Below are 72,089 nucleotides of genomic sequence, written 5' to 3'. Positions count from 1 at the left end.
ACGGACCCTAAATCGAGTTTTCGTATCTTTTAAGGACTTTAGCACATCATACTGAGTTAAGTGATAGTTTTGGTTTCGCTACACTATATGTAGTTCTTAAGATATAAGGCCTAGAACAAATTTTTTGCCTGAAATACATTGGATCTTTTGATCCAAAAATAAGCATACCATTAGCTTTTTGGAAAAATTTGCTATTAAAATGAGGTGTTACATGCTATGGTTTTCATTTTTCATAACTTCACTTTAATTCAAAGTGAGAGATATCAAGATGGCTACCGTCAGGGTTACCCTTAGCATATCACTTCCCTCTAGGCCTAATATGTATTACTGAAGCTTTTATCCACTTATTACCATTAATACGCGGGTTAAAAGATGAGCTAAGGGACTTAGGCACATAGTAAGTATAAACAATTAATATGCCTGTAACTTTTCCCCAAATGTGCATATCTTAAAACTGACTTCATCATTGTTTTCCTGATTAAATTCTAACCTGAAATTATGTATCATATTACCCTATTTCTTTTGTAAAAACTTTACCTTAATTCAAAATGGCAGATTTCAAGATGGCTGCCGTCAAGGCCACACTCTTCCTTCTAGGCCTTTTTGCATTCACATGGTTATTCTTCACTCTTTTTCATTAACACTCCGTTTACAAGGGGCAGTAAGGGACTTCTGCAGTAATCTCTAATAACCACATCACAACTTTTAAAAATTATTTTTAAAAAAAGACAGAAAACATGCACCATAGCAAAATTTTCTGTCATCACAAATACCTAGGTAATGCATACATGTCCTATATCAAAAAAAAAAAAAAAAAATGAAATAGGAGCAGGACATTTGGGTGATGTCCCTTGTTAGTCATGTTATGGTGGTCTTTCGACATCGTTGGAAAAGTTAATAAGAAACTTAAGAATTAATATTTTAAATTAAGGCTATGAAAAAGTAACTAATTAAATTAAAAGTTAATGTCAGAAAAAGTTATGGTTCTAATTAAAATTAGGTTGAAAATAAATAGATTCATTTAAAAATTTAAAATGACAATTTTCACTGCTATGTAATGTGAATATTTTTTTTTTATTTTTGTGTAATTTATTGGATAAGACTAAGAGCAATGAGAAAATTAATTGATTATTATGAAAACATTTTTTATACAAAACCGTTGATTAATAAAAATCAAATTAATATGACATAAAATTGAAAAATATAATATCAATTAATACTAGGAGGACGAGGTGGATAAAATTGGTCCATTACTGATTTTTTAAATAAAATTATGATAACATTTCTTAAGCAATTCCCTTCCGTTCTTGTGATTTTATTCATTATGGTGCAGTAGACCTTTGGGATCATACATTCAGAATACGCAATACTTTTGTGACTGTATAAGGTATCACCTGAGAAGAAGAGACACGGGAAAAATTAGATTTCACTTCAGCAAGAAAAGATATTTTCTCTTTCTCCACAGACAACTTAATTAAGGGGATATACAATACTGACATGTAAATCATTCCAACAAATATAATGATGTTTAGTTTGATATTTAGCGTCCTATTCAGCACCAAGGCGATATGAAGCGTGGACCTATAGTTTAACATGATATCTAAACGACATGAGCTCTTATCCGAAATAGAACCCAGATTTTCCGCGTCAAGGGCGCAACTATATAGTCACGAAGTACTTTAAATCGTAAGATTATATATATTGACAGGCCAAACCATAATGACCACCTACCTTATTAGGTATGCCTACCTTTGGCTCACAGAAAACGGTTTGCCATCGAAGTAATCAAGCCTTGATAGTTGGCTGGAGACATGAAGTACCACATCTGCACACACACGTCACTTCATTCTTGTAATTCCACGATGAATTCGGATTAGACGTTCAATGAGATCACTTTCTTTTTCAATTAGGTTAAGAATGGGCGAATTTGGGGACCATAGTACCAATTGAAATTAATCACTGTACTCCTCGAAATACTGCAGCATAACGCTAGCCTTATGACAAAGAGCGTTGTTATCCTGAAAGATGTCATTGAGAGATGGAAATATGTCCGATGTGAATAACTGTACATGATTATCAATGACGACCTGATGATAGCTTGGAACTATCATGGTGCCTCCCATATACACTGCGGGACCCATAATGACCATATGACGTCAAATCTTAATGAAACTATCATGGGGCATCGTCGTCCTACTGTTCACGACTGGGGCAAGTTGTTCCCTTGGAAGACGACGGATTCTGACGCTTCCGAGATTCATCGAACCATTCCTCTCCGGTTCAATGACAATGGGCACGTGCCCACTTCAGTTGCGATCGACGATGCCATGCAATTAACATCGGTATAAGTATACGATGTCATCAGCTGCCAAGGCCTATATCTAACTCTGTGCTCTGTTCAGACACACTCGTGCTTTGTTCACTATTAAATTTGCTCTCTGCTGTTAATTGAGCGGCTCGGGTGAACATAATGGGAAGCGCCACTTCGAGTGAAATTCAGTAATAAGATGGAATGGGTTAGGATTTAATCATAGAAGAGTATGTAAAGAGTTTAATTTCGGAAATGTACGTGCAGATTCCAGGAGAAGCTTGTTTGGTAAGTAGTTGCATTGACTTGCATGCGAATGTTGAACTTCCTTTCCAAAAAATCTACTTGAAAGTTAGAAAATGTGATATTCGGTTATCTGTCTCCGAGTCTCTTAATTGTGCCACAATTATGTAGCATCGGCTGTAGTGATGAGCCCAAGAATCTTGGTCTTGCAGCTTTTGCAAGAGTCTTCGTGCAAGACCAAGACCAAGTCAAGGAATTCCGATTCAAGACCAAGACCAAAACCAAGACCATATCTGCAAGACTAAGACCAAGACCAATACTCTTGCATAATAGTCTCGCACAAGTACCGGTACTACTTGAATGTTTTTATAGAATGTGAAAGGGGAAATATCATTACATCTTTCACTTGGATTTCTTGGCTTCAGTAAAAACCTGCGCTGGAGTGAATGTGTTTCCAGTATTTTATGCAATCCATGTGAGTCGATTTGCTCCTGTAGCATACAGTATTCGTTTTCTGAATCGATTGCTCACGTTTTCTGTAGCTATTACTTGTTCTCAAGCCATGCAGATGTCATTCTAATCAAAGCTTGTTGCGCACAAAGAAATGTGTCATAGGTGCTGGATTACAACGCATTCCTGCGTTTTTAAACAATGAGAACTACTTATCGAGACATCAGACACTATTCTACAGGTGTATGTTATCTGGAGTAAACTTAATCCATTGACGTTAGAGCTGGTAAAGTTTGTTGACTCGTCCTGGGATAAATATCGCAAAAGAGGGATTTGTTTTTACCCTTCAACTGTTTTGCCTCAGGCAGTCTGGTGACGAAACGCAACAAACGCCAGTGAGAAGAAATTTGCAAAATAAAAACCGCAAGTGGCGAGTCCAAAAAATAAATTTCATGCGTACTTCGAAGTGAGAAACGGGGAGCATCCCTATGGGTTTTATACATACTATGCAAAAAATGAAGAATAAAGTAGCAATAAAAGTTGAAAACAGAAACACTTTAGAGCTGAAAACAGGCCCGTATCCAGGGGGTCTAGGGGGACCGGGCCCCCTAAATTTTGCTGGCCCCCTAAAATTGTCACGGTAGGTTTGCAAATGAACTATAATGTGGTGATGAACTACAATATGGTTGGATCGCCCCCCCGTAACTTCAGCCCCCTCCCCCTACATTTTTGGTCTGGCTACCGGCCTGACTGAAAATACAGCTTTTATCAGTGCATAAGAACGAAGCGCAGGAAATATTTCCATTAAAGCAGCAGCAAACTCGAAAAATTGCAGATTTCTTTAAACCTGGTTTGATTATAATCAATATTATTTTTTCCCTATTTTTTGGCCAACATTGCTAAACATATCATCATAGCTAATCTGTCATTATTGGCAGGTCGCTTGCTACAACTAAGAAGCTTCGATGTACGGTCGTCCTCAGCTAGTCTCTTCGTCTTGACGTAGCAATTTTTGGGTTTAATACATTCCTTCAACTACTGTCTCCTTCATGTTTCCCTCTCTTTCCTTCCACCATATTCTCTAGCATGTTTCTCATAATACAGTTCCTCATCAGCCAATGTCCCAACCAGTTCCTCTTCCTCCTCTTAATTACATCTAAAATTCTTCCTCCCCTACTGCTACTATTTCTAATTCCTTCTCATTCGTTTTCCGTTCAACCCAGGTAATTCTCTCCTTTTCCCTCCATGCCCACGTTTCGACAGTCTGCAATTTTTTCATCACTTTTGCATAATGTTCACGTTTCTGCCCCATAGAGTACATATTGGAATCAGTAAAACAAAATTTCAGTATTTAATTGGAAGTTTGTTCCATACAAAAATTAGGTATGGTTGAAAAACAAATCTTACGCTTTTAGAGTGTAAAAATACTTTTGTAATTCATGGTATTTCAGTTTTCTGTGACGTCTTGATTTTCTTTCATGCGTCTCACGGCCATATGTTTTAATTACCCTCGACCCTAGCCATAGGAGCTAAATACACGGAACTGATTCTATATATGCGTCTCAGGAGAAACCTCCAGTTTGGGAACTAGTAGAGTATTGGATCTGTTAAAAAAATATAAAATGATTACGAAACGTTGTGATTTATCTTATACGTAGTAAAGCGTGGACTCCAACTGGAAAAAAAAAAAATAAAGGTCATCGCCTATGTTGTACTGTACACTATCATCATACTTACAGGGAAGGTAAACTATATTACATTTAGAAACAAACATTGTATTTCCGTTACTATTGGCGCATTATCCCTTATATCCAGAGTAAAACTTACCTATTAAAAGTATAAGATTTCTTAAAAGCAAGATTTGCGAGACTCCTGAAAGCAAGACCAAGACCAAGGCCAACACTGAGTTTGCAAGACCAAGACCACCCGGGTCTTGGTCTTGGTCTTGCATTTGCTCATCACTAATCGACTGTATATTCTAAGATTTTTAATGAAGTGTGGTCGCCCTAAATCTTGTGATTTTGTGCTGTTTTCACAGTGCATTTACTACGTTCGGAAGATACTAACCAAAGCAGATCGTGATCTCCCGACAAGTGACACTATTTCAGACATGCTTGCTCCAAGCTGTCCGGATATCACAAACTGCCCCCTATCAAACGGATAAAACGACGGTTTTTCCCATTCTACGCACAAGTACCACTCTGACTGATCAAGCTGCTCCATGACTTTTGCGTCATCATAATGACTTCGTTTAAAAAGTTGGTCATTATGTGTTGGCCGGTCAGTGTATTACTGTGTTTCTGGTTAGAAACACCAAAAGAATATATTTGCAGGAGGTATAGTCTCAACATTAGTAAGTACGATACATTTGTCTTTTTCATCCTTCTTGACGTTTTCCCTCTTTGCAGCAGATGCCAGTGATATTCACACTTTATCACTCAGAGATCTAGCCCAGTGGTTCTCAACCTTTTTTCACTGACGATACACTTTACTGAACAACGCGAAATACTAGTTTGATATGTTTGTTATAAATATTATATATAATTGTGAAGCTTATTAGTTTTATAATGACTCTATATAGCACTGAGGATTAGTGCTACCGCTGGAGATGTTGACTGGTACTGTCTGCTTCGATTTGAACTTATTACTAGTATATTCTTCATGATTTCTAAATTCTAAAATTTCGCGACACACCTTAGGGGACTGCATGACACACTAATATATCGTGACACATCAGTTGAGGACCACTGATCTAGTCAGAGGTAGCCGACTGAAATTGTCGCTACTGTAATGTAGTGGTCAGATACATTTTTATAACATTATTGACTGAAATTGTCAATAATGTTATAAAAATGTATCTGACCACTACAGTCCAGAGAAGAAAATAAAAAATTGAAGGTAGCAAATTTCAAGTAACCCCAAATACCAGTTAACCAACATCTTATGCCTCTAATACGAAAGGAAATGAGTAATATAACCATCAAAAATATTTGTTTTTCTCCCCCCGAAAAATTCATGATTTCAAAACAAGTTAAGATCACAGTCTTTAGTTTGGGAAAAAGATTTGCTGTGTGGGACAAATTATTGTTGTAAATCATGAAGTTTTTAAAAATAGCCCCAAAAATAACTTTTAAAAATATTCATTTAACATGCTTTTCGAGAAAGAAATTAACGATTATCAGTTTAAAATTACCTCCTGAAAAATTTAATTGATTAAATTTAAAAATTTAGGAAGCTATTAAATGAGTAATTTAATCGTTCGTTTTTAACGGATTAATTTCAAACCTGTCTTTTACCGAAAACGATTTTCTGAGCTCTAAATAAAATTTATTTTTTAGAATAATAACAATACTAGATGTAAGTTATGTGATTTATCAACCATTTCCATTTTTAAAGGACTTACTTTCTTAGTTTTAATAAATCTATTACAGTGTATAATAAATCAATGCTCTTACATGACACACAAATAATAAATTATCTATTCTCTCGCATATGGATATTTAAAATATCATTGTTCAATTCACTTTTGCTTATGGGCCGCGGTGGCTCAGTGGTAGAGCGTTCACCTCTGGTGCATGGGTCCTGGGTTCGATCCCAGCCCGTAGCAAGTGAACTTTGTGGTGGACAAACACCGTGTGCGTGGGTTTTCTCGGAGTTATCCTGTTTTCTCCCACTTTCTTCATTCCTGCATTGCATTCATTTCTCATCATCACCGTCTCCTTTAGCCTAGTTGGCATAACCGTGGGATGTGAAACTTAAAGATTTCATTCATTTTCATTTTTAGTTTTGCTTATCTCTCACACTCAATTCATGATCATAAATTATTATTATTATTATTATTATTATTATTATTATTATTATTATTATTATTATTATTATTATTATTATTATTATTATTATTATTATAGTTTTATGTCCCACAGTTATGACCTGTAGACTAAAGTAGACAAATGGTTAATGAAAATTACTGATTATGACATAATTGATTCAATAAGAATCTGTGAAGAAACGGAAGAAACCCGAGGAAACGTATGCAATGATGTTGTCCTCCACAAACTTATTAATACATGACCTGGAATCTTCGCATCAGAAGTGAACACTCTACCACTGATCTACCATGCCACTTTTTATTATATTAAAAATTATTGTGACAATGTTGAGTTTATTAACCTTCCTAAAACCCGTGCATCATACAGAATTTTATTTTTTATCCGAAGTTGAAAAAAATCCGGATAAACTCCAGGAAAGTTACATGCGTCTGATGTCATTCGAAAATTTGGTTCATTCTGAAGACCATGAAGTACGAACTATGCACCTAACGTAATTATAGGAGGAACAGGAGATTCCTAAGTGAAGACAGTCTAGAAGGTAAAAACTTTGAGGGTGGGGCAGCCAGAACGCAGGCATGAGTTTACAATTTTTCATGGGTCTTAGAAAAGTTTTTCACCTAACTTTCTCTTGATGGATATTATGACTAGGTTGGACGTTGCCATTGTGGACCTCAAGTATTATTTTACATATTGCATAACAGAAAAATTGCAACTAAAACTATATCTAATGTTTCAATTTTTTCCAATAAAGAATAAAAGTTAATACATACTGTAAATTTTCAAAATATATATTAATAATAGATTCAATTATATTTGCCACTTAAAAAACTGAGGGTGCAAGACCCCCGGTGCCAACTAGATCCACCACTGAGTGAAGATCAGGATTTCAGGAAGGTTCAACGCTAGTAAATGAGCATTTGAAACGTTAAAACCATTAAACGTTTAAGAATTTTGCCCCAGAAACGTTTCTTAGGATCCGAACCAAAATATCGGTTGAACAGAATGAAATACACTAATGGTTCATAGCATTCATAATATTAAAATTGACTTTCTCAAGAATACTGTATGTTCTGAATGTCAATATTGAAAGAAAAAAAACTTAAACAAAATTTTCTCGGAGAAAAACATTAACTAGTGTAGCAATATATCATCCTGCAAAGTGTGTTGTAATTATTTGAAACAAAACACAAAGGTATATTACTCTCAATAGGTGCAATAAAGCAGATGTCGTTTATGTTCTTGTATATATAAGAATATAATTCTTCTCCATAATAAATGCTAGCTCTGAATATAAATCTTGCGAATAAAATGAAACGCCTGACATTGCAAATTTTCCTAATTTATTTTAATATATGTATGTATATATTGTTTCGTAAGAATTACTTCAACTTTCTAAAATGACGAAAAAATTGATTAATGATACACACTGACAACAAAATATTGCAACTTAAACTTTTCAGTGCCTACTAAAAATAATGCAGATTAACTTAAATAAGTGTAAACAAATGAAATTTTGCAATCTCATGCTATAATTCTGAACATGACAATTTAAATAAAATGGGAAATATCATTAAGCTTAGAATATTCAATATTTTTTAAAAAATAATTCTTTGTTTCGGCAACATGATCTATGTGCTCCATGAATAATATAATACTATTGGAGAAAATATTAATTTAATATGTACATATACTTGAAACGTTTTCCAACATGAAATAAAGTTGTGTTTCATTCGAATTGAAGAGGAACAAATGATCTATCGTTACTTAGTTCATTATTAAAGAACAAGAAATGTACGTAGAAAATGTAATATAATTTAAATTTAGGCAATATGGAAAACACGTTGGAACACTTTAAGATTGAAAAATTTCTTTTGACACAATTATTAGTTTTATATAACATTCTCTCTGTTTGAAGATATGTTATTGTGCTTGAAAACCTTAAGAAATATATTCCTCAGTTGAGAGCATAAACAGTTGATTTGGTGAATCAGAATTGTTCAGTTCCATTGTTACAAGGAGACATATACATTTGAATTGAATTTCCCTCAAGATTTTTTTTTTTTTTCAGAAATCCGTCGATGATAAAATATGTCAGTGATGTTATTTTCTTTTTCATTCGAGTAAATACTGTGAATTTTAGTTTAATTCAGTACTGTGTTTGCAAATTATTCTGTACCAAACTTATAATTTCGGATACATACTTTCAACAAAATAAAGCGTCGTACAAATAATTAAGGAATGAGAGATGGTACACTTATAGAAGAGAATATAAGGTTTTATTAAGAAACTAACATTGTATCGGAGATTCCTACAAAAGGATTCTACACTGGAATAATTCAATACTATTTTATAATGATAACATTTAATAGTTTTTGAAACGAAAAGAACTAAATTCTTATTCACAACATTGAATCTATAAGTGAGTACCGTGAATGCTTCTAATGACACTTAATATTTGAAAAACGCTGTAAAATTGTACCCCATTTTACTGTGATTTGCCTTATAATGTTGCTTTCTGTAGTTGAATTGAAGATTTTGCCTCAGCATCCAGGTTAGATGCACATGGATTTTAAATTTTATATTGTCAAAAGTTTCTACATAAAAGATCTAAACGAAAAACAATAGCCATTAGAAGAGGTCATGTGTTTGGAGAAAGAAAAATTAATGTTTTAATTAATACGCGTCCAAAAAGAATAAGTTATATTTATATTCATAAGGGGAATATCAGCTATTCCTGATTTGTTAGTTAAAATTTATAGTTAGGCTTATACATTACTTTAAGGTGTTTTTATTTAGTACACCTTAGTAACTAAACAAAAAATGCAAATGGTGTTTATTAGTGAAGACGAAATACATATGTGACAAGCTTACCCAACTAAACCTTTGGGTACCCCTTAAAACAATTCAGAACTAATACTTTTCTGATTAGCATAATTGAAGGAATTGATTTCGTCTTACTACATAGAGTTAAAATTGCATTTTATGTTCAAAGTTATTCCATAATTTGTTTATGTTAGTGCTATAAAATGGTCTTCTCCTATTAATACATAACTAAACGTCAGGCTTACTGCTTTAATATATATCTCATGTCATTAAGTGTTCCACATTAAACTAAAAATGCAAAACATTTACAAAGATCAAACATCCATCCTCAATAACAGATATCAAAATTAAAAATCTTCCTATATCTTCTTTCAAACTCATCAACCATCCTCTGGTCATAATCATCAATCTATAATTTTATCCTATCTTTCAATTTCAAAATCTTTATAACCTAAAAATCAGAATATTCGTTTTGATTAATCCTTCTTCAACCTAGAATTTTCTTTCCTTTCAATTGATTGATTCTCTTATTAATTTGTCTACCTAAGTCAGTACTTAGTCAATCCGTCTGGCTAAGTACAGAAACTTTGCCCTTTTCCTTCTACATATCTAAAATCAATATATCAGAAAATAAAGAACTTTCAGATGTATATAATATATTGATTTTTAATGAACAATATCCCAAAAATGGTCACATTTGCAACATTTTTTTTCTTTTTTAGTACCCAGTAACAGCTTTATAGCAGGAGAAATAGGTCATTTGATCACAAATAATAGTGAAGATAGAACATCTTTCATTAAGTGTGTGCATGTTATATTAGAAAGGCATTTCGAAGCGGTACATACACTCTTTATAATTATGGATCAAAAACCTGATGATATTGCAGAAAAACTAGCAAGATATCAGACACCTATAGTACTAGTTCAATAGAAAATAGGTCATTTGCGTGAAAAGTTTTCTTTTGGATGGAAATACCAAACACACAACATATCATATATATTTCTAGTAGGGGAAATTCATGTCATACGTAATATTATTGAGGAAGTGGCACTTGTGAACTTTTGGTATCCTCTAAATAAAATAATGTTTATTGTTACAAATAGTAAATGGACTGTTGACAGCATTGGCTACATGTTTAACATATTCTAGTGAAACATAATATTTTTAACTATTAGTGGCATCTGAAGAAGTGTCATTATATTACCGAAATTCTTCCGTGGTTTATGTCTATTCATATTTTCCATTTACAAGCCAACATTGTAGAAAAGCAGGACCACCTATGTTATTAGATACTTGCGTGGGTAATCGTTTCGTGAATGAAATCAACTTAGTTTCAGACGAAATTAGTAATTTACATCAATATATTATTCCTATCAGTCTGCTTAGTGCTATTGCATTTACATTTTAAAAACTTAACCAAAATAACGAAGTGAAATATATAGGACCACTAGCAGAATTAATAGCCACCATTAAAAATGCTTTGAATTTGCGAATGAATTTAACTTCCCCATGTAGCTCAGAGAAACAATGTGCAAAACAACATGCATATCCTAACTGCAATTACATAGGAATTCTTGCACAGTTTAATTGCGGAGGAATCGAAGGCAATTTGGTAGGGAGGCACCCTTTTAGTAGTCTTTATCGGTATTTCGATCTCATTCTTACTAGGGATTTCCTTCAGATTGTTTGGATAGTCCCAGTTCCTGACTTCTATCCACACTGGATGAGTTTGGTTTTTTTTTTTTTTTTCATTTCAACCTGAACTTTGGCTTTCTATATTCCTTACTTTTACTGCTATTACAATCTGTCTAAAGATTCTCACAGTACATATGTCAAGCCTGTCGAAAAATGACAGTTCAATCACCAGTCCTGATATAGTATCACTGCTCATGTATAACTTAGCAATTGTAATAGGTGATGCGGTTCGTGAGTACCCAAGGAAATTCATCTTAAGATTTGTTTTAATATTGTGGATTATTGTTAGTCGTATTCTTAGTTCTTCCTATGAAGGTGCGCTTTTCGGTTTCCTAACAAAACCAGAAATATATTCAAGGATCAATACCATGGAAGATCTCCTTCACTCAGGATTACCATTTGGAGGTTACCATCCATTTCAAGAGCTTTTAGATAATTCTGATGACCCAGTCGTGGGAAAAATGAGTACAAAATATGTCAATGAACCAAATGCTCGTACCAGAGTATACTCTAAAAGGGATTTTGCTATGCTTTATACAAAATTTCCATTTGAATTCGAGATTTTTCTAGGTGGATATCTTGACTCTTATGCAAACCCATTGCTGTATACAATTAACAAGGAGGTGCTTTATTATCCCACAGTGTTTCTTATGAAGCGTAATTCTCCGTTCTCAAATCCATTCATAAAAATCATAGATCATTGTGAAGAGGCAGGTTTGTTATTCAAGTGGAAGAAAGCTATTTTAGAAATTGTAGTTTCTAGGCGTCGCAAAGAAGCAATAGTACAAAATGACGAACCTAAAATTGTTTTCAATCTAAATGATATAATGGGGCCTTTTATTTTGTTAGGAATTGGATTAAGTTTAAGCATTATGACATAGCTGCTTGAGAGCATAGCATCTCATAAATTTAGAGGAAAACGTACTAAAAGAACCCTATTTCGTGGTAGCTTGTTTCTCAAGTGTTTATACACTAAGTGAAAACTTATGCTTAATAGCTTATGCTCTAGGAGGCTGCTTAATGTACTATTTGTAAAATGCTTAAAGTACTTTCACAAATCCAAGTACCGGTAATCTAAAATATTATTTTCATCTGTAGCTGCTCACACTTTTCGTAGTTGGAGGACATTAAGAAGTATATCATAATTTTCTGAATAGACATCAGTGCACATATTCTATCAACTAATAGATTATGAATAGTCTACTTCAAAGCCGGTAATTAATGTTATTAATCCTATTTCTAATCAAGTAATCAATATTTTTTGCACATCTAGTTTTGGTCACGTTAATTTTACAGTTCAACTTTTGTTACTTGAATGACAAGTAAATAGATTTTTTAAAGTTATTTTTAACTATTTTAACTACAAAGCTGTTTCATCCTTATGGTAGCAATTTGCAGTCGCCACCAGAGACGTTAGTATCGCGTCAGCAGAGTGACGCACGCTGTACGGGATAGTCAGACACTTGTGTACAAGCCGTGCAGAGGAGAGACGTGTGTGATCAGAATGCCGCCGAAAATCGACCCTTTTTGGGAGGGCTACATCGTAGTGCTTCCTGATATAGGCTACAGCTATAGCCGAATAAGAACACAGCGCAAGAAGAAAGGTTTCACAGTGTCTGATAAGGGAATTAATGCAGCCATCCATCGCAATGCAAACCCAGAGCAAACAATTGTCATTCATCGTCAAAAGAGGCAAAACAAGCAACCGGCTCCACTGCTCCACAACCGGCTCCACGGTCATTGCCAAGGTCCGCCGGTTTGTGACCCAGGAGAATCCACCCACCCAACGAGGCATAGCGAGGCGTGTTGGACGGTCAACTGCAAATGTACACCGAATCATACGCGACAATTTGGGACTCAGAATTGCACACAAGCGGCGGGTCCACGTTCTGAAGCCAACGCACATCGCAGAACGGCGGGTAGCATGCAAAAGGCTGTATGAAGGTTACCTGGCAGGTGACAAATGGTGTTATGTGATCACCTTAGGTGAAGCATGGGTCTATTTGCTTGGGAATATTAATTGCACTTTCAACTGTCAACTGGAATATAAAAATTATTTAACATATGTTTGAAGTTCTGGTATTAAATGATGTGTATAACGTTTTAATTATAATTGGAGAATCAAACTATCGACATGGAAAATGGACAAAATCTTATAACATAATGGTCTTCACATATTATCCTTTTATCGAAACACATTGCCGAAGCGCAGGATCACCGGTATTATTAAACAAATGGGTATATGGTCGTTTCTCAAAACATGTCAACTTATTTCCAGACAAAGTAAGAAATTTACATCAATGTTCTCTTCTTATTAGCTTACTTAACGGTATACAACCATACATTATTTTGATAGGAAAGTTGGGAAAGAAACCTCACTATGGCGGTTTGGTAGGAAGATTATTTCACACATTTGATAAAACCTTAAATCTATCGTTGAAAGCATCATCGCGATGCAACTCATTTAAGACATGCGCTCCACAAATGACATTTCCAAACTGTTCCCACACAGGTATTATTGCACAAATCAAATGTGGGAACTACGAGGGAAATTTGATCGGAAGACAACCAATTTATGAACTATATCCACACTTTGATATGATTCTTACAAGGGACTTCATTCATGTAGTTTGGATAGTACCAACACCTGATTTCTATCCTCGATGGATGAGTTTGTTTTTCCCCTTTCAACTCAGTCCTTGGATTTCAATAGCGGTTTCGTATATAGCAGTACTAACTGTATTTTACATTATTGTATTTATAATGCGATCGAGATACCAAAATGACTTAAATATTTTAAATTTAACTATGCTGTTCGTCTATATTCTACACCTTGCATTAAGTGTATCAGTCCCTAAGCAACCTCCGAAGTTTCTGACTAGATTTCTGTTTATGTTGTGGGTAATTTGTTCGCTTATACTTAATTCCGGTTACCAAGGTGCTTTGTTCGGTTTTCTTACGGAGCCCAAAAGACAGCCAGCTATTAAAACAATGGAAGATCTCCTTCATTCTGGATTGCCCTTCGGAGGTTACGACCATTTTCGTAAACTATTACGTAACTCAGATGACCCAGTTGTAAAAGAAATGTATAAGAAATATATCACCATCACACAATCGCTCAATAGTGTCTATTCTAGTAGGGATATTTCAGTGTTGAATTTAAAGTATGCTTTCGAGTTTGAGGTAAACATTTTAGCAAATTGGATTATGATGAGAAACCAATGTTTTATGCTATCAACGAAGAAGTATTTTATTATCCATCAGTATTTCTTATGAAACGAGAATCTCCTTTCACTGATACTTTTACAAAAATCATAGATCGATCTTATGAAGCTGGTTTTCAATCATTGTGGAAGATTGCAAAGATCGTTAATGATGGGCGATGATGATAATATCCCATTTTCCTTACACGATTTGATAGAAGCGTACATTTTGCTAAGTTTGGGTCTAATTTTAACTACTTTTGTGTTTCTGCTTGAATGTATTGTGCACTTCCGGAAATGTCACCCTTGTACCTCATATAGAATATGCAAAATATAAAAATGAATTGGCATCAAACTCACTGAGAATTTTAACACATTCAGAATTCTAGCTTGTAGATTTACCTTAATTCTGTCTGGGATTTTGTACCTAGGAGTGCTTCAAATGAATTTACTAATGGAGATTGAATAAACGAAGTTAAAAGAGGGAAGAAAAAGGATTAACTAAAGAAAAGATATAGCAGACACAGTGGCTGGCAAAATGATGTGGTTCCTCGTTGTTCTCTCTTCGTTCTTTTGATCGGCGGGACGAAACTCCTAGGTATCTCTGGACGGACATACGGCAATTCGGCGATGACGATGTTCTCTTAACAAAAGAAAACTAGGTACGTGCCTCTTCGTCTTGTTACAGCTCGCAGACGAGAAGAACTATAGCCAATTAGGTGACAGTCGAACTTCAATCTTCTCCATACCAACGTCTCGCTATGTAACGAAACACTCTTAATCCCCTATCTTTCTGAATGACCACCCCGGGCCAAAATCCGTACTTGAAAGAATAAGAGAACAGAAGATATCTAATTTTCAAATTACAGACCTGTTCACCGGGGAAATAATCCTGAAAAAAAGTGGGGAGTGTTTTCGCCGGTACTGTATTAAAAGGCCGCGTAGCGCACCCAGATAATGTAAATGCATCACTCCTAATGTAAATGTATCACTGTCACTTTTAATATACAAAACTTAAGCCAAAAATTTCATCACAGTCCTTAAACTTGTGCACTCTCCGTGTAGTCACGACACCCTAACCAAAGGGCTGGCATATCTTTCGCCCCGCTGCAGCGGCGTTTGACTCCAGTTTGAACTCCTACAGCATGCACGCCCTTATGACGCTCTGTGGAGGTTCCATGTTCACTGTGTCTTTAGGCATGTTCACGACGTAACTGAGCTACCACAACCAAGTAGTATGTTAGATATACCCACCAACAACTGCTCTTTTCCTTATCTCCATTCACATGCAACTCACGATGTGAGGGTCAATTGAACACAGAACTCCACAAAAAACGACAGAACTCTCTTGGTTACCTTTATATATTAATATTAACATGTCAGAAAATAACATATCATTAGAATGAAAGAACAAAATTGCTTAGAATTACTCGTTTATCCTCTTAGTAGTCATTTGTTTATTACATGGCTAATTATGGTTTAAAGTTGTCATCGCTCAACTACACATTTTCTATTCATTGCATTGTACAGCTGCAATGTTAATTTACGTGTCGGAAATTGATTTATATTTACACGTTGCAATATTAATTAAAAATAATCACATTAGCTTTGTACAGTAAAATTACATTAGCATTTTCAGTTTCTTTCATCCCATGACATTATAAATTCACTTAATATGAAAGTATTAACAACAGCTAACTAAGATAACCCATCTTCAGACAAAGCCATGAATTTCAGAACATCGGATACAATGTAACACTTCTTCTATCCTGTTACTTTCAAAAGATATGCTATCATCATCTTTAGATTTTGTTTCGCAATGTCGCATGTAATCATGCAGGTATATCATGCATGCTTTAAAAAATTGTAATGTTAAAACGTTCGTTCGTTCGTTCGTCCGGAGTTGTACTCCCCACGACAACTCTTAAACCAAAGCGAAAGCTTTTACTTCTGTTATTTTTATATAAGGTGAAAACCGACTGAGGCGACTATCTTGGCAGTGTTCGTTAATGAAGTCAATCCATTAAGAACTTCAAAGTTAACGGTGGTTATTCATATTCCGGAAATGGAAATATGAACTAAAGTTAGAATTTCTTTTAGGTTAAAAGGTACGAGAAGCGTCTAATAAGTTATCTATCTAGAAGGGATGGACGGAGCATAGTACGCCTGACATGCACTCAAAGGCCATTGTGGAGTACCCCGCTGCACAATTTGAAGTTAGTCGAAGCAAAGCAGCGGCCGTAAGGGGAGTGTTTGTGATACGCTGAGTAGCGAATATTTGTGTGACGACGCGAACAATGGATTTGCAGAAGTTGGAACCCAACTGTAGTCATCCTCCCTACAGTCCGGACATGGAACCTAGTGACTATTTCCTCTTCCGGGACCTGAAGAAACACCTGCGGGGACAGTTTTTCGTAGGATAACGAGATCCAACAGGCTGTTTCCCCGTGGTTTCCAGGCTATGAAAAAGACTATTTTTTCTTCTCTGTGATTTATTCGCTGCCCACAAAGTGGCGACATTGCATAGACGTCCATGGGGACTACATCGAAAAATTGATGACCAGGTGAACCTATATGCATACCTTCCTGTTTAGGTAGATAACTTATTAGATGTCCCTCGTAAACTATTTTTCAAGTTAAAAGTGTTTTGAGATTAACATATTTTTTGGTTAAACCTCAAAATATATAGTGATGTTAAAACCCTACTACTTGTGGTATAAAAGGATATATATAAAGCCTAAAGCACTGTCGTATAATAATTTAAATTGATACCAAACAAATGTGCATCCCAGATGTTAAGAGAATTTTCGGTTAAACCTCAAACAATATTAGTGAGGTTAAAACCTCACATACTTGTGGAATCAGATGGTATATAGCGCTGTATCTTACATATTTGAAGTATAAGAGGGTGGATAAATAATAGAGTATTGTTGTTTGACATCAGCTAAGATTTTTTGGTTAAACATAAAAAAATATTGGCGAGGATAAAATTTCACACACTTGGGATGTCAGAAAATGCCTGTACGTAATACTGATTGCTACAACTACCAGAATAGATTCACTCATAAATGGAAGTTTTATATGACGCTCTGCGTAGAGTGATTATTATAATAATCACTCTACGACGGTCTTACACTCTTTATCAGAGTTCATCAATTCGTTAGTTGAATATTGGACTATTAAAATATATCCAGATTGTTTCTACTCTATTACTGTGATTACTATTGTAAGCGATTGAAAATTATATTGTTAGTGAAAGCTAACGAAATACTTTTGTACGTTTATATCTTTACAGAATTAACTAGTATGCGCACAACACTAGTATTTCTTCTCCTAAATATTTCTGTGCATATCAACGCCACATCTGAAGCATTTTCCATCACCACAGAGGTTGATCGATATGCTGACTCATTACTACAGTGCATGAACGCTATATTATGGAAATACTTCAGCACCACTCGCACCCTGGTACTCTTCATGGACAAAGAAGACAACTCTATTCGAGACAACCTAATGAGGCATCAACGCCTTACGGTGAAACTTCAATTAAATATAGAGACTGCGTTCGTTAGAAAAATATTTTCTTTCTATTGGTTATTCGAGCGAGACAACATATCTTATATGTTTATTCTCAGGGACCCCCATACCATACGATATGTCATTCGAAATGTTAGAAATCTTAATCTGTGGAATCCGCGAAGTAAGACATTAATTGCTATTTCAACTGTCAACTGGAATGTAAAAAGTATTCAATATATGTTTGAAGTTCTGGTATCAAATGATATGTATAACGTCTTAATTATAATTGGAGTATCAAATGATCAACTGGAGAAATCTTTCAGCATAATGGTCTACATATATTTTCCTTTCACTGAAACACACTGTCGAAGCGCAGGATCACCGGTATTATTAAACAAATGGGAATATGGACGTTTTTTAATAGATGTCAACTTATTTCCAGATAAAGTTAGGAATTTACATAAATGTCCTGTTCATATTAGTTTACTTAGTGCTGTGCGCCCATATATTTGGGTGGCTAAAAGATCTGTACATAAAACTGAATATTCTGGTTCAATATCACTTTTGCTTCATATATTTGCTCAGGTTTCAAATATGAGAATTCTTGTGTCTGATCCGTGTCACTCATTTGATACATGCGCTCCACAAATGACATTTCCAAACTGTCCCCACACAGGTATTATTGCACAAATCAAATGTGGGAACTACGAGGGAAATTTGGTTGGAAGACGTCCATATCATCAACTGTATCCACACTTTGATATGATTCTCACAAGAGACTTCATTCGTCTAGTTTGGATAGTACCAAGACCTGATTTCTATCCTCGGTGGATGAGTTTGTTTTTCCCCTTTCAACTCAGTCCTTGGATTTCGATAGTGGTTTCATATGTAGCAGTCATAGCTGCATTTTACATTCTTCTAGTTGTAATGGGATCGAGATACCAAAAAGACTTAAATATTTTAGATTTAACTATGCTGTTCGTGTATATTCTATCCATTGTGTTAGGTGTATCAGTCCCTAAGCAACCTCTCAAGTTTCTGACTAGATTTCTGTTTATGTTGTGGGTAATTTGTTCGCTTATACTTAATTCCGGTTACCAAGGTGCTTTGTTCGGTTTTCTTACGGAGCCCAAAAGACAGCCAGCTATTAAAACAATGGAAGATCTCCTTCACTCTGGATTGCCTTTTGGAGGTTTCCCTCAATCTCGAGAAACTCTTCAGAACTCAGATGATCCAGTTGTAAGAGAAATGCATAGAAAATATGTTAACGTTACACTGCCTCTTGAAAGTGTATTTTCACACAGAAATGTTTCAATGTTGCATTTAAAATATAGTTTCGAGTTTGAGTTATACGTTTCAGGTAAAATTGATCATGATGGGAATCCTTTATTTTATGCTATCAACGAAGAGGTCTTTTATTATCCAACAGTATATCTTATGAAACGAGGATCTCCTTTCACTGAATCTTTTACGAAAATCATTGATCGGTGCTACGAATCTGGTTTGCTATCATTTTGGAAAAGGTTTGTCTTACAAGGCCTTATTATGAAGAAACTTCAAAATTTGACAGAATTTCGCGAAACACATGATATACCATTTTCCTTACATGATTTGATAGGTGCTTACCTGTTGTTGGGTTTCGGTCTAAGTGTAACTATTCTAGTTTTTATGCTAGAATGTATATTCTAAGAACTTACTTGAATGTAAAATAAGAAGAATTATTAATAATAACATCAGTCCAATTATGGTTTAAGAAACAAAATAAGGCAGTGAAACGAATAATTATTCTTGCATCTGTAAAGCAATAAAGTCACTCAGGTGCTTTTTGAACATGTGAGATTAAGGACAGCGTTTGCATCATAATCTACTTAGAGTAGTGCAGTAGGACGTTGATAATCCGAACGCGGTCCCTAGAAGCTTTTTACATTTTGTCTTAGCGCTAGCGATAAACAAACAATTGGGTTTTCGCCATTGGCATTGTATGAAGTTAGTGTTTTTTACAAAAGCTCATTCATATGTAATTGTTTGTCATGCATATTTTTTTTTTTTTTAATTTTCCTTAAGCCTATACAAGTTAAGTTTTAAGTGTGAGTTAAAAGAACAGTGTAATTTAAAGGGTACGAACAGGTTCTTCGGAAACATTTAATGTAAGTACGTTAGCCTTACGTATGGTATTGTAATTACTGTATGTACTGTATAGCCACTGTATCGATAAAACAGCATACCGCACAGTATATTTGAGCCTAAATGACATTTACTTGGTCATTTTCGAAAATCCGAACAATTTGAAAATCCGAACTACCTATGATCCCAATTAGTTCGGATTAACGACTTCCTACTGTAGTTGCATTTAGTGAGGACAGAGGCTGCCATGATTTATAACTTAAGTTTAAAAAGACTCCCAACAATATGGAACTTAGTATTTATTGTAAACCTCTGATGGCAGTTGCACTATAATAGCATAGGGTAATACAATCAAGTTTTTTGAAATACACTTGAGTGCTCAGAGGATTGGTCCTTTAGTCTAGCATGGTCCCCTCAGATGTATGACTCACAATTGCTCAATGTATTTCGCTTACATCGGTGTTATCAGTGTATATCACACGTGATATACTACTTTTTTTTTGGAAAAGTTTTTCCGAATACCCATGACATTCTTTTTTCTCACTTTGCAATGTAATAGTAATTGCTTTGCTATATGTTCGTAAGGTGTGTGTTCTGCGGTATGACCACGCATGATTTTAATTAACTTCAATATGTCTTACTTGTCCTGTTGGATACGACTGGAGTTACTTGCATTGCTTTCATATTGCTTCTTGTTCATGTCATTTGATCCCAAAATCTTTACATAGACAATACATGTATTTCTCGTTTTTTTTTTCTGGAGTAAATGCATATAAAAGCTGCTTAACTGAAACAGGTGCGTTGTTGCATCAACTAGACTACACACGTCCTCTTTGCCTCGAAATGCAGTGAATACTGAAATGATTACTTTTCACTTCAGTACATAATGACAAGTTAAAGTCATCCTCGTCGTAAGAACAACCTTCACGTAAAAAGTCAAAATAGTATCTTCAGTGGTTTGTCTGTGGTCGTGGAACAAACAGACGCTATTTCATTTTATGTAGTCTTACGTAGATTGGCCACATTCTAAATTATTGTCCGTGGTTAGTTGATTGGTGTTTAAAGTTCCTTTGCACCACTAAGGCTATACGAGACAGCGTCTACTGTTAAAAGTGATACTAGAACTACCACTTGGGTTTCTACACGAAGCAAATACTTCTACTGGAAATCGAATCCAGATCCATATCACAGACAGCACCCACGTTAACACCCAACCATAAAGAAGTACGTTATGAATTCTTGTACTTAATGAATTACATGTGTTTCGTATACCGAAATGAATATCAAGTTTTGAAGCATCATTAATTGAATCAGTAATCTTGAAACGGTAATGAGTCAGAAAATTTAGTTTTGCTTTAGTTCAACGTTTTTATTTATTTTGGAATACCAATTGCTCACAGCAAGTTGTTCATTTCGTACAATGACAAGAAAACTGTACTTTTTTAAAACAGAGGTCGATCATTTCGTTTCTAGCAGAATTTTCAAAAATTAAACGACTTTTTTTTTCGATGTTCTCATAACTTTACTTTTCTAACTCATGACCTTTTTCTAAACTACTGATTCAATTAGAGTATGGAACATGAATATTTTCAACGTCTTTGCTGTTAAGTGTTCTATTTCTAGTTATGTTCATGTTCCAAGTTGAAGTTAATATAGTTTAATCACTTATTATATCGTTAACTTAAATGGTGATTGTGTAAATGGTGTTGTTTAATGTAAATGTGATCTTCAATTCAATAAAACACATAGATAAAGTATTTGATTTTTCTTGTTAAAAGTTAACCTACCGGTGTAATGAGTAGTACTTCTTTTAGCAGTAATTCAAAGATGTGAGATGTGTTTTTGAAAAATGAAGTTAGTGCGTTTCTTTCTCACGTGCGATATGCAAGTGAGTCATATAAAGACATCACTACTATACATAGAAAAGTAGAAGCGGACTGCAACGGGAACAGTAAGGTCTACAGAAATCTGATAAATACTGTAAAATTACTTTATTTGTAACATAGTAATAAAATAGTAATAGTGAAAACAATAAAAGTGTTTGTATTTGCCCCACCTAGTGGGGAAAGAGAGTCCATTAATTTTTTTTACAACACAAAACAAAATGTTTCTGTGTCCTACTACTAATTACGTAATTCTACAGTCAGAGTTACGTAATTTTACATCATTGAAGCAAATGAAAATTGTAGGAGACTCGGGTTCGATTCCCCGCAAGAGCGCATGTGGTTCGGATCTCACGTTAAACTGTAGGTCCACGTTTCATGTAGCCTCGTTGCTAAACAGGATTCTAAACTCAAAATCCAATCAAATCAAATCAAATGAAAATGCGACGTAAGAAAATTACCCAACGATCATAACAACAACCAACAAAGGGGAAAATGTCTGCATATTTTCTTTTTTCTATCAACATTTTGGGATTAAAATCCTACCGGCAAGTGTCACAAATAAAACTATTCTGTCCTCGCTCATTATCAATACACTCCTCTTGTATACATTGATTGCATTACACATTATCCATTCCTCCACATTTGTGTCGTCAAACCTTTTAGAACAGGATAATATAGGTCTAACGTGTCATCATCTCCAGCAGGTTCAGACAAAGAAGTGGAAGATTCAGTTCTTCGTAACTTACTTCTTCTTTATAGTTTCAGACAACTAAGGTTCGATCTTAACATCCAAACTGTCCTTCAAATTCAACTTTATAGACCTATTATAACCTGTGATAGTCTACATTGTATTTCAACAGTTATTAAAACAACAGGTTTAATAAAAAAATAAATTACAATAAAATATAATAGTACACGAAAATGTATGCTATCAAACGCGAATACGGTAGACACTCTCCTATACAATTAAATTCATGTAACCTCTTTACACTCTATTGGGAGAATTCAATTTGATAGCAATGGGATTTGACAAGCTTTGGACTCACTTGCTCCACTGCATATAAAGTCATTCCTTGTCACCTGTGTACAAGGTTAGGAGCTCTGGATTTCCGCCAAGCTTCCACTTCCGAGCTGTGTGTGTGTGTGTTTTGACGAATATTTGCCGAAATAGTCTCTTATGAGCTGTTGCAAAGTATTAAGGCGATCATCACGGATGTACTGTGCCCAGCTATAAGGAATTGCAGTTTTGTGAAGGCAGCCAGCACTAGTCAATGAAAAACAAATCCTCTATCTTCACAGCAACTCACCCTTAAATGGCGTGGATGGCCCTGGATATAGTAAGATTTAAGATCTTTGCTGGAAACTATTATCCAGTCCTCCGTATTCTCCAGTCATCTTACGAACTATTTTGAAGGAAGGATATAGTAAAATTACGACTGAATAATTCGTAGAAGAAGAAATATCTCAGGCAGAAATTGAACTAAGTCTTTGTTTAAAAATAGTGAGTGTAAATTGTTCGCTTCTTATTCCAAGATTAAGTTGGACTAGCAACACCTTTCCCAAGCAAACCAAATATTATAGTTAACTGTTATATCCTTAATCGTCATGATAAGGATTCTTGATTTCGTTCATGGTATAATTCTGCTAGGAGAATCGAAAAAAAATCCTCAGAATTATCATCAAAATCTCATTATTGTTATATTTACAGTGTTGTTCTAGGTAAAACAAGTGCAATTTCTGTATCACAAAATAGAAAGACGACAACAATTAAGAAGCATAAAGCTATAAAATAAAACTAACTGAACCTGCGCTCTCTACACAGCGCATCATTCACATATGAGCATAAATCTCCTTGTCGTTCTTCACAACATCTATACATGTCCCTTTACAGACACAAGTGAAAGACGTCTTGATAAAAAATTGCCAAGAAGTATCAAAAAGGGGAGATTTTTTCAATATCTCCCCCAACGTTTGCAAGATTTAAGCCTCTTTTCGGTTGGAACTTCTAATTCATGTATGATCACTATTTCCTTTCTTGTATGCAGTATGTAATAAGCAAATACATTACACACACAATTAATTATAATGTCAGTGATATATCATATATGGTATTCATGAGGTAAAACACTATAAACAATGAAGATTCACCTTAGACTGGAGAAATGATTATCCTTCGTTTTTCATCATCATTTGCCAATGAAGCAAACGCCTGAGAGATATACAACCCCTGTATACAAATGTGTTGTGTTGCAATGTATAACTCATAGAATACGATTATTTACTTTTTAAAAAATTGCAATTCTTCCAGTGTACTCCTAAAAATGTAATAAAGAAATAACTGCAATGTTTTTTCTTTTAAATATTCGGTTAGAACTGAACAATCTACACAAAATTTGCAATCGATCAGTGAAACCGACCCGTTTCTAGCACTTGTGGCTTTCAAGAATTCATTGTCGAAAGAATTGGAGACAAACATATAAACTTTTCTAGTGTTTTAATATATAGGTAATTGAGAATAATATAATAAATAGGAAAGTTATCTGTTGGTGTCTATTAAGACCTTAAATTGCTTTAAATTGTTTATCAATTGTTGAAATAATTAAATTCCAGACGATTCTGACTCGACCTTCAACTCAAAATAGAACTAGAATAACAATAAATCGAACTACATTGAGGTTGGTTTGAAGTTTAGTGTCCCTTTCAGCACTGAGACAGACGTGGAGCTACAGTTTGGGGAGGGATCAGAACTACAAGAGCTCCCATCAGGACTCCAACCCGGACTGTTCGCACCGAAGGCTAATCATGAATTATAACCATAAGGGTTCTTACAGTTCTTTATCAATTTAAGAGATTCTTGATGTAGGAAGATAAAATGGTAAAAATAAATTTATCATTTTCGGTTCACTGTGTTTTCTTATTACATTGAAACCTCTGAATAACAGACATCAATGGGACATGAATTTTTGTCCGTTACTGAGAGGTGTCCGTTACAGAGAGGTTACAGAGATTTAATTTCTCACAACGGTAATTGTATATAGTAATTACGTATGAGCGTAAATACGTAAAATTCAATATGAAAATACTCTTTTGCACTGCATCAACTGATGAAGAATATGCCAAGATGTTTGGATATTTTCCTACATGGGAGAGGAAAGCGGAAGGGAAAGCGTTTTTCATTTATTTCAAATTCTCAGAATCTTCTCAAAAGGTACGTTAGGAATCAACTAACTGGCTAAACTATTTTGTTTAGCGAAAAAGGCATGCTTTTTCCTCTATAAGGGTAATAAATCTCATTAGAAAGTGCCCTCAGAATCCTCAGTACAGTTGCGGAAGAAACATGTGTGTATATGTGTGTGTAGGTGTGTCTGTGTGTGTGTAGGTGTGTCTGTGTGTGTTTGTGTACTGGCGCGGTATCTTCGTTGGCGGAATGGATGGAAAGACAAGTTATTAGGAGTGTATATGTTTATTGACCCAGCCCCAATCACGAGGAATATCCTCTTAGAGAAAATGAAAAAGGAAGCCGGGAAAACTCCTACCCAGACTTGTTCCATTATAAGTAAAAGATTTTTTTTTTCAAAAAAGTAAGAGAGGAAACAACAAACAAGGAAAGGTGTACCCCTAGTCCAGTGTGACCTCAGGGCGGTGTAGGTGATTCGATCAGTTGTATGACTGATGATGGGTCCCTCGGTGGTCCTCCTTTTATTTGTCCTCTTCGGGTCCTTCCGTGGGGTCCGTCTTGTTTCGGTGTTCCTCGGTGTCTTTCGTGTCGGTTTGCAAGGATCCTCTATCCTTCTCGAGGTCGCACTGGACTAGGGGTCCTTTCTACAACCAAGCCTCGAGCTGAGGGGGCTATCCTTCCAGACTCACCGAACCGGCACGTGCCTTGAAGACTGCCTTGAAAGAAGGGGCACCGTGCAAAACACCTATTCTCCTCTACTTGGACATTAACGAGAAAACAGTATTGTACTCTTTGTAATCAAAGACGTTTTTGTATTTATCAAATTTTATAATAAATTGGTGAAGGGGATAAATCTCGGTCCATTATTGACTCTACCAAAATCATTAAAATATTATCCAGAATTTCCCGCTTTAGGTAATAGCATATAGTTTCTCTCCGTTTCATTCTTTTGATTAACTAACAATTTATATGAAATGGAATAAATTTATTGACCTTAGATGCGAGAAAGCTAAATCTTCACTTTTGTAAAAGTAATTTGGGGATTTACTTGCTTTAGAATGTGGTAAGATAATCTTAGAATACCGACGAATTTCCTCGCGTCAATGAGTTGTATTCACCAGCAGTCACAGAATTGTGGGCTAATATGAATATTTTTCTTAGCCCTCAAAAGGTCATGTTAAGAATTGACTTCTAAAATGTCATTTGAGGTTATGTTAGACGAACCCATCTTTATTTTTTTAATATATATATATATATATATATATATATATATATATATATATATATATATATACTAGCAGCGTTCACCCCGCTTCGCTGCGGTCACCCCGGAACGCAATAAACTTTGTTACTTAGATAATTTTTACTTTTTCGCTTTCAAGTGATATGATAAAAACCATAGAAGATTGCAGTAAATCTTAACATTATATCGCCTGTCATTTATGTTAACCCGCCCCGCTTCGCTGCGGTCATCCCGGTGCTGGCATATTGTAAAAGTGTCTGTAAAAATAAGCAAATCAATTAAAAAATTTTAAACAGAAGATTCAAGCTATTTTCCGCTGTATATCGCCTGTCATTTATGTTAACCCGCCGAGTGACACGGTCATGCGGGTTGCATATAAATACGTTTATTTTTACCTATGATGAACTAATAACAAAGGATTTGTACGTTATGGACACTTGAATGGTCAATTATCTCAAGACACTGGTAATTAAAAATTAAAGTGATATGATAAAAACCATCTAGGGTCCAAATCCTAATAACCCCCCAAAAATGAAAGAAATTGGTTCAGCCGTATTAGCGTGATGAGCGGACAAATTTTTGTACGTTCTCTTTTATATATATATATACTAGCAGCGTTCACCCCGCTTCGCTGCGGTCACCCCGGAACGCAATAAACTTTGTTACTTAGATAATTTTTACTTTTTCGCTTTCAAGTGATATGATAAAAACCATAGAAGATTGCAGTAAATCTTAACATTATATCGCCTGTCATTTATGTTAACCCGCCCCGCTTCGCTGCGGTCATCCCGATGCTGGCATATTGTAAAAGTGTCTGTAAAAATAAGCAAATCAATTAAAAAATTTTAAACAGAAGATTCAAGCTATTTTCCGCTGTATATCGCCTGTCATTTATGTTAACCCGCCGAGTGACACGGTCATGCGGGTTGCATATAAATACGTTTATTTTTACCTATGATGAACTAATAACAAAGGATTTGTACGTTATGGACACTTGAATGGTCAATTATCTCAAGACACTGGTAATTAAAAATTAAAGTGATATGATAAAAACCATCTAGGGTCCAAATCCTAATAACCCCCCAAAAATGAAAGAAATTGGTTCAGCCGTATTAGCGTGATGAGCGGACAAAAAATTGTACGTTCTCTTTTATATATATATATATATATATATATATATATATATATATATATATATATATATATATATATATCAAGGGCTCGGGGCAACAAGTGGACAAGCCACACTTTTGTGAAAATCATTTTATTTGTTTAAATGGTGTATTGTAAGTATATCTACATTTTTAAAAATATATTTCGTCAGATTCCGACACGATGGCAGCACTATCGTGACAGTCACGTTGTTGCCCAAAAGGTTTTTATTTCTTTTTTGATAAAAACAATGACATGCCACAGAGAAAGATGGCGTCCTGCAGCTGAGGTAATGCTGCGAGCAGAAGAAAATTGTTCAATTATGATGATTTGGAGAACAAAAATGGTGGAGATTTGAACGTGTTTGATGACATAACAAATCAAGACTCAGATTACGAACCGTCCGCAGACAATGCATCAACATCGAGCCAGGTAATTAAATCATATTATAAATTGTGGCATATCATAGTATTATATCGAAACTTTTTGAGTTTTATTTTGCTTGTGGCTTATATTATAATGTTGCTATGATAGCTACAGAGATCGACGACGTGTTCATTTTCTTTTAAGTTTACTGGGCTAGTGAATCATTTGGTTAAGAAAAGTGGAATGTCTGAAGTAAAGAAAAAATTTCTTCTACTCATCACTCCTTGTACTTCTAAATACTCGCATTAAACAATTAAAAAAAATGCAAATCACATAGCAAAGTTTTTCCTTATTCTAGGCACTCCTCTTGAATCAGGAAGTGGTACTAGTGTTCTGATTCCTAATCACTCAAGATGACGTTCCTCTGCTGCATGATATGAATGAAATATTATTTAAAGCCTTCAATACAGCCCCCACTTTGCCATTTATTTGGAACCAGAATTGTCACAGGTCGGAACATGTTTATCGTATCACCATAAGTCTTGTAAATGCAACAGAGTAAATTCCATTTTTTCGCATCAGAAGTAGGGGAAAGAAGCCAGAACATAAAATGTGTATATGTGTAATTAGTATATTATACAAAGATAAGGAGTATGTGCTTAGCAGCCTTGATCCAAAAATAAGAGTTCTTGATCTCTAGCCGAGTTCTTGGTCCCCCATGTTCCTGCAAAAAAATTGTGCAGCTCTAAACTGTTAGGTAAAGAGGTAGACATTTTTAATGGATTTTGGGATCTTGGTTCCTATGACATACAAAATGCTTACTTATTTGGTTGCATTAAAGTAAACCCTAAGAAGAGATCATATCCTAAAAAACTAAAAAACATATTTCTTCAGGAAAATTTACAGCCGAATACACAGTTAAAGTAAGTGGTGTAGAAATCAAAATTTGCAAAAGTGAGTTTTTGAGTGTTCATGGATTGCATAATTCAAAAGTAAGAATAAATTCTATTGTCTCTCAAGTTGCAAATGGAGTTACAACACCCAAAGCGGATAGCAGAGGCAAGCATAAGAACAGGCCAAACAGAAAAGACGGAAATCGACTTCTGTCTATTAGGGATCACGTAAACAGCATACAAAAGTACCAGAGCCATTACAGCAGATGGGATAATCAGGAAAAATTATTTTTTGACTGTGGTTTATCAATTTCTTGGTTGTACGAAGATTTTTACTTAGCATGGTGCGCGGAAAAGAGCATTCAGAATCCAGTCAGTCAAGATGCATATCGTAGAATTTTTTGCACCGAATATAATATTAGTTTTAAATTGCCTAAGTCAGATACTTGCAAAGTATGTGATATGTCGAAGGTCAAAATAGCTGCTTTAAGATCAGAAGGCAAAGAAAATAAAGTAAAAACTATCGAAAATGATCTGAAGTTGCACCAGAGGCGAGCTGAAGCCATGCAGGACATTCTAGAAAGGGAAACTCTGAGCAAAGATAATAAGAAACTCGTGATTAGCATGGACTTTCAACAGGCCTTACCAGTCCCAAAACTCACTACCAATATTGCCTTTTACTGTCGGAAACTTTGGCTATTCAATTTCAATATTTATGATTGTACGAACGGGAAAGGTTACATGTTCGTGTGGAGCGAAGAAACTGGTCGCAGAGTCTCTAATGAAATGTGCAGTGTGTAACGCCCCCATTCGTAGCCTAGCGGACAAGGTGGGAAAAACCAATCCAGCCTGGCCTCAGAAGGGGCTTTACACGAGCAAGCATCCGGAAAGCTCAGGCTGTTATTTCAATTCGGAAATCCAGAGGAGTAATAGTTCATAAATTAACAGTAAATATATATATATAAACAAATAACAACACAACCAATTCAGGAATAAATGTTTATTACAAATAAATTACAATAATTAATTTATCTTCTCGCTGCCAAGTCAAAATCTGGATTCAATAATTATTTTATTTCTCAGTTTGAGAAAAAAAATTAATATAATTCCAAAGAATTGTTCGCTGAATTGTAAATCTTCAAAATTGAATAATAAAGCAAATTCTCCAGTCAAGTCAGGAACCTCTAAAGTTTGACGCAAATATTCGAGGCCAGTCAAGGACCTCTCACACTTAACTCTAATATGAACACTCAAGGTCAGTCTAGGACCTCTCTCGTCTAGTACTAATATATTCCTTTCTTTAAAAATAAGAAATAAATTCGTACCTTTAATCTAGTGAAGATTTCCCTTTCTTTCAAACCGAAGAAAAATCTTACATAAATACTTATCATAAAAAGAAATTATTTTTATTAATTTGTCGCAATTTAGTTTGAAAATGGAAATTTCCCGATGAAAAACAACCGCAAACAACTTTACTATACTCAATTGAATGAGTTGCAACATCGAAACATATCAAACATAAACCGGTCAAACATTCTTCAAACAGCACGAACAAGTCAAACGAAGTTTTACTTTCTAGAAAAAGAGAATTAAATTTTACTATCAATTCTTCAGCATTCAAAAACAGCATTAATAAGCCTTTCGGATTTTACTATTTGAATCAAAACATGAAATTCAGACCTGTAACTAACATAGGGTAAATAGCACACTTCAAAGGTTTCGGGTACAATCCCTCCACCTTTGTTCCCCTGGATTTGCCGAGCTTATTCGCGATAATTTTATATTCCGCTGAAAATCTAACCAAATGGAATCTAACAAGACGACCCACAGAGTACACAGAAAGGACGTAGACAGACAATCTAATAGAAAAATTGAAAATTAACTCACCTCTGAAAATCCACGTTTTTACCTCAACTTTCTGTAGTTTCTCTGCCCTCAATCGTCTCGGACTCTCTTATCAAAACAAGAATATTCCACTGTAACGTGAGGTTATGCTCAGGATTCACTTTAAATTATCTCAATTCAATAAGAAACTCAAATGAGAAAATGGGACGTAGATCCACAATTTCCCACATTCACGAAATCGAGAAAAAATGCAGAAAAAATTATAATTAGGTAATTCCGAGTATTACTCATGCACCTTTCTGCAATTTGCTTGCTAATAGAAGCAGAGAGAACTAAACCAAGCCTTCCTTCCGACACTTTTATCGAATTTCCAAGCAACACTAATTTCACTAATTTTGCAAAAATACGCAAATACACGAAATATCGCAACAAATGTAATATCACTATATTCATAATCCTCACTTGTAATGGATATTCTTATTTCTTTTAATAACCCACTCTTCTACAAACGAAGACTTCAATACAAGAAACGTGAACCAACACGAAACGTCCATTTAGATCCGTAATCCATTCGAACAACTTATCCTTCCAGATGTTACCCGTTCGCAAAGCACAGCCCAAGTCAGCTAGCCGAGGCCAGCTGCTTGCGGCCGCAAAGCTGTGACCATGCGCAGTCGACGACCAGCGCATAAGCCAAGACCTTGATATTTCTTGGTTACGAAAGGCAAAGGAAATCTTCTCACAAGCGTTATTTTTACATTCAATTCTTTCTCTCTTAATTTTTTAAAAAAATCCGAAGATGATACTTCTTTTATATAAGCTTATGTCTCCTTCTGTAACACATAACATTAAATACATTAATAGTAATTTTACCATTTTCCTTATCGAAGATTTACATTTTTATTTTTTATATTTTTTTTTTCCTGTGACTTGTAACGGGCACGTTACAAGTGCTCTCATAAAATTTATAGCCACGAAGCCCGAAGGGGTGGAGCTTGTTAACAGGGATAATTGTCCAGGCCAGAATAATAACTGGACTATGATGGCTCTTTGGTTCCATCTTATTAGGGAGAGACACTTCAAGCAAATAACTCATTACTTTCTAATATCAGGACACACCATTCTACCATCTGAGAGACTTTGCTGTTATTGAGAACTTTCAGCGGAAACACCAGCAAATTTATAATCCTAGTATGTGGATGGACATAATTTCCAAAGCTAATAAAAAGAACCCTTTTCACGTAACACGAATGACTCAACAGGACATATTAAATGTTGAAGCATTATTACAAAATGTGACGAAGACAAAAGAAAACGAAGTGTGGACGCCAAGTTGATTTCTCAGCAGCATTTGTATTCAAATTTAATGCTGATTATCTTTGCAACTTTTTCATCAAGCATGCAGTTAACGAAGAGCACAAAGAGGTGCAATTCCTCAGAGTTGGTCGACCACTTTCAATTTCATTGGATAAACTGATACCAAAAGACAATGCGCCACTAAGGATAAATAAGAAGAAACTTGAAGATGTAACAAGTCTCTTACTATTCATTCCTCCCATCTACAGCATCTACTTCCAAACGCTTATGCCAAATGATGATGATGATGAGAGCAATGTGGAAGTTATTTACTATCTATAGGGCAGGCAAAATTGAGTTTGTCTCTAATGTTATACAAACATGAAAAAAGTAAATTTAACTATAAGTGTAGCAAAGAAAAAACATTGTGTAATTGTTTTGAATGTATATAGTTAATTCAATGTTTGGTTTTAGTGTTACAAAACTGCCCAAATAAATATTTTTCGTCCAGAAAAAAAATGGTTTTGAAAATTTATTTCATGAAGCTTGTCATAGTCTTGCCCCAAAACTTTGATTTCATGTATTATCTCTAAGCAAGAAAGTGACAAGCCACAAATGTTAACATTTTCTGCCCCAAAATAGCGATTTTTACAAAAATTTATTGGTAAATCAGACTTTAACTTGCAGTAACGTATTCATGATATATTCATGCGTAAAATAACAAATAGTGGCACATATAGAATCAATAACAAGAATTATGGAATTTTTTAAAACTTGAAAATCACTATACTGTAAAATTTGTATATTGTGGCTTGTCCACTTGTTGCCCCAAGCCCTTGATATATATATATATATATATATATATATATATATATATATATATATATATATATATATATATATTGCTTATTTTGGAATGTTTGTATTGTTTCGGCATTTTATTGTTCTTATTTCATTGTGAAATTAAAAGTCTATAAAATTTAAAACTCAATTTTTCATCAGAAATTAAATTAATGTTTCGATGACTATTACCTAACATCTATACCTATAGTTACCTAATTACCTATAGTTAATTACCTAATTACCGAATCATCGATGTCCAATACTTCATATACAGCATCGGACATTTCTTGCGTAAGTATAAATTTACGTAACTTATGTCGAATTTACGTAACTCATTGACAGTCTGTATACAGAATTCTCTCTGTTCCATCATCTTCATTCTAGTAGAAATTGCTACACACACGAAGAATGAAACAGTAACTTTAACACAACAATTAAAAGCTTTCTTATAGCCGACGCACTTTGTGTACAAAGATCTAGAAGTATGAGAATTAATATTTATGATCATCTTCTGATGATATTATGAATAAGAAAAATATTGTGTGTTTTAAAGTAGTGGTTTTCAATAGGTGGTCAGCAGACAAGTGCTGGTCCGCTTTAGCGGGTGATCAGCTTTGGCCTAGGATACGGTGCAACGTCAACCCATAAAGCTTTCTCTAATGTAACTCTAAACTTCAGAACAAACAAATAAACGAGAAAAGTAATTTAATCAGTTTTGTTTATCTGTGAGCAGAGAATATCCTAATTCCAGCTGGAAAGCTTTAAAATTGTTTCTAAACTATGTATTTATGTGAAACGACTTATTCTTCTGTATGTGCAATTAAGACAAACTTTTGGGCTAGAGTTCATGTTCTTCTCCATCTTACAGTTTCAACATTGGATTCCCGATTCGAAAGACTTTGGCAAATAATCTTCATCAAATATTATATTAAGTCCACAAAAAAAAAAAAAAAAAAAAAAAAAAAGACTTTTCAACGAAAATAACTCGTGTGTTTGTAAAATTTCTAACCGTAAAGTAAAAATGTATTTGCGGTTCTAAAATTTGTAATTTTTGCATTTCATTATTTTAATAATAAATGCTAGAATTATAAATGGAGTGTAGTGGTTCCTATTTTTCCGGTCTCCAACATTTGTTCCCATCTTTTACCGATTGCGAGCATAGAAAAGGTTTAAAACCACTGCTTTAAAAGAAAGGTTGGAACGTTTCTATTAAGTCAAGTTTATTACATTGTTAAAGAATTTATGGGTGATAACTTATAAACTTTATTTCTCTGCTCCTATTATGTATACATCTATTATATATAATTTTGTGGCACATTTACTATCGTCAGAAAGGACCTCGCACTTTTCTTATGGAAAGTGGCTTTCGGCTAATGTTGTTGAAACTTCGCTGGTTGATAGTTCTTAACATGTGGATCAAAAGTCTCAATGGGCACAAAGACCGAAATCCACTCCTTCCCCCCAAAAAACCGCCTACAAGTAGCTGGGGGGGATTGAACTGATTTCAGCATGTAAAACAATTTGTTGGTTTAATCAACTCAACAAGGACCCCAAACCACATGTTAGACTATCAAACTACCCCACTTGACACTGCCCTTTGCCCCCCACATATCCCCCCCCCCCGAATTACCTTACGGATGTTTCATATTACTGTAGTTTATAGATGCACGTATGTGTTGAAATACCTACAGTTTTGGTCTCACCGACGATATAATGGGTTTCACGTATCGCTGATTACGAATCTGAAGTGAGAGTTCTAGAATTCAAGATGGATGATCAATATGGCGGATCAAAAACACGAAACTCCTGAATGTAGCCACAAATAGCTGTTTACTAGGTTATTTTGGGTCGTTGGTTACGAATCTGAGGTCAAAATTCTTGAATTCAAGATTGCAGATCCAATATGGTGGATAAAAACGTCGAAGCCACAAATCGTAGTAGACTAGAGTGTTTTTAGATCGCTGTTTAAGTGCGCAACATTCCTTGATACTTCAGCCACCACGTAGAATTATTCTGCACCTTTGCCCTTTACCAAAACCCACCACAGATATCTTAATGCTGAACGGTGTTAAAATAATTCAATTATCTGTTCATTATTTTAATCATTTCGGTTTGCAGCATCTAATGTGGTACTTAGCAATGAGTCATCGGGATATCTAATATTCTGTAAATGTCGTGCATGGCCTAAATACCACAAGACACTTCCAACGTGCGCACATGTACCTAATGTATGAGCACGCTTTGACATGTACAGTAGTAACCTTGAATAACATTTTGATCATAATCCTGGTCATCTTCATCATTGGCTACATATGCTATGAAAACTTGATGCTTAGTTGGATTGCGGAACCTAGAGTAGAGACGTATGCGCAGGAATCCCGGTTCAGTTACGTTTTCGTCAAGCTGGAATTGCTCATCGTTATCTCGTATTAGGTTATCTTGGACGTAAGAGGATGAGAGATCTACTTGATATGTGCCTACAGTAAAATCTCGTAAGTAGTTTAAGTTAAGTACAGGAAAATCAATTAGGCCTTGATCATTCAGCGGTACCCATTGACCGTTCCTTCTAATAAGATTATCTACCTCCACTCTTGCTTTAACAACGTTCGGCATGATTGACCTATTTCTCATTTCTCTAGCTAATTCAATGGTTGCATCTTGCATGAAAATAACGGGATGGTATATGTTCAAAATAGCTCCAGCTATGCGATAGAAACTATTCCGTTTCTTTCGTGGTTGCAGATTCAACGTTTGTGCTAGAAACTTAAAAACAGATCTTAGATGCCCGTTTCTTGCCTCGACTATCCATCGACTTTTAGTAACTACTCGAGAAGTATTCGCATCTTCTGTTGATAGTTGTCTTTCACGTGGTAGTACGAGTGCGGACATTCTATGATCAATTCCTAAATATTCCAGTAAAGGAATTGTATCGCGGTATCCTCTGTCTACTAACACAATGACCAGGATTATGATCAAAATGTTATTCAAGGTTACTACTGTTCATGTCAAAGCGTACTCGTACATTAGGTACATGTGCGCACGTTGGAAGTGTCTTGTGGTATTTAGGCCATGCACGACATTTACAGAATATTAGATATCCCGATGACTCATTGCTAAGTACCACATTAGATGCTGCAAGCCGAAATGATTAAAATAATGAACAGATAATTGATGAATTATTTTAATACCGTTCAGCATTAAGATATCTGTGGTGGGTTTTGGTAAAGGGCAAGGGTGCAGAATAATTCTATATGGTGGCTGAAGTATCAAGGAATGTTGCGTACTTAAACAGCGATCTAAAAACACTCTAGTCTACTACGATTTGTGGCTTCGACGTTTTTATCCACCATATTGGATCTGCAATATTGAATTCAAGAATTTTGACCTCAGATTCGTAACCAACGGCCCAAAATAACCTAGTAAACAGCTATTTGTGGCTACATTCAGGAGTTTCGTGTTTTTGATCCGCCATATTGATCATCCATCTTGAATTCTAGAACTCTCACCTCAGATTCGTAATCAGCGATACGTGAAACCCATTATATCGTCGGTGAGACCAAAACTGTAGGTATTTCAATACATACGCGCAACTATACACTTCAGTAATATGGAACATCCGTAAGGTAATTCGCGAGGGGGGGATATGTGGGGGCAAAGGGCGGTGTCAAGTGGGGTAGTTTGATAGTCGAACATGTGGTTGTTTGGGGTTCTTGTTGAGTTGATTAAACCAACAAATTGTTTTACATGCTGAAATCAGTTCAATCCCCCCCAGCTACTTGGATGCGGTTTTTTGGGGAGAAGGAGTGGATTTCGGTCTTTGTGCCTATTGAGACTTTCGATCCACATGTTAAGAATTATCAACCAGCGAAGTTTCAACAACATTAGCCGAAAGCCACTTTCCATAAGAAAAGTGCGAGGTCCTTTAATGTAACATACATGTAATGAACTAGTATATATAGCAAAAGAATTATATGAACAAATGTAAATAATTGTACAGATTTAATACAAACATTATTACTTTTCTTCTGAAGCACACAATAACTTTTTCATTTCCAAATTAACGTCCATTCGAACACCAAGAGTATAGAGGCATAGACCTAGAACTTAACGCGAGAGCAGAAGCATATGCACTTCCATTAATGAATCAAAGTGTGCCTGGTGCAAGATAAAAGCAGTAAAGTACTTACCTACTAGTCTATTATCAAAATCAAATAATTATAGATGTGAATAATCGTGTAACGTAGTATTCTAATATTTCTTACAACAAAATATTGGTACATTACAACAAAATAATTATTCTAATAAACAGTGAAATAAAAGCAAGTATAGGAATAGCGAAAGATGCTTTTACAGGAAAGAAAAGACTATTTTATGGGACCTTGAATAAAGTGTTGAGAAAAAGCCTCATAAAATGCTTCGTATGGAGTATTGTGGTGTATGGGTCAGAAACATAGACATTACGCAAAAATGGTGAAAAATGACTGTAAGTTTTCGAAATGTGAGTTTGGAGAAGAATGGAAAGAATTAGCTGGATCGAGCGGAAAACGAACTAGAGGGTGTTAAAAATGGGGGGGGGATGAAGAACAATTTTAGATGTTATTAAGAAGAGGAAGAGAAACTGGTTGGGACATTGGCTAAGAAGGAACTGTATCATGAGGGACGTGCTAGGTATTGTGGCAAGAAAGAGAGGGAAAGGGCGAAGGAGACTACAATTAATGGACGATAACAAAACAGAGAATTCGTAGGTGAAGATAAAGAGTTTAATGAAAGATCGTGGAACATGGAAGCTTCTCAGTTGCAGCAAGTGACCTTCCTATAATTGCAGAATACTTGATGATGATGATGATGATGGTGAGATGGAAAAATAATATGAATAATTTTAGTACAATTTATTAAAACATACAAGCATTAAGGATAACTACGAGTGAGTATTGAAGAAAATATGCAGATGCAATATTAAGCATTAAATTTTAAACTAAGGAAACCATTTTTTTAATAGAAGAAACGTTATCTCATGCTCTTTAATTCACTATTTAGTAGAACTAAAAAGATCAAGCTTTCCACACAATCTAAATGGTATTTTTACAGTATTCAATGACATTGTGCACAAAAACATGGTAATATAATACAATACTGATGTAATAGTTTTTAAAATGTGAGTATCCTATGCACGTACTTGCATGTGTAATAAAATATATTAAATAGAATTTTTAATTATTTTTTCCGTGTAAACAAACAAACATGCGACGTAGGACCGGATGGACAAAGGATTCATGAATATCATTAACTATTATTCACGTTATTTGGACTAATAATTCAAAACCAAACCGACAGACAGAATATTAAAATAGGAAGTATTTTTTTCTATCATAAAGGAAGTCACATACTAATAAATAGTTACTTTCACATAGTTTTCCCTACGTATAAAAGGCTTATTTCAATTATTCTCGACAGTAGTTGGAGATACACTAGCTATCATGAACAGGTTTATGGTAAGTACATACACATTCGCTTAGACAAGAAATTTCTTTACTTTTATGCTTAACTTCAACATTTTGTTAGATAATCCAATCGTTTGGCAACACAAGTTGAAAATATAGTCATGCTACTAATAAAATTAAATGTTTAGATCATAAAACACGTTTTGTTTCGTTTATAAAACATAAGTCTTATATAACTTCATTAAAAAATAATTAAATACTGAAAGTAAAATTAAAAACAATGGAATGCTAATAAGACGAAACTTTGAATTAAGGAATTTGATACGAAATATGCTAAGTCTTGATGAGACAAAAACTTATTTCGTTTGTAAACAAATCTGAAAATAAAGAAGGAAAGCAAAGTTCATGTTTCCAGAAAAAGCTCATTTGAAAGAAACGAAGTTGCATATATTAAGATAATTGTGACGTACTTGAAGATCAAATTCACAACACTCTTTCACAGAGTACAGCAACGTTTTTTAATCTTTTTCAGTTTTTAGAATTGGATCTGTGCAATTTAAAATTATACCTTTTATTTTTTATTTTTATTTATTATTTATTTATTTATTTATTTATTTATTTTTTGCATAGCTAAGCCAAGTTACTTAGTATTTTTGATCATAAAGAAACATTATCTACGGCAAAGATTATCGCCTTTATTTGACTGATGCCACACTTTATACAATGCTCACACATCGCGTCACACTTATTAGATTTTTTATTATAATACAAAAGTATTTAAATCATAATGGCAATATAAATTATGATAACATAATATATAAGAAATTATCTAGTATTATTTGAGTATCGGTAAGTTGAATTGAGTATTTAGCTGCTATTTACTGGTGCAGCCTGTCTCAAAATTGATTTTATTTTATTATTAGAGATTTAAAGCTAAAAATAAAATATGTCATAAAATTTAGATTTATAGGGATTGTAGATTACATAAAATTTACTTTAAATTCTAAAACTTTGCTACACATCCCATAGAGATACGTGATATCCGATTGGGAAAGCCTGACCTACGGAACTGCAACTGCCTGACTATCAACTTAAGAAAAATAGTTATTATTATCGTCTTGAAAGATATCGATAATAACCTTGTCTATAAAGCATGAACTTTTTTGCGGCACGCCAGTGGCTCCGTCGAGACACACTGTTCGAAGATGATAAGTGTAGAATGTAGAGTCCAACGCCCAACATACACTTGAACCAAAATAGTCAAAATTGCTGTTCAGTTACTTCAACACAGTACCGACAACATGTCTCACTCTAATTCAGTTATTGTATGAAAACAGCTGTTGTACGATTGCAAAAAGTAAAAAAATAAAAAAAAAAAAATTCAAAAATCAAATAATGAAAGCAAAAGTGACTAAGAAACTATCCATTTTTCAAGGCAATGTTGTTACATTCCTTTTCTTAGCCAATGCAATCATTATTGTCTCTAAGAATTCTTCAGACCATTCTTCTTGTACAAATATTTCATTACAAATTTCGAAATATTTCCTTCTTACTGTAATTCCTTATATTCTTAAATAACACTATTCTTGTGCTGATAAATTCTTCAATATATCACTTCATTTGCACAAATTAACATCTCACTCTTGCTTATAGTCTATAAATTCTTAATTTCTAGTGTCAATAGTTATCCTTCATAGTTTCTTTTCTATTTTCATTGACTTAACTTGCCTGGGTATTTTTGCTATAATCTCTCCATTCTTTCTAGCTGTTCTACCTTTGACGTTTATGTCTATCCTACGATAATGTTAGTTGATTTTCTTTGGCAGTTCGTTGTTGAGCCTTTTATATACTCCTCTTTCTATTCAAGTAAAACTTTATAATTTTTCTTTCTCTTATTTTTACCAATATTTCGTCTGTAACGAATGACTTTCTGGCCCTTCTGCAGCTTCATGTACACATAAATGTGCAAATGTTTGTACAATCCATTAATTTCTGGTTCAATTTTTTCTGAACTCAAGTAGCTATCTTTGAATATATAGCTAATTTAGTTCTCATTTCACATCTTTCAACTTTTTCAGATCCAATTTTTTTTTCCTACTGTATTAACAGGTACTTTTTTCAGTTGAATATTAACTTCAGCCAGTACAAGTGTATGACCTGAAATAATATATCGTGTCTAGAAACTTCGCCGTCTTCAAATTATGTCAAAGCTATTTTGTATCATTATATGTGGACTGGAGATTACCAGGTAAACTTCTTAAGGGTTGATTAAACCACATATTTCCTATCATCATAGAGATTTATCGGCAGAAGTTGATCAATCTCCTCCTTTCCCATTTATTTTCCATAAACCACGTTTACTTACTGTATTTATCTTCATTTTCTTCATCACAACAGCCTTAAAATAATCTATCGCAATTACACATTTATCCCTTTTCTCTTTATCTGTGATTTCTTCTATTTTCTCGTTAGTTTATTTGTCAAGTAGTATCAACATTAAACACTTCTTTCTTTTTTTCTTCATTCTTACTATCATTACTTTATTACCCACAAATTTTACTTGTATTATTTTCTTTTCCAGTCTCCTACTCAAAAACACTTCCATATTACTTCAACTGCTTTTATCATGATCTGAATGAAACATGTAGACGGTATTTTTCGTTGCGTGATTCTCCGTTACCTTCTCACCGAATATCACATGTATCATTTTATCAAATCTATTTTTTTTTTTATCTTCTCGAGATTCTTTTGTTTCCCCTTAGCATTGTAGAAACGTTCCATGTTCCTATCCAAACTTTTTTCTGCATTTTTATTTTTCTTTGCCATTATTAGTCTCAATATTCACGTAACAAAAATTTGTGTCGAATATTGAACAGAAAATTATATGCAAATGACCCAACAAATAAGGCACTTGAGGTAGAGCAGTTTATATTTAGAACACTTCTTTGAAGCATGGGGAAACTAACTTTCAATGCCACCGTTCTGGTAAGAATACAACTTCTGTCTTGGCAGATTTCTTGCAATTTTCCTGATCCATATCGAGTATTTTTCATAAGTGCTTTCGTTTATAAACTAGAGTTTATTGAAGCGGAATTCAATGAAACAATTGAACGTCTACAGAACATAGAATATTTATAGAAATAGTGTGTGCATTACTGTTAAAAGAATACGTACAATAATAGATAAGATCTATTTAACAGAGCTTTTAAATTTATATATACAATATATAAATAAATATCTAAACAGACCTTTCAGCAGAATTTAAAAAAATGTCTATTAGTATCGGAAAAGAGCAACATACATTCTAACGCCATAAAATAAGTTTATGTCGATTTTCTCAACAACAGCAATGAGAATTTAGCCCGAAGCATGTCATTTTGTTTATCTGAATATGAGTATCGATTCCAATATGTCCTACCTTTACAAAATATTGTAGTTAAAGAGAAGTCAAAGTTTAACAGTTAATCATAATTATGAGCAATATCTCATTACCAACAGTATGTGATTTTGTGAGGCTCGTGTCATAACGAGAATTTTGATGAGGGTATACTTTGGATCAGTTTCGATGGCATAGTAATCATATAGCGGCAATTCCTTACCTACGCTTTTTTCTTTTTAAAAAATCCTGTTTATTTTCGATTTTCTGGCAAAGTACGCATGAGTGGTTCTACTAGTTTTGCCCACAGCACGAAACGAGACAAGAAATAAAAACTTCTTGGCTCAGCTCGTAAATTATCTAGAAATCTCGTCTCGTCTCGATTTTCGAAGAATTCTTTGTCGTCTCGTTTCATTTGTTTCTTAGTTTCATCTAGAAGTTATGAAAATCCTTCCGCGCCACAAGAGATCCACGAAGGGTATGAAATAACAACATTTAAAACAAATTTATTATGGTATTATATTGTGTAATGGCCTGCGTATCTTTTAAACGTTAATAAATGCTCCTCATTATATTCGTACAATTACTTTATCAATTTATAATTATTGTACTATGCGTCATGTAACACCTAACAATGTATGAGATCTAAGACTCGAGTGAACTAGTATAGCTCACGAGACTCTTAAAATTTTTTGTCTCGTCTCGAAAACGAGACGAGAATGGACATGTTTTTAATCTCGTCTCGAATTTAATAAAAAGTTTTTTTTTTTTAATAAGCACCCAGTACAGAAAATTACGAAGTACGTACTTTATTGGTCAATATAGTGTTACATCCCCACTGGCTCGGATAACATCTTTGATTTTGTTTGGCATACTGTCAATGTGGGATCGGAAGACATTCACGTCCAGTTTGGTCCATTCCTGGAACAATTGGGCACTTAGAGCGGCCAACGTGGGGGGAAGTCGCTGTCTCTTCTTCACTGCTCGTTCCAACATGTCCCAAATTTTCTCGATCACGTTGAGATCAGGTTCATTTGCGGGCTAGGAAAGATGTGGGATGTCCACCTGATTCTTAGCAAACCAATCCTACACAATCCTGGCTCGGTGAACGGTGCAGTTGTCATCTTGGATTTGCAGCTCGGGGATGAGGCCATCTTGCAGAAACTGGACGAATGGTACCACCTCATTATCCAGAATAGTCACGTAATCTGCAGCTGTCACGGGGCCCACAGCAGCACTGGAAATACATCCCCAAAACATGACACAACCAGCCCCCACCCCAAGCCCGTTGCACACACACTGCTTTATAGGCTTCTCCGGTCCGCCGCATCACACTGGCCCGGCCGTCATTGGAATAGAGGTAGAACCGGGACTCGTCGGACCAGATGATGGGTCGCCACTGTTCAGTAGTCCAGTGGCGGTGTTGTTTCGTCCATACCAGGTGCTTTTTCTTCTGTGTAACAGTCAGCCTGGGGCGTATCCGGGCAACGCGACTGAATATGCCTACACCATGCAGTTCTCGCGGCAGCGTTCGCGGAAACACTGGACGACTAGGTCCTGCATTGTACATCTGCAGCAGTTCCTGTCGGGTTTGAAACCGTTGAGGGGTCGCGAATCTCCCCAGACGTCGACGGTCGCGCTCGGCCATGATTGGTTTTCGGCCACAGTTGCTCCGAGAGGATTGCTTGCTGCCCGACGCCATCCACTGTGCATGGACAGCACTCACCGTGGACTCGGACACGAAAACAAACTGAGCCACCTCCTGCAGGGAATGTCTATGTGCACGCCCAAACACAATGGCTCCTTTTTGCCACTCGGTCACATCCTTCCTTCGGCCCATGGTTCACTCTGCAATGAAAGCATATCGCATCAGTATACACATCGTACTAGCGTGACAGTGTCAACAATATCATACAAGACCCTAATTTGCGGTATCGACAGGCATATTGCTATATCAGGCCTATTGTCTCATGGTCTAGCGAATGCTCCAACTTCGTAATTTTTTGTCCGGGGTGCTTATGAACTAACTTTTAAAATGGTACGAATAGGCAAAAAATAATAAAATCGATAATAATAATAATAATAATAATAATAATAATAATAATAATAATAATAATAATAATAATAATAATAATAATAATAATAATAATAATAATAATAATAATAATAATAAAGCGCTTGAAAGCTAAAAGTAATTTGTTACTGGCAGCTATAAAAAACAATTTTAAAGTCATGCCAAGCTGAAAAACTTATTATCTAAAGTTATCTATTATAAATTTTATGAGGCACTAATTTGTTTGGCTTGGAATGACTTTAGAAAAATGGTTTAGTAGGTAACCATCTCTCCGTGGGTGAGTAGTTAACGTCGTGGCTTCATAACCGAAAGATTCTTGGTTCAAAATACGTCTCCGAAAGCTATTTTTTTTTTAAATTTCTATATATAAAGATCTTTCTCTAACTGTACAATCATTTGACACTTCAAAAAAAAAAAAGAAGAAGAAGAAGAAGAAGAAGAAGTTCTCCAAGTTAATTCGACAACTGCGGGTGTGATGTTTACAGATTTTGCTGAGAACCTATGATTCTTATTATGCTTCACAAAATCACAAATTTCCTAAGAATATAGAAGCTGTCCCATCATTTGTTTCTTCAATTCTAAACTTGCATACGTGAATGTATCCCTTTCTGTCACCACTTTTGAAACTCTCTGCCTCTTCTCTCTCTCACTCTTTCATCGTCGTCTGTGACGAACTTACATGGCTGCGAACAAACGTCCGACTCTTAAAACCAGATATAATCCTCTATTAATGGCCATAATATTGCTGATATTTAGGTACTTTAAACAGGAAATATAGACACAAAAGTCAGCAAAACAGTTGCTCTCAGTTTCAATATTTCGATTTCCAAGATGCTTCTCGCAGTTTAATCACAGAGAAAGTGCATGATATCCAGGCAAAAGCGGAGCAAGACCGGCATGTAAACAGTCATTACATCGCCAATGAACTCAACACCCATCATCAGCTTCAGTCATTCGAATAAAGCTGGTTGGCTAGTGTTTTTAATACTTGGTTGTATGCAACCCGTCTTACTTGACTGAATTTCGGGTTGCAGTATATTTTAGGATATATTTTTTCTCATTAGATATTGCACAATTTGTTATGACTTTTAAAAAATTATTAATTAATTATTAGTTTTTTTCAGTTTTTTATATGTATGAACCTTCCCTGGGAATAGCTTGTTAGGTTAGTGAAAACAGCATTGAAATATGGCCAATGATTCTCGAGATAATCGCGTAGAAACATACATACCTTCAAACATACAAACATATAAACATACATACAGGTCAAACTGAGAATCTTTTTTTTTTTTTTTAAGTCATTTAGAAAGTTACTTCTTGTCTGTTGGGCAACACTCACCCACATTACTTTGTTAATCTGAGTGAGATCTATTGATTGGTATATAAATATAATCTTTGTTACACTCTTTGACTTTGTAAGATAGTAGCAAGGTGGATTTTTTTTGTTAATTTGCGTAGGATACTTTAAGTTTAGTAAATAAAATCCGAACTACCGTTGTTTTTACTTATTTCTTTAATCATACTATTTGGTTACAGGTGCTGGTTACTTTTGCTGCTCTGATTGCAGCAACGTCTGCAGGAGGTGTTGCCAGTGGCTATCTTGGTAGCGCCGGCTCAATACTTGCAGCTGCACCTGGCAGCTACGTTGCTGGAGTTGCCCCAGTAGCAGCTGGAGCAGCACCAGTTCTCGGCGCTGCTCCCGTCACTGCGGCTGCTGCTCCTATCGTTGCAGCTGCTGCTCCTTCTGCAGCTTCTGGAATTGATTATTATGTAAGTAGAGATAATTTATTTGGTCATTCCATATAGGCCTAATTCTTTAAGGTATAAATATCAATGTTTGCTAAACATTTTTTAAAAAAGAAAAACAGATATTATTAACTTCAAAGAAAACTTCTAACTATAGAGAAAATAATGATGTTTTTTCCAGATTTAAGTAATTATTACTAACATTATTGATCCTTATTGACGCTCGTGACCCAAATATATTAAATCTTTTAAAACTATGTTAATAGTGTTTGAACAGATGGAAGTTACTGTATACCGGCCTATTTGTTCTGTTGAGCAATATCTTAAGTGATATCAAATGCAAATATGAGTATAGTGTAGTGGTGTGTGCAGAATTTAATCAAGGGGTGTCCAAATACACAATCCTCTCAGTACCACTTCACGATAAGCGTCGCTTTGTATTAGTATACAGGCCCGTATCCAGGGGGGTCTAGGGGGGCCGAGCCCCCCTAAATTTTTACTGGCCCTCTCTAAAATTTTCACGGTAGGTTAGCAAATGAACTATAATATGGGATGAACTAATATTTTTGGATCGGGCCCCCCCTAACTTCCACCGGGCCCCCCCTACATTTTCGAGCTGGCTACGGGCCTGTTAGTATATACCTTAATATAGTAAGTATTTTCCATAGTATCCTGCTCAGAGGAAAGTTAAGCTCAAACCCCTCCATTGCGTACGCCGCTGGTATACCATAACATAAATATAACCAATATGAGATAGGCTAAGAAGAAATGTTATGCGGAAGAATACCTTCATGCAAACATTTTAATTAGATTACATCGGCTACAATAACAGAAATGTCTCGTTGGTTCTCGTGCATATCAGCATTCGGAAAAACGGACTGCAGCACGGTAGCTACATTGGCAAATCTTATCCTGAGTAAGTTCCTCTCTTGTTCCAATATATTTGGCTATTTTTCTTTACGAGTAAGCAAAATAGAACGAGGCGAACAAAAATAAGCTTCCAATAATAAGGCCCTTTTAAGCCAATCCTTGGAACATCACTGCATTTTTCTTGTAGTAGGCCTAGATATAACAGTATTAATGCTATTACGTATCACCCCTAGACTATTCTTTTCTTATTGCGCGGAGCTTACCGTCTTCATGGATTGTGTCGTTCCGAACATTCAGACATCAGAAAATCTTTAGAATTGCCTATTATTTTAGTCGTGCTTTGAGGAATGTGCTAATTTTTACTGCAAGAATATTTGCATTTGGTATTATATGAACTTTATTAATGATATCTTAAGTATTTTATCTTCTTGTGCCTTCTGATGATATTTCATGAATTGTAATTATTCTATTTTCTCTATTTTCGTGATTTCCTGTGTCTTTCTGTTTCCTCTTCATATTTAACTTATGTTTTTTAAGTTTCTAGTTTTATTTATTGGTGCGTTCATAGCTTGATTGTTATTTTATTTTTATTCATTTATTTTTTGAGATTTTATATCTTTCATTTATTCCTTAAGTTAGACTCCCTATTTTTAACTTCAAATTTTGTTTTGTTTTAAAATAGTACTCCTTAATTGTTTTTGAATATAATAGCCATTAGACTAGATAGCGACAGTTGACAACTAGCATCTGATACTGATGTTCCTCATTAAAATCCTCACTACCTGTAGAAGAAATGTAATTGATCAGTTGCGGTTGGTTTCTTACAGGCTTATCCTAGATATGCCTACGCTTATGGAGTCAGTGATGCTTTGACCGGTGATAACAAGAACCAGGTAGAAGCACGAGATGGTGATGTTGTACGGGGACAATATAGTCTGGTGGAACCTGATGGTACTCTACGAGTTGTGAATTATGCTGCCGATAGCGTAAATGGTTTCAACGCTGTCGTAAGCAGAAGTGGTGCATCTGCCCATCCAGCACCAAGCGCAGCTGCTGTTGCTCCAGTAGCTGCAGCTGTTGCACCCGCTGCTGTTGCTGCTCCTGTCGCTGCCGCTGTTGCACCCGCTGCTGTTGCTGCTCCTGTCGCTGCCGCTGTTGCACCCGCTGCTGTTGCTGCTCCTGTCGCTGCTGCTGTTGCACCTGTTGCTGAAAGTTATGTAAGTAATTTGTTGTAGATTCATTTGATTGGTTGATAGCATTGTAGTTATATCAATTATTTGTTGGGTGGATATATCATTTTCTCTATATCTTACTGGAAGGCACAGTGACAGAACACTTATGCCCTACGTTTGGTGCGCGGGGTTCCTGGTTCGATCCCAGTCAAGTAAGCTTGTGGTGGATAATATCGTGTTCGTGTATTTTCTCGGGATACTATTGTTTTGTCCCACATTTTAATTCTACGATCCTCTCATCATCATTCACTTATCTTAATTGTCCATCTTCCTTAGTCTAAAGAGCATAATCATGGGATGTTAAACTGAAAGATTTCATTTCACTTTCTCTATACCTTAAAGTTTTAATTAAAGTTTATATAGAGGATATATATGTTTTATGGGCGATATTGATCTTATTACGAAATTTGAAACGGAAATCGGAAAAGCAGTGATGGTTCAGACAAAGGGGTAATTATAAAAGGCGAAGAGGAGAAAACAAGAGCCAGCTATTAATTTTCTATTTAAGTTAAGAAGTATTATTAGCAAAATTATAAAGTGTTAACGAAAAAACTATAATTGCGAATGGCGAAGCATTTGAATTGATGAATAAAATAACTTGTAGATCTCTGAACAAAAAGTTAGAACCAATTATTGTTTTCATCAAATATCAAGTGTACAGTGCAGAAACATGGACAATACTATTAATTAAAAAAAAATGTAATGGAAACCTTGAAGTAGTGCCTGAAATACGTTGTGAGCCATGAATAAGATTTGCAAGGCAAAGGAAAAAATAATGAGAAAATTTCGGATAAAGAATGGGACAGTTTTGTAATTATATGAATAAAATGAGAGAAAACTAGGTAGGATATTGAGAAAAATATTGCTGTTAGGTGCATAATACAATACCTGATTTGCTTTTCGTATAAGTTAATAGTAAAAGGGTATAAAATTTATAATTTTCTATTGTCGTATTTGGTTATAATTTGGGGTTACCTAGGGAATACTGAAAAGAAAGAAAGTGAAACTTATAAAAATCACACACTAAAACATTACGTTCACTTTTGTCTTACTGAGTTTAATGATTCATTCCACTTGTAACAACTTTCTTTCTTATTCTAGATTTATGTAAATTAATAACAAATGTGATATTTAATTTTTTGTACAGTAAATTGAAGACATGAGTACAAATCTAGTACACTCAGCAGTGTTCAAAACTGAATTAGGTTTTAACACTGTACCTCATTGCGCCACCATGAAATTCAAACTAAGTGCTAATTCCTCTGTAAGTGCAAAATTTCGAGTTTAAAAATCAGATTGTTTACTTGTGCAACTGAGAAACTTTAAGGTCGTGTTATTATAATTTGAAACTTCTTAACTTTGACCCCTTCTCAGGCCTACCCACGATATGCATTTGCATACGGTGTAAATGATGTATTGAGCGGAGACAACAAGGAACAAGTGGAAGTCCGTGATGGGCCTGTTGTGAAGGGAAGATACAGCTTAGTGGAACCTGATGGCACCGTTCGAGTTGTCAACTACGCTGCTGATAGTGTGAACGGTTTCAACGCTGTTGTTAGTCGAGTTGGAACCAGCGCTCATCCTGCTCCTCAAGCTACTGTAGCTGCAGCTACTCCTGCATTAGTAGCTGCTGGCGCTCCTGCTACAGCTGTCGTTGCTCCTGCTGCAGCTGTTGTTGCTCCTGCTACAGTTGCCGCTGCCACGCCTGCTCAAGGTACTTTAGTTCCTGTTGCCGCTGCTGCTTTAGCTCGTGCTGCTGCTGCTGATTATTACGTAAGTGATATGCCATAGAGGCAAACCAAAATAAATTCTATTTAGGAAAGTTGTAACAGAAGTATTAAATCTCTCGATTTGAAGTTCGTTCATTCTTATAGTAATAGTTGCTTATAACATGGTAGTTCATTAAATACATAGTTGTCCTACAATTCCTCTTCGGAGGGTTGATCAAATTAAAGTCAATGGATGCATATTATAAGAAAATATACTAACAGTGACAATTTTCTGCAATTTCAAGTTTGATTTATTTTGAAAAAATATGTAAGACTAAATTTTATTGTAGTGTATTGATTCTCAGCAGTTTCCTATTAATAGTATTTTTATTTAAATCATTTCCAGAATTTAGCAGTTCCTTTATTTTTAAGTTCTAGGTAATCTAAAAGAATATCTTCTATGTCATGCTTAGTCCTTCATTCATTTTGCCTCATTATTAGCTGGTTATCAGTTCTGCCTCCGTTCTTGGCGGGTTATTTTTAACAGTCCTTTTTACATCAAATTTCTACCATTGTTTTCAATCACTATTACCTCTGAGTTTTTAATTATTGCTTCTTTCTTTTATGAAGAACTCGATGAGTCCTATACTATGCTAGCTTCTGTTCTGGTTTTAATATTATCAACTGCAGCTAGGCTTCTTTTAACTCAATAGATACCAGTATAATTTGTAATAGCTATCGTAGAAACTATCCAACTTTCTTTCCGGTTTTTTTTTTTTTTTTTTTTTTTTTTTTTTTTTTTAAGAAAAGTATATTAATAATTTGTTGAAATAAAGCGTCCCTTTTCAAGACCGAATTTGTTTAAAACGTCATCCTACAGTTTAAAGTGGAATTCGAACTACCATAATGCGTCCAATGTTCTCCCACCGAGAATCGAATTCAGTATCAATGCACCAAAGGGAGAGGGTAATTAATAAGTAATGTTGCAGGATACAGCACAGTGGAAATTATAAGTTGAATGCTATTATATCCGTTTTTAAGAGTTTGCTTTCTGAAATAATATTCGCTAGAAACGTACAGACCTCATTGACTTATTGCCAAAGATGCTATGTAATAGATATATTAAAACTCACATTCGAATGCCATAGTTATCACCAAAAGCTAAATAACGAAGGTTTAATGTCAATATTTGTGAATATATTATTTTTGATAGAGTTTACACCTAAATAGGCATTCTCATGGACTGTTTAGAATTGTTTCATATCATTCATTTTGCACTTCAGTGGTTTCACTTTCGACCTCCACTTTTGTTCAGTTGTAAAATAATTCAGATTAATACCAAAACGTTTTCATGTATTTTTCATACGTACGTATACAGAATTCATTATTATCATTAGGGTTCTTTCCCCAGTAGTTCCATATGCTGATTCGCAGTAGATCCTCCCGAATTCCAACCTTCCACCTCTTCTTTGGCTTATTTAATGTCAGTGCTGTAGTCCTAAAATTTTCACAGGGTATACATTGTTTTGTGAACATCTATGATTGGCAAAAAATACATATAAGACAATAAAGAATGCATTTTTAGAAAATGAGCAATATAGGATACGTGTAGTAATAATTTTATTAAAATATAGCTCAAGGCTGCGATACTGTTTTATAGTCTAAAAGCATGTTATGCTACTTTATTGATGATGTTCCTTAGATAAATCACTCGCACCAACCCACTGTTAGAAGGAGCAGAGAGTAGAGTGGAAATACGAGTATTATAGTTAAACAAAGCTTTCGTGCTGATGTTCACTGTCCAAAACAAACGGACAGAGTCAGAGCTCCCTCGTGGCTGAGTGATTTGCATACGCGCTTTCGGTGTGGAACACCCGGGTTCAATTAAGCTACAAGTCCACATCTCATTTAGCTTCGCTGCTGAAAGGAACGCTAAAACTCAAAATCTAGTCTGAAACAAGGAAACCTGACGTAATCTTTCATTTGTTTCTTTCTCACCCTCTCTTTTTTGTGATTGCGTAGTAGTCAAGAAAAAAAAACGAGTTTTTCGCATGATCGATATACTTGAACAGCGACTACGAATAGAATACAAAAGAAAATGATCCAGTCACTTTATCACTGGAGTCATGATTTGATTAAATAAATAAACGAAAATAAATGAAACAAAAGTAGACTACGTAATGGTTTGAAGCAAAAGGCATCGGGAGTACAGCGTATACCTCCGTATACCTTCTACTATGCCTCTGCCTTCTTCCAACCGAACCGAGGGCTTCAAGAGCTCTCTATTAGCGTCCATTCTGACGACTTAACCCGGCCACTCAACACGATTGATCCTCATTAGTCTTGTTATATCCAGGCTGTTGTACAGCTCTTTTTAGGGATAGGGGCCACGGTGGCTCAGTGGTAGAGCGTTCACCTCGGGTGCTTGGGGTCCCGGGTTCGATCCCAGCCCCCGCCAAGTGAACTTTGTGGTGGACAAACACCGTGTGCGTGGGTTTTCTCGGGGTTCTCCCGTTTCCTCCCACTTTCTTCATTCCACCATTTCATTCATTACTCATCATCACCGTCTCCTTTAGCCTCACCGGCATAACCGTGGGACGTAAAGCTCAAAGATTTCATTTTTCTTTTTAGGGATGCGCACGAGACAAGATTTGTGGCTATCTCCTCTCGAAATGTGCTCTAAAAGTGATTCTCGACTCGAAAAATGTATATTTCTCTATTGGAAGAGTCGTCTCGACTCGAATTTTGTAAGGAAAATCCTGTCTCGACTCGTCTCGTGCGCATCCCTAGCTCTTTTAACTCACCTGTTACACCGTACATAAAGAATACTTATTTAGAACTGCATTTTATTTTCTGATTCAGTCGCATCCATTTTACACTCATCTGCATATGTTAAAACGCTAACTTTTCCTTATCTTATAGTATTTTGCTTGCAGGAAATGCACGTGTGAAACTGGACCTAATCAATAAATTTTTGAGTATTAGGAATACCTAAATACCATACTAAATCATTAATGTATTTTGCTTAAATTATATCTAATTTTCAAAGTCTTATCTGAGCTGGCATCAATTACATTTCATGAAGAAATTATAAATAGACCACTTTTTAGTTAACATTATACTTTATCTAAATGCGAAATATTATTAGAACCGATATTTTCTATTTTCAGGCTTATCCTCGCTATGCTTTCGCATACGGAGTGAGCGATGCATCAACTGGAGACCACAAAAGCCAACAGGAATCTCGTGATGGTGATGTTGTAAGAGGACGTTACAGTCTGGTTGAACCTGATGGCACTCTCCGAGTTGTCGATTATGCTGCCGACGACATTAACGGATTTAACGCTGTCGTAAGCCGAATTGGAGCCAGTGCCCATCCTGCACCTGCTGTTGTAGCCAAGGTACCTGTAGTTCCAGTTGTAACTAAAGTTTACGGTTAAGTTCTGGACAAGCGCTAGAAATATTCAACAAAATGTAATTCAATCCTTGTAAATAGAAAACAAGATATTGTAATGCATTTTTAAAACCATAAATAAAAATATACGTGCATTTCTAAAATATTTTATTAATTTTACGCTGAAGGTAAACCGGAAGGACCATAATCACATTTACTTTGCTATGCTTATAGATTCAAGGACAAATGAAACGAAAGGTATTTTAATTTAAATTATTTTCTTCAGTTACGGTTTTGTATTATGATATCAGAAACTATGAATAATTCATAAAAGTGAAATTGTATTATTCGTAAATTCTTGTATACCAGACCTTGAAAATAATAATAATAACATGTATAGATGAAATAGAGTAAAAGTCTATCTCATTTCCTCTTATAATGCATATTAGTTATATTAAATGCATACTTCCACTCTTCACGAGCTCCCTTGTGGCTAAGCGGTAGTGTACGCACCTTTGGTCTGGGAGACCCGGGTTCATTTCCCGGCGGGAGCTCATGTGGTTTAAATTCCGCGTTAATGAGTAGGTCCACGTCTCTGCTGCTGAACGGGACGTTAAACTCAAAATCAACTCAATTCAATTCTTCCACTCTTCACATACTATGGAACCCGGATGTTCAATGCCGCGTTCAAAAAAGCTCTCCATTGACTTCTGTTCTTAGCGAACTTGATCTAGTTTCTACTTTGTATTTCTTTTTCTGCGAGAGCCATCTTAATAGTGTCCTCCCATCTGTGCCTAGGTCTTCCGAATGGTCGTTTGCAGGTCGAATGAAACGGCAAACGATTGGATTTCTAGTCAAAACTTTGAAAGCGTCCTTGCTATCTTTCATTCTGGCTACATGACCTGCTCACCTTAGCCTCCTAGACTTGATGACGCTAACAATGTTTGGTAAACGGTATTCCACTCTTCACATACAGAATGAATAAATGAATTCATAAGAAGGTAAAATGAATAAATGTATCTCAAATCGTATCTTGAATGTTGATGAAATGTGTTAGTTAATAACAGTGCAAATTAATTATATTGTATAACCACTTTGTGTGGAAATATGTGGTAATAAATTAAATTTGATATAGTGATCTATTGCTCTTTGTATGACGAACTTGATGTCCCGAAAATGGTTACAAAATAAATAAACACAAGGATTCCGAATAGTATATTAACACTAAGAAAAATTATTGGACGTTTATCGTTAGTACACATGGTTTCGAATACGATCAATGGCATGGGCGAAAGTTGATATTCCATTTTACACTCTAATTTAAGCCTCATAAATGTCTGTCTTAGACAGAGAAGTCCAGAGTTCGAATCTTCCGGTCATCTATTTTTTTAAAAAAATCCTGGGTTTTCCTCAATCCCATCAGAAACAACTGGGATGATTCCTTAAAATACGATGTTAGTCAACTTTTTCCAAACAATCCCTTCTAGATTTTTTCAGTGCAAAATGACTTCAGTGGTTACAACAAGAACTTTTAAAAAATAAATAGAAAGAAATTACTAAATATCCATCTCTATACCAAATATTTTTTTTAACTTCTTGATAATATGAAAAATGTACAGTATTATAACTTGGAAAATAGAAGATACACTACATCAATTACATCTTATTTTTATCCATGAAGTGTTATATGTATAAAGTGAGTTCCGTTTCATAGTGTCAAACTATGCGAATTCAATATAAACTTAACTATTACGCCTATGACTACTGATTACAATAGAGGAATAAAATCAAAGATGTTACCTGTTCCTCGAACGCTGAATCCATATCAGAAAGCCATTACTCGCTGTTCATCTGTACTTTTTTTTTCTGTGTGGCAATAAGTGTTAAAGTCTGATATGGTTAATTTGAATCACTTTCGGTTTGAATAGAGAGTTAATAGAGGAGAAAGAAAATCTTCTTGGAATGCTGGATTTATTGCACAAAACCGCTTGTCGATATCTCTAAGCGCTTTTGCTGTATGGAAATCAAAATTGAAACTGGAAGTACTAACAAATTTCAGTCACTTCTGGTTCCCGTAGAATGTTGCGCTTAGTGATGGTATATTCTCTTTAGATGCTGAATCGATTGCAAAAAATACATTTGTAGCTATTTGTTATTGTTTTTGTTATATGACGCTCAACTTTGAAACCAAAAATAGTTGATTTATACCACTTCCTATTTCAATATAAGAGATACGACCTATTCTCAGGACGCTGAATCGATTGCAAACATCCACTTCTCGATATTTCTTACCGTTTTTGCTTTACGGAAATCAGTATTGTAACCAGAAGTGCTAAACCACTTCGATTTTGGTAGAATGTAGGTGTTATGATTATAATGTTCTCTTCAGACATTGAATTGATTGCAGAAAACCGCTTTCTATACTTTTCATTTCTATACTTTGATCTCAGGCTTTTTAAATGTGGAGTCCTTTAGCCCGGGTCCTTTTGACTTAGGCTCTTTTGTCACGGGGCCATTTTGACTCGGATTCTTTTGACGTGTGTCGGTCAGGTCAGGCCGTTCTTCTGTTCTCGCCCTTTAGTGCAGCGCCTTTTGACGTGACACCGAAGAAACGGCACGGATTATTCCTGAGTAAATATTCCATTTGTTTTTGGATCAAAGTCTGAATATTGATATCTTGAATTGACTTGAATTATTTTAAATATTGTCGCTCCATACAAAATGCATGGGAAAGATGGGGAAAGCGTGATTCCCTCTATTAGTAAATAGCGCTCCTTAAATCTCACCTTAACCCTTAACACACAAAGCGGGGTCCTCTAGGGACCCCAGAGGGTGATATTTGGTGATACCGCTGCAACTATAAGGACAATTATTCTCGATTTTTATATGTGCCCTGCATCCTTTTGGGATATCTGCTACATAATTAGATTAATGATACGATAGTTTAAAAACTTCAAAAAATAAGTTGAGAAATTAAAATAATACTTGGTGTCTCCAGAAGACCCCAGCTTGATAAACAACGTTGACGATTTAGGCTTGGTGCGTTAAGAGTTAAGTGACTTCGGAACTTAAATCCGTGCAGTTGGTGGACGCACAAAATACCAAATAGAATTGTCTCGCACGGAACAACCTTTTCTGTACTTTGTTATCTCGCATCCAACAAAGCTAAGTTGTTAAGCCGTGGTTAAGCCGTTGGCGTATGCGCCTTTGGCGTGGGAGACCCGGCTTCGATTCCCGGCGGGAGCTCATGTGGTTCGGATTCTACGTTAATCAGTAGGTACCGTCTCATGTAGCCTCGCTGCTGAAAGGGACGTTAAACTCAAAATCAACTCAACTCAAAGCTAAGTTACAGTGTAGTCAGACATTTTGCCTAGGGTACGGAGCCAAACATTTGTTCCCAAGTAAAGCTTAAATACGTTATTAGTACAAGGATATTGGGACTGAAATTTCTTCTGTTCGCTTCTGGCAATTAGCATGGATACTTGTTTTCAGATGTTTTCATTTAGTATGTGGAATTCTGCTTAAAATGTATTGTGACATCTATACGCGCGTGCTTTGTGTCCTTACTCGATACCTAGGTTATGAAGGACGGATCCTACTGCTAATGTGAGCTTCGAACTACAAACGAAATTCGAATCTAATTCAGTTTGTTTGTGTACAGACCAGCATGCAAGGTCAATATTCACATTATAATGTCCTTCTCCACCAAACTATCTCGCTTTCCAAAGGGCGAGACTACGTCATAAGACTATAAGACTACGTCACCGGTCTCGTTGTCCCCCCCCCCCCAAGAAAAAATCTTCAATATTTATTACAAATTTTAATATAGAATGCGTCCAACATTTCTGACAATTTGTCTAAATTATAGCACTGATACATAGTATCATTTCGGAGGCTCCGAAAATACACAAAATCCCTTTTAGATTTCTCAGACGTAATACAATAACCCTATATTTTGTCGTAGTGTATATAGAACTTACTCATATGGTATTTGCGATACTACTAGAGTATTTCAGTAGCCTTGATATGAACAAGAAACAGATGGAGATAGTATGTATGAAAATAAGCAAAACAAAAGCTATTTATTTATACAAAAGATCCAATATGAAATTAAGCATTACGTTACCATGTGTTACATTTTTGTTTAGGAACAATGGATTCACACCTTTTAGCCCCATTTCATTCGTTAACGCACCTGTTCCAAACTTTTCTTTCAGCAAAAATATCACATACGTTGCGTGTAAAAAAGGAAAGACAAATATGTTAGAAACAGGTTATCTATTATAGCAAATCAACACCTACAATATTTTTATCATTGATGAACATTTACTGATAATAAATATTCTTTGCTACATTATTATTTCTCACAGAACATTAACACGTCAAAACAAATAAACGACTTGATGCTGTTTCTAAAAATAAAAAAGATTTTTTTCTCAATATGCCTCTTGGATTAATTAGACTCAAATAAGGGACGATATTTTATATTTAAAAATTCTCATTTAAAAAATTTTGGTAGAGATGTGTTCGTTTTAGAAATTTGCATTCTCTTAATTCAACCAGCCCCCCAGTTGCCTAACGGTTTTGAGTCAATATAAAAAATTTCTTGCTATCACAAGTGGCGTAGTGTGTTTTCTTACTCAGGAGAGACTGTTATTTTTTATCACCAAAAAATGAGTAACATTAAGATTGTTGCATTCAAGTACTCTTGAGAACACGAAATAAGCTATTACTTACCTTTCTACGATAATAAACGAAATGGTGAGAGGAAGAAAGTGGTGGAAAACAGGAGACAACACTCACTCACATGATGTTTGTCCACCACCGAGCTCACTTGGCGAGAGCTGGGATCGAACCAGAGGCTGTAATGTTCACGGGGTTCGAACTCTGTGGAAGGCACGCCACTTGTTTACGGTGTAGGGTTTAAATTAGGCTTTTACGTTCCAGGTAAGGTTCGTGTCACTGGACGCAATGGAACTATAGTCACTGCCTGACTGCAGGAACACCTTTTGGTGGAAGTACAAGCTAATAATAGGGAAGTTACTACCTTGTACATGTACAATGCTCAATGTAACAGTAAAATATCTATATATATTAATTAAATATTTAATATAGTAAATATGATTTTTAGGGTGCTTTAAAATATGTAGTAATATTGATAAACTTTTATTCGAAATATGGAAAAATGCATTATCACTAGAATATAGTATAAAATTTACCAAATACTAGGGGCACAAACTTTTGTGAACTCACTATATTAACATAATTCTTGGATTGCTTTATAATTATGCTGCTTTTCAGGCGTGATACTTATATGGGGTTGGATTTCGAATACGATGGCTGAATATATACTTCATTACACATTATGTTGAAATAATGGCGTACAACTGTACTTTCTTCACTTTTGTTTGGTTGCCACTCAAATATATTTAATATATCATAATTTTACACTGCAAACAAACTGCATGTTGAAAGTATTTAATGATAAGTACGTTTTAGATGCACTAATAATACATACATTAATGCAGGTTAAACTGATTTTATATAAAGTAAAGCGCCAATTGAAGGCGCATAGGAAGCTAACTACATCTTGTTTCTTCAGAAGCCATCACTCCACACTAGTGCTCTCAACGGGTCGGGTCGGGTCGGGTTGAAGACCGACCCGACCCGACCCGTGACCCGAATTGACTGACCCGACCCGATGACCCGACCCGACCCGACTGACCCGAACCGTGATCCGACCTGATTGACCCGACCCGACAACCCGACCCGAGCTGACCCGACTGACCCGACCCGATAACCCGACCCGAGTGACCCGACCCGATAACCCGACCCGAGCTGACCCGATTGACCCGACCCGACAACCCGACCCGATTGACCCGACCCGATAACCCGACCCGAGCTGACCCGACTGACCCGACCCGACAACCCGACCCGAATAACCCGACCCGACAACCCGACCCGACCTGACCCGACTGACCCGACCCGACAACCCGACCCGAGTGACCCGACCCGAGCTGACCCGACTGACCCGACCCGACAACCCGACCCGAGTTGACCTGACCCGACCCGACCCGTAACCCGACCCGATCCAAGTCGGGTCGGGTCGGGTCACGGGTCGGGTCGGGTCAACCCGATCCGTTTGAGAGCACTATGGTCACAACACTGGGTGAACACCAAAATGCACTCCCATTGGGAATTGAACCCGGACCACGTGTACCGAAGTCTTACACGTTAACCACTAGCTAGATCAAGCGGGGATTTGTATATGCATCTTAATGAATATTTGGCACTTTTGAGGTTTGGTTATTTCTTTTTATAACTGATACCAATGTCCGACGTGGGAGAAATTTATTTTTATTTTTATTTTTTATTTATTTATTTATTTATTTATTTTTATTTTATTTTTTTCTTTAGTTCTATGTGACGAAATTTTTCTTCAAGGTCAGTGTTCTCACCTGCTGGGACGGTAGGGCGTCTTCTCGAAAGGCAGTAGCAAGAGTCTCTTGGCGGAGACAAAAGGAAATCGTTTAACTACAATGATAAGGGTTGAGGAAACAGGAGAACACCTGTGATTTTTTCCAACCCTTTAACTTTCATTCCAAAATAGGTTTTAATGATTCCGGGACCCGTACCACTTTGATTTTTCTTTCTCGGTAATTAAAACGTATTTTACAGTATATATAGTTGCACGTAAGAAGATACATAATATGAATTTAAAAATACAGGTTGATATTTAATTATAAAGTACTAATTTTATTTCATCACTTTCAGCCCAACAAATGAAATTCAAACAATTCGCTCCCTAGGTCTTGGTCATCAATACTGCGTCTTATTCTTTGTCTTGCAGTCAAGTCTTGGTCCTGTATTTCGTAGTCTTGGTGATCTTTCATGCTATACAAGAGCCAAGAATGCTCACCTCATCGGTACAAATGAAGACCAAGTGTGATTTTGATTATGGTATTTCATACAATACGGAAAGCTAGAAAATGCGCTCATCGCTACTTGGTGATCACCAAAACAAGGCCAAGAGCACGATTACTATGCAATTCGTCTTGCATATCCAATCTTTATCTTGTTCTTGTATCGATGTCCTTGAGCTTGGTGAAATAAAATGAAATATTCACTTTAAGCAGGGGTGTAGCCAGCAGGTTCGTGTAGGAAGGGCCCGTCGTTTTTGAGGGGGGGGGCGGCTACAATGTACAAAGCAAAAAATGTGTTGCTGCTAGTGTTTTTCGGGCCTAAAAGAAAGGAAAATTTTGGTTTCCTTCTGGAAAACTAAAAACACAATTTTATCTTATTTATTATTATTATTATTATTATTATTATTATTATTATCCATAAATTATATTCAAGATAGTTTTTATTATGCTTAATCAAGAACTACTGCCCGGGACCAAACGCTATACTTTTGTGCATAACTATAAAGATAACCAGAAAGTTCTGTCCCTTTTCGTGGAGGTCTGTGTTCAATTGGACCTCACACCGTGAGTTGAATGCGAGTGGAGATAAGGCGAACGTCAGTTGTTAGTGTGGGTATATCCAACATACTACCTGGTTGTGGCAATTCAGATACACAGTGAACTTGCGTAAAGACAGAGGGAACATGGGACATCCACAGAGCGTCATAAGAGCATGTATGCTGAACGAGTTCAAATGGAGGTCAAACGCCGCTGTAGCGGGACAGAAAATATGCCAGGCCTTTGTTGAGGGTGTCGTGACGACGCGGACAGTGCAGCGATGGTTTAACCAGTTTAAGGACGATGACCAAACACCCGAAAACACCACATGCCAGAAGACCAACACATGTACGTACAAAGAGGAACTGGGACTACAATTCAGTGTGTGGAGAAACCATTCGGCAGCACATTCATCAAGTTGGGAAGCACTACAAGTTGGGTCTCACATGTTTTGACTCCGGGCCAGAAGGCAACGCGGCAGTCGCATGGGTTTATTTACTGTTTCGGAGCCATTTCTGGACAGGGCGTTGACATATGATAAAAAGTGGGTCCTATACGAAGCTCCACGGCGCCGTCATCATTGGTTAGCATCCCATGAACCGATTTCAAAACAGCCGAAACCAGCACTGTACCAGAAGAAGGTCCTTCTGTGTGTTTGGTGCATCGTGCATCGGGAACTGCTACCAGCTGGTCAGAGTATCAATGCAACTGTGTAGTGTCAGCAGTTGAGCTGTGCTCAACAAAAACTCAAAACTCTGGAGCCATCACTTCTGAATTGCAAATAGGTCCTCGTTTACGGGACAACGCTAAGTCCCACGTGGCTAGGATGACTCAGGACACCATTCTCCGCCTTGGATGGGAAACAATATTGCAACCACTATATTCCCCGGGTATTGCACCGTCCGATTATTACCTGTTCCATTCTTTGGACAATCACCTTAGAGGCCGCCAATTCAAATCCCTAGTAAAAGTCCAAAATGCACCTGACACCTTCTTCGTTTCACGGCCCACCAACTTCTACCGCGATGAATTCCATGGCCTTCCAGAACGTTTTCAGAAGGTCGTCGATGTTGATGGGGACTATTTTTGATCTTCCAGGTTAGGTGACGTATCGATGTTCGAAGGTGGTGGGTGAAAAAGCAACAAAACTTTTCTTGGTTACCTTTTTATTTAAATTTAAGACCTTGTATACAGAACCTATGTACACGAGATTGATTTTCTTTAAATTTCACTTAATTTCTTTATAGTTTCCTGACAAAAATATTTATTTATTATTCGTGACAAAAAAAAAAAAAAAAAAAAAAAAAACAATTATTTTATTACACTGAGTAGAAATAAAAGAGAGCGAATGAAATCCAAACTGAATAAAAACATTGTTTCTCACCAAATTTTCCATTCTCTGTCTTTTAAAATACTTGTTAAAGCATATAAAAATATAATGTACTTACAAATCAGTTTAGTACCTTTGTTTTATGGCTGTATTTATAATACCTTGTTAAAATGTTTGTCTTTAAACTGTCAAATATAAATCGCAGTAAATTGTGTAATCTGCTGTCACAAAAATGTATCCTATTGTTCGATCGGTATGGAAAAACAATATTTCTCCATACTATTTTACCGTAAATTATTAATTGTCAATAACTTTGTTACTTTTAAATGAAGGAAGCGAGATTATTTTACTATGATGTTTTTAAAGCTGGTCATTTGGGGGGGGGCAGGAAACCATTTGGGGGGCCTGGACCCGATGGCCCCCCTTGGCTACACCCCTGAGTTTAAGGTCCCTCGATTCTGCTTTGAGGCTAAGGGATATGGTGACCATGAGAAATGAATGAAATGGTGGAATGAAGAAAGTGGGAGGAAACAGGAGAACCCAGAGAAAATCCACTACACGGCGTTTCTCCACCACAAAGCCTACTTAACACAAGTTGGGATCGAACCATGGACACCATGCACCAGAGATGAATTCTCTACCACTGAGCTACCGCGGCCCTGCTTGGGCTTGGTCGTTCATATCCAATCTTTCTTTTGGCCTTGCTTAAACAACTTCTAGTTTTGTTCTAAATCCAGACTCCATATTGGCGTAGATATTAATATTACAGTCGATTGATATTAATATTACAGTCGATTGATATTAATATTACAGTCGATTGGTAAAATCAATCTTCCACATTTAAAAATTAAAGTACACACAAGTACAAAAATAAGAATTTACCATAAAAACACTAGCTGCAGGTGTTCAAAATAGATTTATGGTTTCTATAAAATCAATTGAAAATTGCTCTTTTTAATTAGGCAGCTAGTGTAAAACAGCAGTTTTCGACTCCAGCCGAGTTTAAGCTCAACCTAAACTTAGTTGGCCAAAGTGAACTGACCCGACTGACCCGACCCGACAACCCGACCCGACTGACCCGACAACCCGACCCGACTGACCCGACCCGATAACCCGACCCGAGCTGACCCGATTGACCCGACCCGACAACCCGACCCGACAACCCGACCCGATAACCCGACCCGAGCTGACCCGATTGACCCGACCCGACAACCCGACCCGAATAACCCGACCCGACAACCCGACCCGAGCTGACCCGACTGACCCGACCCGACAACCCGACCCGAGTGACCCGACCCGATAACCCGACCCGAGCTGACCCGACTGACCCGACCCGACAACCCGACCCGAGTGACCCGACCCGATAACCCGACCCGAGCTGACCCGACTGACCCGACCCGACAACCCGACCCGAGCTGACCTGACCCGACCCGACCCGTAACCCGACCCGAGCTGACCCGACCCGACTCGGGTCGGGTCGGGTCACGGGTCGGGTCGGGTCAACCCGACCCGTTTGAGAGCACTACTCCACACCTTTTGTTCTCTTCAACTCCTGAACTGTTTATCTCCCAACAACCGAACAGGATAAAACGGGGGAGAGGAAGAATAAGGTATTGTGTTATTAAGAAAAATCACACATACTCACTTTTCATTGTTTTGAGAATACTGATAATTTGGAATACGATTAATTGTCTTTGACATGTTTATTATAATTCTGAAATATCAATTTCACACGAAAATACACTTTTAATCACTATTTTCACTATTGAAACAATCGGGAAAAAGCCCCGAAAAATTTTGGGCACTTTGCTCTGAGAGTAGAAAGGTGATTATTTTTAGAAATGATCTAATTCTATCGTTGGTAACTTCTGATTATATGCAATTATACGAGGGCTGTTAAAAATGTTGAGTTCGCTTCGCGGCAAGCACTACACAAAAGAAGCAATCATCTGTGTCATGTGGTGGCCCTGTGGGACATCAATGTGGGCACTGACGGTCTACGTCACACGTGTCACAGAAGGTGATAAAGATGGGAGGCGATTACATTGAAGGAATGTAATAGTTTTTTTTTCTGTGCATAAAAGCTGGTACGAATTATAACAGTTGCTTAATTTTTTATCCAGCCCTTGTATAATCTATATGAATTCTATACATCTAAATATATATTTATATTTTTCCAAGCATTTTTAAAAAAAATGATCAATAAGAAACAATACTTGGGGTGTTGAATCGGAGTTTGAATATGGAGGTGTTAGTGCTAACTTGACCACACCTAAACTTAATTTTCTAAATATATCTATACGTTTTTCGGAAGAAAAGATTTTCCCTTCAAAAGAATCAATAACAAATGAAAACTAAACGATTCCCTTGAATTTAGAATCGAAATTTGAAAGTAGGTGGCCAGTATGAAATTGGCCCTCCAACGTTAACTCGTAAATATCTCTTTATATTTTACTAAACAAACTATTTTTCTTCAAAACAATTATTAATAAACAAGAAGCAAAGGATTGACTTTGGTTTTGAGTCGAAGTTTGAAAGTGGAGAGATTAGGTGAATCTAGTCTCATTCTAAATTAATTTTCTAAATATTTCTTTACATTTTTCTTTTTTTCTTCAAAACAATCTATAACATGCAAAAAACAAACTATTGCAGCTTCGTACATGCTGAAGGCTGGAGAAACGTTGAAGGTAATTTATCTGAAGATGATTCACTTCAATCGTATAGCGCATATCCTTCATAGGTGTGCAGCCCAAAGATGACTTCAAGAAACACAATGGGGAACGTGGTTGGAGGAAATGGATTATTATTCTAATCACTTTAAATCCATTCAAAATGTGTTAAGTGCTCTAGACTCTGAAAGTGCTGTTTCTCAATTCAATCTGCTATGTCATTGTTGGTGACGCTATCGTGAAAAATTAAAAAGCGTACATTGAAGCTACTTTTTCGTGCATTGCATCTGCATTAACAGCTCTTCAAAAACGAGACATTCAACTGAACGATAACTTCGATATCGTGGGAAACATCTAAATTCTAATGTTGGGAAAGTCGCGGAAGTAGTGCGAGGGAAGTTCAACACAGTGCTAGCAATAATACAGGCTACAGGTGAGTAAAATCAGTGTAATTTTAAAAGGTAAATATAGAACTAGATGTAAATTTCGCGTCTCAAAATGTTGCTAACTTTAAAAGATCCCTCTCTTGTGATGTACAGAGGTCTTTCAGTCAGTACAAAGAAGTATGGAGAGACATTAGACGAAGCTTTTACACTCGAAAATTTAAAACATTGTTTTGTAACGTATTGCTTTGCAAATTGGCGATTCCAGTAAGTAATTTGTTAAATTTTGCATTCATAACACTCCTAATATGGACATGATAATTTCTTCTCAAGATGTGTCCAATCCATTTGGTCTTCCTATGAAGGACCTGGCTGAAAGCATCATCTTCTCTCCTACCCGTTTTAAAACATCTTCATTTGTTACTCTCTCCATCCATTGTACCTTTTCATTTTCCTCCAACAGCGCATTTCGAAGCTCTCTGAATATTTCTTCTCTAACATCAGTAGTGTCCAAGTTTCCGAACCATACAGTCCAATACGCCATATGTAGCGCTTAACCATAGTTCAATGTTTTCTGCTAGTCAGGAGTGATCTTTTCTTGCTGAATGCCTCTTTGGTTACGGTATTTCTTCATGTGATCTCTTTGGTGCAACAAGCATCTCTTGTGGGGCCGCGGTGGCTCAGTGGTAGAGCGCTCGCCTCTGGTGCTTGGGTTCCGGGTTCCATCCCAGCCCCGCCAAGTGAACTTTGTGGTGGACAAACACCGTGTCCGTGGGTTTTCTCGAGGTACTCCCGTTTCCTCCCACTTTCTTCATTCCACCATTTCATTCATTTCTCATAATCACCGTCTCCTTTAGCCTAACCGACATAACCGTGGGAAGTAAAACTCAAAGATTTCATTTCATTTCATATCATTTCAAGCATCTCTTGCGAAAAGACTTCCCAGATATTTAAACTGATGAACTTCTTCTAGCTTTCTTTGTTCTACCCTGATCCGTAAGAGCTTGTTTCCACGGGATATTCCCATAGGAAAACAAAGAGTCTTTGGAACTTCAATTTCTTCCAAAAATCATGATACATGAGCGAAAGTGATACAACTAAGATCCTTACTCTAGGGTGGCAAAATGAATGCTGCTGGAAGCAGTATTGTAATTTATTTTTTTAAATATGAATTTTGAGTGGAAAAGGGAATCAAACACTTCTAAGAACAAATGGCTAGGAACTGGCAATTATATGTGCAGAATTGATAATCGCTAATAGCTCAACCAGGGGTGCCTTTAGGATTTTAATTTTGGGTAGCCCCGCTCCCTCGCGTATGGATACATACGGGCTCGCTCCACTAGCACAGTACGTGGCACTTACGAAATATTATTCATTGTGGAGTTAGAGGTTGAAGAGTGCGATAGTGTGTTGGACCCCGTCACAACAATGGAAGCACGTAATATTGAGTGGCGGTATGCAATCTCCATCTGTGTGAAACTTGGTGAGACTGCCGCGGTAATGTATCGGAAGCTTCAGATGGTCTTTGGAAATGAAGTGTTATCAATGGCACAGGTATATTGTTGGCACAGAATGTTTGCGGAAGACAGAACAAAAATCAAAGATGAACACCGCAGTGAGCGACCCACAACAACACAAACGGAAGAGAAGACAGACAGGGTGAGGGAACTTGTGCGAGCGGATAGACGATTAACGGTGAAAATGATTGTGAATTAACTGAACATGAATCTAGAAACAGTGCGTCTGATATTAACTGAAAATTTGGGAATGCGAAAAGTGTGTGCCAAACTGGTTCCAAAAAATCTCACACAGCAACAAAAAGATGACCGGAGGACTGTGGCGACTGATTTGTTAGACCAAATGGAATCTAACCTGGATTTATTGAACAGAATTATCACTGGCGATGGAAGTTGTTTTCAATATAACCCCGAAACGAAACGTCAAAGTGCGCAATGGTGTTCGAAAGATTCGCCACGACTAAAGAAAGTCCGCATGTCGCAGTCCAAGGTGAAATGCATGCTTGTGTACTTTCTTGACTCCAGGGAAATTGTCCATAAAGAGTGGGTACCTCCAGGGCAGACAGTAAACCAACATTTCTACACAGAAATTCTCGAAAGACTTCGAAAACGCGTAAGTCATGTCTGTCCAGAGATTGCTGACATCTGGATCCCCCCATCACGATAATGCACCAGCCCATATTGCATTGTCTGCTCGGCAGTATTTGGCATCAAAATCCATTACAGTGCTACCACCCTCCTTATTCACCAGACAACGCCCCATGTGATTTTTTTCTGTTCCCAAAGGTGAAAGCAGTTCTTAAAGGACACCATTTTGAAGCAGAAACAGACATTCAAACACCTGTAACACGGACTTTGGCAGGCATCCCAAAAGATGATTTCCAGAGATGCTACCAACAATGGAAACGTCTATGGGGTAAATGTATGCAGGCACAAGAAGAGTACTTTGAAGGTGATGACTAGGGTCCGGAAGTTGAGGGAAAATTATCTTTTTTACGAGTGCCCGAAGACGAAGCTTAACATACTATATGTTTATTTTGAGTCATTGTAGGCCAGAAAATGCTGGATTTTATTTGTTCTTTTTTTTTTTTTTTTTTTTTTTTTGCCTTTCTCGGCGTTTTCTTGTTTATTAGTCTTTTTAAAAGCTTTTTATAGGTCTTAACGTCTTTTTTTTTCACTTCATCTTTCGACAATAAATTTACTGATCATTAACTCGAATCACCGCCAATTCTTAAACATCTTTTCTTTCGTAAAGAAAATTCAAAAGATAAGACATTCTTTAACGACTGGACTGATAAGACCAGATCTGCGACAATCATAAGTCAGGTAAGTAATCGTAACAATGTCCTCCAGCAGGAAGGGGAGTGAGGGTGAGGAATTTTTCTTATTTTAGTTTGGACTTCAGTTTGTGGAAGAAGGACAGACGGTTAGCATGCCTAAAATTAAGCCTAGTAAAACTTCCTTTTTGCGTCAACTTGTGTCTGAATTTGAATCAGAAGTTTTTCTCTACGGAAGGAAATATTCTTTTCCGCAAATATTGCGAAGTGAAAGTGAGTGAATGCAAAGTGAAAGTGGTGATTAATTTGAGTCTTATTTTTACGTCCTTTTTCCAGTTTTTAGGTCTTTTTTCAGATATTTTTAAGTCTTTTATAGGTCCTTTTTAGACAATTTTAGGTCTTCAACTTCCGAGAACTAGTGATCACATTGTGGTTGGTTAAAAACGTAATTAAAGTTGTTATTTTTTTCAACAATTCTCATTACTTTATTGTCAGCCCTCGTATGCACCTTTAATTGATTAATGACAATAGGAAATTACTTTTACAGTGATGGTTCATGCTGTTTATTAAATAGCTATTTACCATTAATATAAAATGTGGAAAATATATTTACTCTTCATTGTATCTTTTAATGTTTATATATATATTTTTTTAATTTTTGGGTAGGCCCGTGCCTACCCGGCCTAGCCGCTGAAAAAGCCACTGAGCTCAATATATTTTTTCTATCTTATTCTGCATACAAAAATGGTTAGATTTAGCCATGAAATAGCAAAATTGGCAACAACTCTTTGCCAATAGTCTTGCAGATCAATATATGTGGACCTTAGTGCAATCATATGTAAATGTTCCGTGATGTAATGTCATTCATAATGACTTCATTTAGACAAAGATGGATTACAAGGTAGAATGTTAAATTATAATAAAACCATGCAAAAATGGTAATTTGTTACATATTTATTACTCTATAGTTGAGATAATTCTTTGTATATAAATTAGCATTAAATGTAGTTATGTTGGTTCACGTAAAAGTCATAACATTTCCATAATAATTGTTATAAATATAAACAAGTGCTATATATATGGTAAATGTGAGTGCACCTTTCATTGTTTATGAATTCATAAATGTCATGCCAAAATCCGAATGTCAAATAAGAATAAACAACCGATTTTACTTCCGCTTCCGTTTTCCTTCATCTTACTTCGTATTATTTATTTTGTTTTATAACCTTTGTGTCAAATTTATATTTAAATACAATGCATTGAAAAGGTGTAAAGCAAGTGCGCATTCTTACTTTTGCAATGCAAAAATTTCGCGTTAACATTTAACATTATTTGGAAATATTAAAAACAAATATTTGTAGAATAGAGTCTGAAAAGAGAAATGTTAAATTTGAAATGGATAAAACAACAAATTCTAATTGCTATTACCGTTGCGTATTGTATATACACAGGGTGGTTGTAAAGTCAGTACCTATTTGTAACAATGGATATTTCAAAACGTAAACAACCTACCAGTTTTATTTCCATTGAATACATTCTTAGGGTGTACCATTTGGTTATTAAGTTACATTTCAACGTGTGAACCGGCATTTTCCACATTTCTGGAATTTTTCAGGAACGGAATTTACAGCTATCCTAAGCATCTCAACTGGAACATTTGCAAGCACTTCACGGATATTTTGTTAAAGATTGTTAATATACCTTGGTTTTAACTTGCCCAACCTCAAAGGAAGAAGTCGCATGGAGTTAAATCGGGGATGCGTGCAGGTCATTCTGTCCATCCCGGCGGCCAATCATCTGCCAAGGAAATTGTCATCAAGCCATGCTCTCACTGGAATTGCATAGTGGGACGAAGTTCCGTCTTGCATGAACACATATTCCCTTCTAATTTTCATTTGAATCATAGATCATACGTACATTCGAAATATCTTGACTATCGTTCACTATTCATGGTGTTGCGTAGCACATATGGACCAATGAATCTGGTAGACGCCATTTCCCACCAGACGGTTATCTTTGGTCTTGATTCTATTTGGATCGAAATGTGACCAATAATGATAATTGTGACAGTTCAGCGTTGCATTCCTACCTCGCTCTTGCCTCCACCGTCTTTGCACTTGTACCACCGACCTCCAAGCTTCATACCTGTCGGAGATCTTAGCTGTGTCTTCTACGCTGTATACACCAGTCATTTTGCGGTTTTCACTGGATCAACTTCTGAATTCATAAATGATAAACCTCATATTAGTAAACAGTATTACACATCAGCTAGAGCTGACCCTAGTTTCTAGGATAATCTAAATTAAGAATAGGTATTTAATTTACAACCACACTTTATATAAACGTAACAATAAATGCTGCAGAACAAAAAAAAGAAAAACACCCGCTAAGCTTTCCCCCGCAAGCTCCTCTGGGGCTAAACGGTTATCGTACGCGTCTTTGGCGTGAAAGGCCCGGGTTCGATTCTCGACGGGAGCTCATGTGGTTCGGATTCCACGTTAATCAGTAGGTCCTGTCTCATATAACCTCGCTGCTGAAAGGGGCGTTAGATTTAAAATTACTCGACTCAAGCTTACACTAACTTTTTTGAAATTAGTGAATCTTAAAGACAATTAAAAATATCACAATTATAGGAAGTGAACCATTTAATATTTACAAAATCCTATTAAATAAATTAATAACAGTTTCCATAACTTTTCTTATAGACCAGAAATTTGGTGAACAGTTTATAACTTCATAACACTTGGGCACCCAAATTTATACACAATACGGAGGGTTTTGAAAATAATTATTAGTTCATACGAGGATCGTTCAATAAATCCTTAGAGAAAGATAAAAATAAATCATTTTGGGTAGATTTGTTTCCATTTTTCAACACAATCTCCTTTTAGCTCAATACATCTTTCCCAGCGTTTCCTACAAATTTTTTAGTCGTCCAAAAAATAGGATTTTGGAAGTTCCTCAAAATAGTTATCTGCTTGAGTCGTTCGACGTCAATCGTTTTTCCGCCGAGTCATTTTTTTTAGTTTTTTTTAAAAAAAAAAACAGTCACTGGGGCCAAATCTGGTGAATACTGTGGATATTGTAATAATTCTAATTCAATAATTTTTGCCATCGAAACTTGTTTTGATGGAAGAGATTCTTTTTTGTCAAATGTGGACTATTTTTTTATTCTTTATTTGTTCTTTCAAAAAGTGCAATAAGGACGCAAAAAACTCTCCATTTGTCGATTGTCCTTTTTCCAAGTAGTCGATGTAGATGATACGGCGTGTATCACTAGAAAGTATGGCCATCACCTTGTCGGCCGATTTCACCGTCTTCGCCTTCTTCGAAGCTGGATCGCTTTTTAAAACCCACTATTTCGACTGTTCCTTTGTTTCTGGAGTGCAGTAGTGTATCCATGTCCACTGTTATGTATCCACACAAAAATTCATCGGGATTTATATATATATATATATATATATATATATATATATATATATATATATATACAGTGAAACTTGTATAAAACGGAACTTGAACAAAACGGAAATCTGTATATAACGGAAACTCTTCAGAGTCCTTATGGCTGTAATTTGTTTATAAACATTTTGTGTAAAACGGACATCTGTCCAAAACGGAAGAAAAATTTGGACCCATGCCTTCCGTTTTACACAAGTTTCACTGTATATATATATATATATATATATATATATATATATATATATATATATATATATATATATGTATGTATATATGTATATATATATATATATATATATATAAAACAAACCAGCTCCCTACTCGATCACACCGTTGCGTTTATTCTCCACTGAGATCAAACGCAGCACCTATCTTCCCGACAGTGTTTTCAAAGCCAATTTTCCGTGCAAATTTGAAATCACTGTATCTTTTGATATGTCTATAGCCTCAGCTATTTCGCGCACTTTGATTTGTCGATCACTCGAAACCATATCATGGATTTTGTCAATCATTTCAGAGGAAATCACTTCCACGGATGTTGCGAATGATGTTCATCATTTGAGAATATACGACCACGTTTAAACTCATTTACCGAATTATAAACAGTCGCAAATACAGGAATAGATGTGTCATGAAGTTAATCCAACTCGATTTTGATCTCTTTTGGTGTTAAACCTTTTAAATAGACGTGTTTAATAACAGCACGAAACTCATTTCTTTCCATTTTTCTAAATAAAAACAAGTTTGTTTCTTCAATCGACTGTGAGCATGAAATTACGTAACGGATATAACTGAAACTTTAAGGCCAGTCTAGTGAAGAATGACACTTGCTAAAAGCAAACGTTTTCGATACTACAAGTGTCATCTCTAGGATTTTCTAAGAACTTATTGAATGACCCTCGTATAAAAGCATTTTGTAGATACTATCTGGTATAGGCCATACTCTCTACATGTTTGATATTCTTCATTATCTATAAGTTATTAACTAAAATTCAAGAACAGGGAGGGATTGGACTTAGAAATCAAGATTTTCGGTATATCACTAGCAAGATGAGCCCAAAATTATGATTAACTCTTGAACTTTTATTCTTGTTTACTACCATATCGTTCAACAGATATATTGATCTATAGATCACATCGATCTGAACAAAATGGCGTGCTTGAAAGTGAAGTTATCAAGAAAAAATCGAGAAAATTGAATTTTCATTGTACGAAAACACAAAACACGTGAAAACACTCACGACAATTGTG

General features: G+C 35.9%; 4 protein-coding genes across 4 annotated transcripts; all 4 read left to right on the top strand.

Annotated features, from left to right (window-relative positions):
* The first annotated feature begins 11,484 nt into the window (after positions 1–11,484).
* LOC145660917 (uncharacterized) lies at positions 11,485–12,231 on the top strand. Its single transcript, XM_081726352.1, has one exon. The coding sequence runs from the start codon at positions 11,485–11,487 to the stop codon at positions 12,229–12,231; it is 747 nt and encodes a 248-aa protein (XP_081582478.1).
* A 6,435-nt stretch (positions 12,232–18,666) lies between these two features.
* Positions 18,667–19,761, top strand: LOC145660916 (uncharacterized). The gene has a single exon (XM_081726351.1). The coding sequence runs from the start codon at positions 18,667–18,669 to the stop codon at positions 19,759–19,761; it is 1,095 nt and encodes a 364-aa protein (XP_081582477.1).
* A 23,004-nt stretch (positions 19,762–42,765) lies between these two features.
* Positions 42,766–47,640, top strand: LOC145660915 (uncharacterized). Its single transcript, XM_081726350.1, has 3 exons — positions 42,766–42,918; positions 45,326–45,559; positions 47,233–47,640. The coding sequence occupies exons 1-3, from the start codon at positions 42,766–42,768 to the stop codon at positions 47,638–47,640; spliced, it is 795 nt and encodes a 264-aa protein (XP_081582476.1).
* Positions 47,641–48,984: 1,344 nt separating this feature from the next.
* On the top strand, positions 48,985–52,889 carry LOC145660914 (uncharacterized; the record flags this gene model as incomplete). Its single annotated transcript, XM_081726348.1, has 2 exons — positions 48,985–49,410; positions 52,517–52,889. Coding segments are annotated over 2 exons (696 nt in total), but the record flags the coding sequence as incomplete, so codon positions are not given.
* Between the last annotated feature and the right edge of the window lie 19,200 nt (positions 52,890–72,089).

Source organism: Thermobia domestica, chromosome 9 (genome assembly GCF_964235325.1).
Source record: "Thermobia domestica chromosome 9, izTheDome1.hap1.1, whole genome shotgun sequence".
Lineage (NCBI taxonomy): Eukaryota > Metazoa > Arthropoda > Insecta > Zygentoma > Lepismatidae > Thermobia > Thermobia domestica.
The sequence above is the reverse complement of the archived record's forward strand: the minus strand, read 5'-3'. Positions and strand labels throughout refer to the sequence as shown.

Coding starts and splice junctions, on each gene's coding strand:
- LOC145660915 (XM_081726350.1), top strand. CDS start 42,766: ATGTGGGATGTCCACCTGATTCTTAGCAAACCAATCCTACACAATCCT. Junction 42,919..45,325: donor TCATTATCCAGAATAGTCAC/GTAATCTGCAGC, acceptor ATTTGGTTACAG/GTGCTGGTTACTTTTGCTGC. Junction 45,560..47,232: donor CTTCTGGAATTGATTATTAT/GTAAGTAGAGAT, acceptor GGTTTCTTACAG/GCTTATCCTAGATATGCCTA.
- LOC145660917 (XM_081726352.1), top strand. CDS start 11,485: ATGTCAAGCCTGTCGAAAAATGACAGTTCAATCACCAGTCCTGATATA.
- LOC145660916 (XM_081726351.1), top strand. CDS start 18,667: ATGAGAATTCTTGTGTCTGATCCGTGTCACTCATTTGATACATGCGCT.